Below are 72,089 nucleotides of genomic sequence, written 5' to 3'. Positions count from 1 at the left end.
CACCAAAACATACATCAAGTGGATCAATAGAATACCCCATTATCACCACAGGTATCCCACGCAAGACATACATCAAGTGTTCTCAAATCCTTAAAGACTCAATCCGATAAGATAACTTCAAAGGGAAAACTCAATCCATTACAAGAGAGTAGAGGGGGAGAGACATCATGGGATCCAACTATAATAGCAAAGCTCGTGATACATCAAGATCGTACCACCTCAAGAACACGAGAGAGAGAGAGAGATCAAACACATAGCTACTGGTACATACCCTCAGCCCCGAGGGAGAACTACTCCCTCCTCGTCATGGAGAGCACCAGGATGATGAAGATGGCCACCGGAGAGGGATTCCCCCCCTTCGGCAGGGTGCCGGGACGGGTCTAGATTGGTTTTTGGTGGCTATAGAGGCTTCTGGCGGCGGAACTCCCGATCTATTCTGCTCCCCGAAGTTTTTATGGTATATGGGTATATATGGGAGGAAGAAGTACGTCGGTGGACCTCCAGGCTGTCCACGAGGCAGGGTGGCGCGCCCAGGGGGTGGGCGCGCCCCCCACCCTCGCGGGTAGCCCGGGACTCTCCTGGTCCAACTCCGGTACTCTGTGGGCTTCTTCTGGTCCAAAAATAAGTTCGGTGAAGTTTCAGGTTAATTGGACTCCATTTGATTTTCCTTTTCTGTGATACTCTAAAACAAGGAAAAAAACAGAAAGTGGCACTGTCACTGGGCTCTAGGTTAATAGGTTAGTCCCGAAAATAATATAAAAGTGTATAATAAAGCCCATAAACATCCAAAACAGATAATATAATAGCATGGAACAATCAAAAATTAAAGATACGTTGGAGACGTATCATGGTCGACATAACTAAAACTCTAGGCGGTTAAACCAAAATCACACAGAACAAGGGAGTACCTTGCTCGGATACCAATTGAAAGTGCGTTATATCGACTTGAGGGGGGTGAATAGGCGATTTTTTATGAATTCTTCACTAAGGAATTTGCGGTGAGGAAATTCCTGAGTGAAGAACTACTTGCAGCAGAATAAGTACTCAGAAGTAAATGTAACAGAGCATGAACATGGTATTCATGAAGAAATGAAAACAAGCGCTGAGTACGGAAAGCGTAAATACAGGATAAACAAAATGAAGACAAATAGACTGAAGAAATTGAGCTAAGGAAATAGAGAAAGTCTTCAGTCAAAGTCTTCAAACAGATATGAACAAGTACACAACAAAGAAATGAGGAAATAGAAGGGTTGAGGAATTGAAACTGGTTAGCTCGGTGAAGACAATGATTTGGTAGACCAGTTCCAACTATTGTGGCAGTTATACGTCTGGTTAGGGCGGCTAGGTATTTAAACCTGAGGAAACATAGTCCTGGACACCCAGTCCTGAACAGGAAGCTTAGGACACTTAGTCCTGACCGTATTCCCCTTGAGATAAGGTCACATAGACCTCGCCCAATCACTCGTGGTAAGTATTCAGGTGACTTCTAAACCTTCACAGACTTGGTCACTCGGCGATCCACAATTTCCTCTTGGATGCTCTAGACCATGACGCCTAACTATCTGGAAGATGCACAGTCTTCAAATGTAACAAGCGTCGGATCCACGCAGGATCAATCTCTTCAGTGATGCTCAATCACTTTGGGTTTGTAGGTGTTTGGGTTTGGGTTTTCCTCACTTGATGATTTTCACTCAAAGTCCTTGGAGGATGGGATGCTCTCAATTGACAAGTGTCAGTTTCTCTCAGAGCAGCCAACTAGCTAGTGGTTGTAGGGGGCGGGTATTTATAGTCTAGGGAGCAGCCCGACATGATAAGACATAAATGCCCTTCAATGATATGACCGTTAGGTGGGTAGATATTTTGGGACAGCTGGCGCATAGCACAGCAACGGTCAGAATTTTGAGTATCAAATTCCTTAGGGCTATCATGTTCCTCACTGTGTAGGAAATTCGCACTGGCGAATTCCTAACTCCTCGGTCAGAACAAATTCCTCAGAGACCAGAAGAACTTCGTCTCTGTCACTAAAGAAATTGACTGAGTTGTATGAGATTTCCAATGGCTTCACTCGAAGGGATTGGTAGGTGTAGGATTTGAGTTGAGCATCACTTGGAAATTTTTCCTTAGTATTTCCTCGACCCCCTTTAACAGTACGATGTTTCCTATGACTCAAGAAAGAGAAAATGAAACTACGAAAACAAAAGTCTCCATGCTTCGTGTTCCTCGAATGAATACCAAGTCTTCAGGATTACACCAATTTCTTCACTTTCAAAGTCTTCAGAAAGTCTTCAGAAATCCAAAGTCTTCAGTCGAAGAACTTCATTTTTAGGGGTCGACTTTCTCGGTAAATATCAAACTCCTCATAGACTTACAGACCTGTGTACACTCACAAACGCATCAGTCCCTTAACATATAAGTCTTCAATACACCAAAATCACTAAGGGGCACTAGATGCACTTACAGAGGGATGTGTCCAAATTACGTCTAGACGAAACACGCTCTACATCGAGAGTCAGTTGTGCAACCATCAACCCTATCCGTCACGCGGGGTGTCTGTGCTAAAACCGATGGATCTCGGGTAGGAGGTCCCGAGCTGGTGATCTAGGAACAATGATAACAGGAAGAATAGGGACACGGTATTTTACCCAGGTTTGGGCCCTCTTGAGGAGGAAAAACCCTACATCCTGCTCTTATTATATTGATTGTGGGATGGGCCGGGTACAAAGTATAGTATGATCTACCTAGAGATCGTATGAACAGGCTCTAAGCTCTTAATCTCGAAACACTTGCCTCTATGGCCTAAACCCCATGGCTTATATAGGCACCAGGGGTATCTAGTGTTACACATGGTCGGTTACAATCTAGGGATAAACATGTCAATCATTCAAACTCGCCTTGAAGTGTACGAGAAGTCTTCAGAGGTATCCATCTTGATTACGCCAAGGACTAGGGCATGTGGGGCCCATTCTTCAGTTACTGGTGGATCATCGACCCGGCCTACGAACAGTAGGCCGACGTGGCATGCACCCCCTAGTCCAAGACACCGTTGCGGGGTTACCTCAGTAATTAAGATAAATCAGTGAAAGTGCGTTATATCGACTAGAGGGGGTGAATAGGTGATTTTTATGAATTATTCACTAAGGAATTTCAGGGTGAGGAAATTCCTTAGCGGAGAACTACTTGCAGCGGAATAAGTACTCAGAAGTAAACATAACAGAACACAAGCATGGTCATCATGATGAAATGAAGACAAGCACAGAGTACGGAAAGCATAAACATAGGATGAAGACAAACAAACTGAAGAAATTGAACTGAGGAAATTGGGAAAGTCTTCAGTCAAAGTCTTCAAACAGATATGAACAAGCACTCAACACATAACTGAGGAAATGGAAGGGTTGAGGAAATGGAACCAGGTAGCTTGGTGAAGACAATGATTTGGTAGACCAGTTCCAACTGCTGTGACAGTTGTACGTCTGGTTAGGGCAGCTAGGTATTTAAACCTGAGGACACACAGTCCCAGACACCCAGTCCTGAACACGCAGTTCAGAACTCACCGTATTCCCCTTGAGCTAAGGTCACACAGACCTCACCCAATCACTCGTGGTAAGTCTTCAGGTGACTTCCGAACCTTCACAGACTCGGTCACTCGGCGATCCACAATTCCTCTTGGATGCTCTAGACCATGACGCCTAACCGTCTGGAAGATGCACAGTCTTCAAAGGTAACAAGCGTCAGATCCATGTAGGATCAATCTCTTCAGTGATGCTCAATCACTTGGGGTTTGTAGGTGTTTGGGTTTGGGTTTTCCTCACTTGATGATTTTCACTCAAAGTCCTCGGAGGATGGGATGCTCTCAAATGACAAGTTTCAGTTTCTCTCGGAGCAGCCAACCAGCTAGTGGTTGTAGGGGGTGGCTATTTATAGCCTAGGGAGCAGCCCGACATGATAAGACATAAATGCCCTTTAATGATATGACTGTTAGGTGGGTATATATTTTGGGATAGCTGGCGCATAGCACAGCAATGGTCGGAATTTTGAGTATCAAATTCCTCAGGGCTATCATGTTCCTCACTGTGTAGGCAATCCACATTGGTGAATTCCTAACTCCTCAGTCAGAACAAATTCCTCAGAGACCAGAAGAACTTTGTCTCTGTCACTGAAGAATATGACTGAACTGTATGAGATTTTCAATGGCTTCAATTGAAGGGATTGGTAGGTGTAGGATTTTGAGTTGAGCATCACATGGAAATTTTTCCTTAGTATTTCCTCGACCCCCTTTAACAGTACGGTGTTTCCTATGACTCAAGAAAGAGAAAATGAAACTACGAAAACAAAAGTGTTCACGCTTCATGTTCCTCAAATGAATACCAAGTCTTCAAGGTCACACCAATTTCTTCACTTTCAAAGTTTTCAGAAAGTCTTCAGAAATCCAAAGTCTTCAGTCGAAGAACTTCATTTTTAGGGGTCGACTTTCTCTGTAAATATCAAACTCCTCATAGACATATAGACCTGTGTACACTCACAAACGCATTAGTCCCTTAACCTGTAAGTCATCAATACACCAAAATCACTAAGGGGCACTAGATGCACTTACAATCTCCCCCTTTTTGGTGATTGATGACAATATAGGTTAAGTTTTCAACGGGGATAAACATATGAAGTGTAAATACTAATATTAAGGAATTTGATTGCAAGATATAGAAGAACTCCCCCTGAAGATGTGCATAGTGAGGAATTTGATTTTGAAGCATTGCACACTTTGAAGAATAGAATCATGGAGATCTCCCCCTATATCTTGTAATTCATACATGCAATTGACATAATATGAAGAATTTGAAATGCATGATGAAATATGGTGACTGAGTAATTCAGCATGCGTGCATTAACATATATGATGAATAAGCATGCAGAAAAACGCATCAAAAGTATCAGAGCACCATCGGGTTTAAGTTTACAACTCGATCCAATAAAGTTTCAGAAGAACGAGAGTTGTAACTTAGCAAAAAAAATGCCCATATAAGATAGACCCGCTTGAAGACTAACTCAAATCCCCCCCTTTGCCATCAAATGACCAAAAGGATCGAAAATGAGGACTAACGCCCCTGAAGAATTTCAAGTTGATGAAGGAGCACCAGCGTTGTTGGGGTCATTTGTTGATGTGGGGCCTGTCGCAGTGTCGTCCAAGTCTTCATGCTCATCGGTGTCGCGCGATGAAGAATAAGAGCTGGATACCAAGGAAGGGACCTTGACCTTCTTGAATTTCTTCGGTGGAGGTGCAGACCAATCAAAATCTTCCTTGAGACCCATTTTCTTCAGATCTTCTTCACTATAGACATGGGACAGAATAGCCCAGGTGCGAACGAAAACCTCATGGAGGTAGTAGTGGTTTTTCTTCACTGCATTTTGTGTAGCGGTCATGTTGTGAAGAAATGAACCAAACTGACGCTTAACCCATTTATGGTTTCGATCCACCTTCTGATGAAGACTAAGCAGAAGCTCATGGTCAGTCATCACACGAGGAGCAGTGGCTTGAGGATTTGGCTTGGAGGCATGGGCAGCAGAATCTTGAGTGGCAGAGTCATCATTGGTGGAATAAGATGCAGCTTTGCGAAACTGACCATCCAATGGACGAATACCTTCATCAATGACAACATGAGCCTTGCCTTTTTCATCTGTTGAAGTAAAGGTCTGCTTGAGGACTTCAATCGGGGGCAAGTAGCTGAGGTGATTCTGAAAATCAGCCTTGAAGTTGAGTGAAGACCTTGTTCTGAGGAATCTCATGATCCAAGGTGCATAAGGCTTCAGCTCAAACGGAGAAAGTGCAGCATTTGCCAGAGTCCTCATGAAGAAATCGTGATAGTTGATAGGAATGCTATGAATTATGTTGAATAGCAGATTCTTCATGATGCCAACTATTTCCTCATCAGATGAGTCGTGGCCTTTGATGGGACTCATTGTCCTCGTCAGAATAAGATAGACAGTTCTGGGCACATAGAGTAAATCCTTTACGAGGAATTTGGTCCTTGGGGCTTGACCGGGCTTCAGAGGCTTCATTATCACTTGCATGTAATGAGTAGTGAGTTCAGGTTCATGGTACAGGCAGCGAGCTCTTTCACTAGTTGGACTGATGGGCAGGGCGTGAAGCAATTCAGAGGCTGGTGCCTTATAGTGAGTATTATCGGTCATCTAGTCCAAGACCCAGGTGTTGATATCTTCAGGATCACCTGTGATATGCAGTGTAGTGTAGAACTGAAGAATGAGCTCTTTATTCCAATCAACGATGTCAGTGCAAAAGTTGAGGAGGCCCGCGTCATGAAGCACACTAAGCACAGGAGTGAAACAAGGCAATGATTCCATGTCCACATGAGGAATATGCTCATGATAGAAGATTTTGTCCTTGTTGAAAAGCAGTGAAGAATAGAAGTTAGCCTGGCTGGCAGTCCAGAAGCGCTTCCTTCTAAGACGAGCAAAATCATAAGGATTGTAGTCGGTGAAGAACACGTGCTCGCCGAAGAAATCATCAGCCTTGAATTTCTGCTTCTTTGAGAATGGATCCTTTGGCTTAGGGTGAGGAGTGTCAGTCAATTGCATCACAACCTCCGGGATCTCGATCTCAGGTTCCACAGGCTGAGGAATTTCAGGTGCTGCTTCAGTGGCAGCCTGGGACTTCAATTCTTCATTTACATGATCTTCAGCACTAGTGGCTGGAATTTCTTCATGGACAGACGGTGGGGCATGTGGTTCATCAGATCCCATGTGTACAGTAGTTACTAGGGACTGAGGAATTTGTTGCAATGGTGTGAAGAGTGGAGAGTTGGGGTGCTGACTTTCCCAAAATTCATCACTTAGCACCGGTGTGGTATAGTCAATGTCCACATATTCATCTTCCATTTCTTCAACGCCGGCCTCTTCAGCAGTAAACTGAGGCATAGGCGAGGAGACAACTAGTGTTGAAGGGATTGTATCCACTTCAATTTCTTCATCCACCTGCTCTGACGAAGCAGCAAAGGGATTCTCTTCATCGGATTCACTTGGAATCACATATTGTTCATCAAAAAGAACAAGGTCCTTCGATGGCATGGTTGAGATAGGAACAACATCAATTGGGTTTTCAAACGAGCTTGTCAGTGGCTTCATCTTCTTCTGAGCTGAAGAATCTGATGCAGTTGATGCTTTCCTTTTCTTCACCGCTACACGCTCTGCAGCCTTAGTCTTCTTCACATCTGATGCAGATGGAAGGATCGGAGTTGGGGTAGGCGCAGAAGGAGCAGAGGAATTTGGTTGAGTTTCTTCAGGCACAACTGATGCAGTTGCCCTGACGTCTTCACTTTCTTCAGGCGCACCACTAGTGGATGCCCTGGTAATTTCTTCAGCGGATGGAATGTAGTCATCAGCCCTGGAACTCACATTTTCTTCATCAACCTGATTGTCATCAGCGGTGCTGGCATTTTCTTCAGTCGGCTGAGCATATGCTTCAGCCCGAGGAATTTCCGGTTGTGTTGGGACTGCAACATTTGAAGTGAAGTTGTCAGCGAGTCTCACAAAACGAACCTTGGCTCCCAGCCAGTCAGCGTGGTATGCGTAAAATTCATCATTGAGTTTCTTGATCTCAGATTGAATTGTGACAAGTTCTTCAGTTGTCATAGAGACAACGTTCTTCTTCAGGGAGCGCTCATTTTTGTATTGCGCCTTCTTGATCTGCCTAGCCTTCTCATACTTCCATTTTTCTTCTTGTATGAAGTGAGTCAACATATGACTTTATCCAGGAGTCAGCTTGAAATCAGGCATAGGAGTATTTGGGTCCTTGTGCCATAGGTCAATGTACTCAAGGATCAACTTTGGATCCAAAAGCAGAGGCACACTTGTGCCCTTGGCTCTAGCGGCCCTGACTTGCCTGTCTCTGATGATTTCGGCAAGTTCCTCATCATCAGCTTCGTCTTCATCTGACGGCACTTGGAAGGCAACTTGCTTCTTCTGAGGAACGGGTCGAGAGCCTCGTCCAGCAGTTGTCTTGGTCTTCAACAGAGTGGGACCAGTTGAAGAATGAAGTGGTGTTGAGGAACTAGAAGATGCTCCTGAGGCAATAGAAATGCCCTTCGTCCTTTGGCACGTGGCGAGATGCGCAGGTGTTGAGGATTTTGTTGGAGCAGCTGAGGACTTTGGCGGAGGAGCTGAGGACTTAGTAGCAGCATGAGGAGTCGGCCGTGAGGGCTTTGAAGAGTCTGGCTGAGAGGGCATTGCTGAGGAACTTGGCCGTGAGGGCATTGATGGAGAAGCACTTGGCTTGTGAGCAGGCTTCTTTGGCATGGCCTTCTTTGGCTTGCTTGCAGAGGCCTCAACAGTGGCAGCAGCAGCAGCAGAGTCTTCATTGAATTTCCTCACTGCTTCTCTTGCTTGTCTGGCCAACTTGGCCTGGCGCTTGGCCCATTCATCAGGATAATCCTCACCGCGCTTGAGGCTGGTGGGATCTACTTCTTGGCCAGGTGCCAGCGGAGGTCTTGGGCATGGAGGATTTAGAGCGAATTTCTTCATGTATTTTGGAGTAACATATATGTACTCCCTCCACTCTCTTGCCCATCTCCTCTCTATTCTTTGGATGCGCACTTTGTGCTCATTCTTGGTTTCCTGGCCATGAGTGGCCTCATCAGGAGTGCAATAGTCCTTATATATGTCATCAGGGATCTCAAAAGCAGTATTGACCTCAGGCCTCTTTCCTCCTTTCTGTGGCTTCTTACCGTCAGCCATTTTCTTCAGTTGAGGAATTTGAACAATGGAATTGTCTAAAGATGTATGCAACTTTTCTTCGAGGAACGCTGCAAATGAGTTAAGTTGATGAGAACCTAGTGATTCAGCAGCTGACATGAGTACCTGTGAACAAAGTATAGTTGCGAGGAATTTGGAGAGGTCATATGCGTTCTTAAAGGTTTTTCAAAAAGAACAAGTTTGAGGAATTTGACCAGATGAGTCTTGAAGAATTTCACTAAGCGTTCTTTGTCTTAGGTTCCAGAGATGTATAGATCGAAAATCCACACATTTGAGGAATCTTAAAGAAAAACATAGCTTAGAAAAACGAATTAAGAACAGATGACATGTGAGGTGTTTTAGTGTGTGAAGATATGAAGAAAAACACCTTTAAGGATTTTGTAGAAATCATTTGAATCAAAGAGGGCAGTAAAAGTAACTTTTAATTACCCTGTACGAAGAACACGACGAACTAGGAAGTGGAGATGTGAAGTTCGTCAGTGCAGATCTTCCACGCCCTAACTCGGCAGAGGAAGACAGCTACGGCGGCGGCGGAGTGAAGAAATTTGTGGCCGGCGCGAGTACGATGACGACGAGGTCCAGGCAGTGAAGCTCTTCCTCACCAGCGATGATGAAGTAGCGGCGGCGCTAGGGTTTGAGAAGCTCGAGCTGGAGTGAGGTCGAGCGGAGTAAAAGAGAAGTGAGGAAGGGAAGGGGTATTTATAGCCACGATGAAAAACTGTTCACCCGAAGAATTTGGATGAACGTGCCCCTGGCCCTTCTCATTCACTTGACAAGTGTCACCCACGTACTGAGAAGTGGAGATCGTGTGAGATCGTGGGTGAATGGATAAGTGTTATCGTGGGATGTGGAATTGTTTGAGCGACAAAGCCGAAAATTTAGATAGGATAGGTTTTAAAGTTTCGTTCGCAATTTCTTCAGCTGACAAGGACACAGTAAAGATTTTGAACGAGTTTCAAATAGAACGCACATGAAGAATTTGTGAATAGAATGGGTTGAGTTTAGCATAGAGGGGGTTGGGTCCGATCACATTCACTTAGCAAAAAAACAACTTGAAGAATTATTCATAAGTGAATGCTGTAGAGGACATAAACTCATATATATATATATATAGCCAATGAAGAAAAACGTCGGAAACAGTGAAAACAATGCAAAGTTGAAAAAGAACTGAGGAAAAACTCAAATGAATATTCTCAACTTTTTGTGGTGGCGTGACCCACCGTATAAGAATGATGATTTCAGACACCGGGTACAATTGTCGTAGGGTTCTGAGAATCGGTCTTCGTTAACTTCTTCACACTTAGAGTGTTAGTCTTCATTGATTGAAGAAAAACGTTTCTTCATGTGTTGCACATCTAAGTCATCAATTTTGCATAAGTGTTAGGATGAGTGTCCTTTTCAAAGAACATTTGAAGATTCTAAGATATTTAGCTCACACCGCAACTTGCTAAATCTCTTCTCATCCAAGGGCTTTGTGAAGATATCGGCTAGTTGTTCTTCAGTCTTCACATGCTCAATAGAAATGTCGCCCTTCAACACATGATCACGAAGAAAATGATGACGAATCTGAATGTGCTTTGTCTTCGAGTGCTGAACTGGGTTGTGAGCAATCTTGATGGTACTCTCATTATCACAGAAGAGAGGCACATTCTTCACGTTGACGCCGTAGTCCTTGAGAGTTTGCTTCATCCACAGCAATTGAGCACAGCAAGAACCAACAGCAATGTACTCAGCTTCAGCAGTAGACAGTGATATGCAGTTCTGTTTCTTCGAGGACCAACAGACCAAAGATCGTCCGAGGAAATGACATGTACCAGATGTTGACTTGCGGTCCACACGATCACCAGCATAGTCAGAGTCAGAATATCCAATGAGATCAAGAGTCGAGCCCTTGGGGTACCATAATCCAAGTGTTGGTGTGTGAGCAAGATATCGAAGAATATGCTTCACAGCCTTATGGTGTGATTCCTTCGGTGTAGCTTGAAATCGGGCACACATGCAAACACTAAGCATTATATCTGGCCTAGATGCACATAAGTACAATAAAGAACCAATCATGGAGCGGTATACCTTATGGTCGAAGTCAATACCATTTTCATCAGTGCATAGATGGCCATTTGTGGGCATAGGAATTTTGACGCCTTTGTAATCTTGCATGCCGAATTTCCTCAGTACATCCTTGAGGTATTTCTCCTGAGATATGAATATACCATTGCGTTGTTGACGAATTTGAAGAATATGACATCAATTTCATCAGACAATAGAACATATAAAATAGTATGAGGACGTGAGGAATGAAAATTCATTTCTTCATGATTAGCTTGCGTCCTTTCAAGCATATTCAGGTCTCCAACAAATTCATCAGATGTTTAAGTTCGTCTGGAGACCTGACCCTGCATAATAGGTTAGTTCTTTTTCTTCACCACCCACATCTGAAGGGGTGTCAAAGAGTTCATCATTCTGGGAGCTCCATAAGAGAAAGGTGGCATAGATGCCAATCCACTTTGTTTCACATAAGAGAAGTTAGGGTAAGCATAAGAGTAAGCAGAGAAATTCTTTGAGGACTTATGAACATAATGATTTGAAAAATAATGCACATATCCATAATCCTTAAATCTTCCTTGTGAAACAGACGGGTTAGCACGATGATGTTCATATGAGGACTTTGATCCTTTTGAGGAATTTGATCCACGTGAGGAGTTTGGTCCGTATGAGGACTTGGATCCATATGAAGAATTTGATCTGGGGTTCCTATTCTTCACAAGTGACGTCATGATGACATTCACCTGAAGATTTTCAAGGCACCTTTTGGGAACCCAGATTTTCTTCATAGGGGAATCGTTCCTGCAGTTAGTGCCAACATACTAGCAAATACTTCACCATTCTGATTTTTGAAAAGTTTATAGTTGGAGTCAAATGACTCATCAGAAGAATATGAAGATTCACATGTAAAGCCAGATAAGGTAGATGGATCCACTGAAGGTCCCTTTGCAGCAACCCATGAGGTTTTGGGATACTGCTCAGGTTTCTAGTAGGTCCCATCAGCATTGATTTTCCTTTCAAATGGAATACCCTCTTTCCTAGGGTTCCTGTTGAGGATCTGCTTTTTAAGCACGTCACAAAGAGCCTGATGCCCTTTGAGGCTTTTGTACATGCCTGTCATATACAATTCCTTCAGCCCTGCATCATCAGTGATACTAGCAATGTACTCAGATGAGGAATTAGTGATAGCAGAGGCAGTTGAAGAATTTGCAGCAATGGAAGTATTTGAGCATTCAGGTGAAGAATTAGCAGTTTCACGTTCAATGCACTTCAAACATGGAGGAACAAATTCATCCTGAGTAGCGTTGATCTATTGAGCGAGTAATGAATCATGCTGCTTCTGAAGATCTTCATAACTCACTCTTAACTGCTCAAGGTCTTGCTTTTTTTTGAAGAAATTCATAAGCTTCTCATGATTAGATATGAGAGTGTTATGATGACCTTGAAGATTTTCAAACTTGGACTGGAGTCCCTGGAGATTTTCAGTCAAGATTTTAGTGCGATCCATTTCCTCACCCAACATATCATCGCTTTTATCTAGCATATTTTGAACCTTTTCAAGAGCCTTTTCCAGTTTCACAGCAATCTTAGCAAGTTTAGAGTAGCTGGGTTTGAGGTTTTCATCAGATTCATCCTCACTAGATTCAGAGGAGGGATATTTGAGTACCTTTGAGCCTTTTGCCATGAAGCAATAGGTGGGAGCGTAGTCCTCGTCGTCGTCATCAGTAGTGTTGGGGAGGTCCATTTCTTCAGAGTTGAAGATAGACTTGCTGACGAAAGCAGTTGCGAGGGCTAGGCTCGCCACACCAGAGTCTGACTCTTCGGATTCCTCCTCTTCCTCATTTTCTTCAGATTCAGTCTCAGAGTCCATTTCCTTGCCAATGAATGCTCAAGCCTTCTTGGAGCTGCTCTTCTTGTGAGATTAGGACTTTGAGTTTCTTGATGATGAAGACTTTGAAGATTTCTTCTTCTTCTTTGAATCATCAGAACTGTAATCCTTGTACTTCTTCTTCTTCTTTAATTCCTTCTCCCACTGAGGACAATCTTGAATGTAGTGTCCAGGTTGTTTGCATTTATGGCAGAGTCTCTTCTTGTAATCATGGGATGAGGAATCTGATCTCAAGTCACCACCTCTTGAGGATTTACCAAAACGGCCACGTTTTGAGAATTTTTGGAACTTCCTCATGAGAATTGCTAGCTCCTGGCTCAGTTCTTCAGGGTCACTAAGGCTGCTGTCAGAATCTTCACCATCAGATTCGGATACCGCCTTGGCCTTCAGAGCCCGTGATCTACCATAGCTTGGTCCATAGAGATCTCTCTTCTCAGCAAGATGAAACTCATGAGTGTTTAGTCTCTCGAGGATATCAGCAGGATCAAGTGACTTCTAGTCTCTACGTTCTTGTATCATCAATGCCAATGTATCAAATAAGGAATCAAGCGATCTCAGCAATTTCTTCACCATCTCATGGTCGGTGATATCGGCAGCACCAAGTGTTTGAAGCTCATTTGAGATGTCAGTGATGCGATCGAAGGTTTGCTGAACATTTTCATTGTTGAGTCTTTTGAAGCGGTTGAAGAGATTTCGAAGAACGTCAACTCGAGAGTCACGCTATGTTGAGACTCCCTCATTGACCTTGGACAGCCTGTCCCAGATAAGCTTGGCTGTCTCCAAAGCACTCACTCTGCCATACTGTCCTTTGCTCAGATGGCCACATATGATATTCTTCGCTTGGGAGTCGAGTTGCTTGAATCTCTTCACATCAGCAGCATTGATGATGGGAGTGGCAGAGGGAACACCATTCTCCACAACGTACCAGAGATCATTATCAATTGCTTCAAGATGCATGCACATCTTATTCTTCCAGTAGGGGTAGTCCAACCCATCGAAGGTAGGACACCCAGCAGAAACCTTGATCATACCTACAGTCGACATAACTACAACTCCAGGTGGTTAAACCAAAATCACACAGAACAAGGGAGTACCTCGCTCTGATACCAATTGAAAGTGCGTTATATCGACTAGAGGGGGGTGAATAGGCGATTTTTATGAATTCTTCACTGAGGAATTTCAGGGTGAGGAAATTCCTTAGCGGAGAACTACTTGCAGCGGAATAAGTACTCAGAAGTAAACATAACAGAACACAAGCATGGTCATCATGATGAAATGAAGACAAGCATAGAGTACGGAAAGCGTAAACACAGGATGACACAGGATGAAGACAAATAGACTGAAGAAATTGAACTGGGAAATTGGGAAAGTCTTCAGTCAAAGTCTTCAAACAGATATGAACAAGCACTCAACACATAACTGAGGAAATGGAAGGGTTGAGGAAATGGAACCGGGTAGCTTGGTGAAGACAATGATTTGGTAGACCAGTTCCAACTGCTGTGACAGTTGTACGTCTGGTTAGGGCGGCTAGGTATTTAAACCTGAGGACACACAGTCCCGGACACCCAGTCCTGAACACGCAGTTCAGAACACTCAGTCCTCACCGTATTTCCCTTGAGCTAAGGTCACACAGACCTCACCCAATCACTCATGGTAAGTCTTCACGCGACTTCCGAACCTTCACAATCTCGGTCACTCGGCGATCCACAATTCCTCTTGAATGCTCTAGACCATGACGCCTAACCGTCTGGAAGATGCACAGTTTTCAAAAGTAACAAGCGTCGGATCCACGCAGGATCAATCTCTTCAGTGATGCTCAATCATTTGGGGTTTGTAGGTGTTTGGGTTTGGATTTTCCTCACTTGATGATTTTCACTCAAAGTCCTCGGAGGATGGGATGCTCTCAAATGACAAGTGTCGGTTTCTCTCGGAGTAGCCAACCAGCTAGTGGTTGTAGGGGGCGGCTATTTATAGCCTAGGGAGCAGCCCGACATGATAAGACATAAATGCCCTTCAATGATATGACCGTTAGGTGGGTAGATATTTTGGGACAGCTGGCGCATAGCACAACAACGGTCAGAATTTTGAGTATCAAATTCCTCAGGGCTATCATGTTCCTCACTGTGTAGGCAATCCGCACTGGCGAATTCCTAACTCCTCAGTCAGAACAAATTCCTCACAGACCAGAAGAACTTTGTCTCTGTCACTGAAGAATATGACTGAACTGTATGAGATTTTCAATGGCTTCAATCGAAGGGATTGGTAGGTGTAGGATTTTGAGTTGAGCATCACATGAAAATTTTTCCTTAGTATTTCCTCGACCCCTTTAACAGTACGGTGTTTCATATGACTCAAGAAAGAGAAAATGAAACTACGAAAACAAAAGTCTTCACGCTTCATGTTCCTCAAATGAATACCAAGTCTTCAAGGTCACACCAATTTCTTCACTTTCAAAGTTTTCAGAAAGTCTTCAGAAATCCAAAGTCTTCAGTCAAAGAACTTTATTTCTAGGGGTCGACTTTCTCTGTAAATATCAAACTCCTCATAGATTTATAGACCTGTGTACACTCACAAACGCATTAGTCCCTTAACCTATAATTCTTCAATACACCAAAATCACTAAGGGGCACTAGATGCACTTACAATCAGACAAAAGCATTGGGAATTTAATGACTACACCACATGTACCCCAAGGATTGGCTTTGTGCTACCATACTAAATCTTTTTGTCACTGGTGTTCGGAATAGCGCTTCACGTCCTCCCTGCTCCTAACCTCCTCATGGCTCGAACTCTATGATCTTGGGTACATGCACTGTCGAAGAATAAGAGACAAGAGACAACTATGATGTAATTTTATTTCACATATGCATGCCGTTTATTCAAAGTCATTACATCGACCCCTCATACAAACACATCGGGTTGCAAAGGCTATGCCTTAACCCATTGCCTTGCCGAACTACTCACACATGGCGATCGGTTTGCACGAAGAAATCGCCGAAGAAGACATCAAGGTGAAAGCTTTATTGATAATATGTCTTAAAATGGTTGCCAGATGTGATACAAGATTACAAGTACGGCTAACTTGGAGATGGATTGTTGTGCTGGTGAAGATGGTGGTGGCTATGTATATGAGATGGGAAATGGCGACAGCTAGGGTCTGTGAATGGCTTCTGATGCGGAGATGGAGGTTCTGGTATCTGCTCTTCACGAGTCAGGTATGGGTCCCTTTATAGAAGTTGTTGGAGTGGACATCGCGGTGTTGTGGACGGCTGGTACGAGCACACATGCTCGTACCAAACGCCATCCTGCGTTCTGTTGGTGCTAGTGCACCTCCCACTTGATTTCTTCTATCTCCATTTTGCTTCTTTCCATGTATAGGATTGATTTTCACCATATAGCATTTTTCCCGTGGAATCTATAAAGGGGGGGCGCGAACCTTTTTCGGTGAATATGTTCGAGCATATCACTTTCCATCTCCCGAGAAGTTGCACACTCATCTTGCTGCATATCATTAACCAGACATCAGAATCCCACATTGACCTTTCATGAATTTCAAGTGAAAAGAACATGTATTACAAGATAAGGCAATGACTCTCGTGAATAAAACTGGGCCAGATCCGAGTCCAATCCGAGTCACAGAAACCTCCATATGGCATCACACACGTCATTATCCATCCATCTATCCTTTTCCATCAACCGAGAGGAGAAGAAAAAAGTGCTGTAGTCTGAAAAAATAGAGACGAGTGAGGCAGGAAAACGACCCCTGACCTCCATTCTTTATTCAGAAGGAGATGCAGCTAGCACTCACACTCACCAGCCTCTCTCAACTGTGTATAGATAATTGCACATTGTGTGATTCAGAGTTTTCATTGTTGGAAGATTATGTAGGCTAGAGTGGAATGTATTATGCAGTACTGCATGCTCTTCTTTCACTTGGGCCCTCACAAGTTGCATAGTTGTTGAGTTATTTCTTGTAGCTGAAATCAAAAGGTGCACACGGGTGCAAAAAGTAATTTTCCTTATGACACAAAATTCTAGAACATATTCGGTATGTAAATATCTGAATCATGTATATTTTCTTGGAGAAGGAAAAAGTTTTGCAACCTTTATAAAAAGCCAACATTTGCACTTTTTTAGAGCAGTGGAATTTACTTTTCCTCCGTGGGCATAAGACCATTCTTCTGTTTACAAATGCTTGCAAGCTCAGAGCCTCTCCAACAGGCGCGCAACACGCGGCACGCAAAAAAAGCGTTCACAACGCCGTTCACGCAAGTTTTTACGCGCCGCGGAGCGCTGGCTTCAGCGGCCACCGCAAAATAGAGCGCGCACGAGCTGCTCCAGCAGACGCGCTATATTCGTTCTCTTTTCTACTATGACTCGATACACATATATGTATAGATAGATAAAAACAATAGATAGATTAGACTAAAATGATAGATAAATAATACATAGATAGATTAATAATCGATAGATAAAAAACAATACATAGATGGTGCGTAGATAGTTCATAGCCTCCTCTTACGATAGATAAAACGATAGATAAAAAAACTACTCGTCGTCCTTCTCCTCCGACTCGGACTCCACCTCAGTCATGTCCTCCTCTAACGTCACAATGAAGGCGTCAAGATACCGCTCGTCTTCGAAGTCCCAGGACGAATCTCGGCAGAGAAGACGCCGGACGGGCACGTGCGGACGTTGCAGTTCTGCGATAAGGCTGGATGGCCAAGGCGCCCTTTCGAGACCAGGCCAAGGCTATATGTGTACTTTTGTTCGGAAGTTTTGTACTCCCTCGGATTCATATTAATTGTCGGTGATTTAGTACAAAGTGGATTAGAGTGAGTATCTTTTTATGTACTTCTCTAATAGAACATACGAACTCTATGTAATTTTTACAAAAGAGCATTTATTCCATTTCTTTCTTTTGTTCTTAGCTAACAGGAGCAGGCCCCAAATTGAGCATGGGTGTACAGGTCTCTCAACATGGGCCAGATGCACTCCAAATTCGTTGCATAAGCGAGTAACTCTATTAGAGCATCTTTAGCAAATCTCACAAACCGCAGTACTGCAAATTTCTTTTACGGGATACTGTAAACGAATTGCGGTATCGCGGACGGCATGAAAGATCAGATTCGGTAAACACATACCGCATAATTTAAATTACTAGTTCACGCAACATACATCGCCAGAATTCAACACAGTTCGTACGATAAACTTAAAACATACAAGTTTAATAAAAAAACTAAATCTACTCCATCATCACCTTCTTGACGTGGAGGTGGTACTTCATCAAGGAGTTGGAGAGGACGAACGCCGGGTCGTAAATCCTTCTTCGCCGCCTCCACCCGCATCGTGGCACCTTCTTCCCCGGTGGTGGCCACCTCCTTCGCCTCGTACCACGCGTGCTCCGCCTCCCGGAGGCGCTTGGGTGCGGGCCAGAAGATCTTGTTGAGACGTTCGAAGTTGCGCCACTCCCGCGAGCCACCGCTGCGGGAGTGCGCGCTGCGCTCCCGTGCCTGCACTTTGCGCCACTCCTCCACCGGCGGGCGGAGGGAGGAGCTTCCCGCCTCGTCATCATGTCGGCGCTTTCCCCCTCTGCCACCCCTCCCGCGACCAGCGCTTGACACTGGGGTAAGCTCTAGGTGCCTGCGCGCGGCAAACTGCGGCCAGAGAAAGAAGGATTTCTCGTCGGAGCTAACGATTTGCGGCGGGGGGGGGGGGGGGGGGGGGGGGGGATAGCGGATGGGAACCTTAAATCACGGCCGCTCCAGTATATATAGCGGAAACGCAGACGGTTTACAGGCCGCCCATAATAATTTTACGGGCCGTGCCATTTTTTCGGTATCTCAACAGGCCGGTTTTTTCACGCGTCCTGTTTATCCGTCGGAATTTAACGGGTCGTTGAGCTTTTAAAGGGTGTGCTAGAGATGCTTTTAGTCATGTATGTTGATAAACTAGTCTCATAAAAAGATTTATGCCCCCTGTTTAGCCAAGAAGGTACTTAAGCCTAACTGGTGAGCTCTTTGCAGTTTGCACCCTGCTAACCTAGTAGTCACACAATCGACTCATAGTTAATTCTTGAATTATTTAGCCCAGCCAGTCAATCCAGTGATTATCGTTGGATGTTTTCATTCTAGAGTTTTTTCCTTGGATATTTTACCCCATATAGACAAAATACAGTGATATTTTTCCTGAGATGACTGCTTTTTTCTTCTTCAGAAAAGGGCATGGCCTGTTGAGAGAGAAAAATGGTATGATTTCGAAATGCAGTCATACTAGACTGTATATATTCCATATTATTTTGCAACTTCTCCAGATAATTTCACATGTTGACGCAAGTAACTACAGTTTGTAAACCTTTTGGCCGTGGAGAATTTCTGTACCTTGTACTAGCTAGCCTTTTGAGTCTCTGAACACCCAAATTGGAAAATGCTACGGCTAAAGCTGTCACTGTTCACCAATGACTTTGACCAAGTGAACAGAAGAGTACTAGTGAAGTGTTGAACTTTCAAAATTCCATGCGATGTAATAAAAGTACACAAGATATCCCACGGCATGGTATGTCGGCAATAGACTACTACTAGTAATTAATCTACTTCCTCCGTTCCTAAATATTTGTCTTTCTAGACATTTCAAATGACTACTACATACGGATATATGTAGACATATTTTAGAATGTAGATTCACTCATTTTGCTCCGTATGTAGTCACTTGTTGAAATGCCTAGAAACACGAGTATTTAGGAACGGAGGGGTAGTATGTATGCATCGACCAAACGTTGAGAAATATTCTATTCACACTACATTGGTTGGTGATGGTCACGAATCATTTTCTTGGGGCCAAAAGAGGATTAATCACTACTATTCTGGATGATATTGCACCTTTCCCCCCTCTTTCTTAGCGCATTCCTGTCCACACACCAGTTGCACATAACAATTCTACGCACGAAATGTCATTTCATTCATGATAATGCTATTCAATTAAGAACTCACAACCCATGTTGGCCGGTATCTACACACATAATAATTGATAGCAATTACCCCATACAAAATACTATTTCTTGATAATATGCTATCTAAGAGCATCTCCAATATAGGGCACCAAATTATGATTGGAGCAAAAACAGTTGCCACACCATAATGTTTTTATCTCCAAAAAAGTAAAAAAAAAAGGGTGCTCCAATAGATGTTCTAAAATAGAGCATTAGTGCTCCAATAGATGCCCTAAAATAGGAGTAAAAATAGTTGCCACACCATGATTTTTTTTATCTTCAAATGCACATGTATTTAACAAAATATGAACTATGACTGGTTGCTGTGGCATCAATATGAGATTTTCTTTCAAGCCATACATATCAACACATCTTCGGTGTTGTTGTACTTTGCGTCACTTCCCCATGGAGCGTCAAGAAAACTCTCATTGTCCATGTCAAGATTGTCCTCATCATATTGTGTTTCATATTCTTGGGAGGTAAAATATTGAGAGACAAAATCTTCATTTGCAATATTTGTGAATTGCAAGAATGAATCATCATTAACACTACAAATGCACACACAAAATTGAATATAAGCACACGTCATCTCATCATTGCATTCATCTCAACATGACAAAATTTGTTGAAAAGAATGTGACATTTCTTTTAACCTTTCTGTCATTTCATCTATCATGTTGCGGAGGACGGTGGCATGCATCGACGGCTCGTCCTCCATGGACGGAGGTGGCGAGGGAGGAGGCACGGAAGCAGCAATAGCCGTCGATGAAGTCGCATCAGTAAGAGACGAAACAGGGGGCATGGCAGTGATGGTCTTCGGTTTCTTCGCCCGGGACAAAGTCACAGAGGGTTCGTGCGGCGACCACTTCCTGCCGCCACCGTCTCATTGACTGGTCGTGACGGCCTTCTTCTTCTGTGGTAGCGGATCCATTTCCTCGGCAAGGATGGGTCGTGGCGACGCTATAATATGCCGCACCAAGCAGGGGGCATGGTGGCAACGACGGCGGGAGCATCGGGAGAGGAGGATGTGGCCATAACGAGGAGCGTCGGAGCGGCGTCAGTAGCCACGGGGTCGAAGGATCCGTCCATGGGGCTTCGGCAGCGGTCAGGCGGGGGCGGCGGGCGTTGGGAGGCGGGGATGCGGGCGCGGCGCGGGAACTTTCAACGCGATGGTTGGCTACTTAAGCGTGACACTATTGTTTTGCGGCAACCGCCCAAGTGTTGCTAATTCGCAACACTTGGTGATGTATTTTCAGGTGTTGTAAATTTAGAGTAATACTTTTTGCATATAGGGAATCTATTGGTGCGCCGTTTTCGCTCCCTCATGTCCTCATGATGTAAAAATGCCCTATTATAAGACACATATTGAAGATGCTCTTACTTTGCCGTGCTTCTATCGAGTTCTCGTGCGCGCCAATGAAACAAATGTTTGCCACCACCATAGACGATGACAAGATCACAGAATAAGAGCTTTTTGGTTCGAATGACTTATATACGATAACGGCTTATCATAGGTCAAAAGTTTACTTGTGTTTATTTATTTATTTCCTGACAATGAAAAGGTTGCCGCCATTGTAGGCGATGGCGCCTCTAGGGGAGGAGTGATGACGGTGACACATGTGTGCTGTCTCGTCGAGTCCCTCTTCGAAGTGATGTGCGTGGTGTATCTTATGTGTGTCGCTCAACGGCTGTGATGTTTAATTAATTGGACAATCTATTTTTCATAATTAACTGAGCAACTCTTTTTTTCTTAATCAACATAGGAATCCTGCCATTTCAGAAAAGGCCGTGGAATAAGAGCCTTTTGATCTGAATGACTTTCATAAATCTTCATATCATCATGATTCTTGTAAATATTTATGTTGGTTGTTCAATTTGCAGAACTTTAATGAGAATTTCTTACTTATTACGAATTGTCAGTTGCCAAAATTCTTTGTAACTCTTACTTAGTCCATGACTATGCACATATACATATTCAACGTCACCATAATGTATATTCTTTTGTAAAATATTACTGTGATTTTTAGTGTTTAAATTATACTTTCATTCCTAAATATAAATCTTTGTAGAGATTCCAATATGGACTACATATAGAGCAAAATAAGTGAATCTACACTCTAAATTATGTCTATACACATCTGTATGTAGTTCATATTAAAATCTCTGCAATTCGTCTTGCAAACGATGCATGAACAGGTGACATCAGTCCGGACCTAACGGGCAGTGGCACAGGGTCCAGGGCACACAACTATTGGAGGAGGTGGAGGACAAGACTACCTGGCACTGGGAGCACAATGGGCGCTTCTCGGCCCGATCTGCTTATGCGGCAAAATTCATGGGGCTCGAAGTGTCACCAATGGCTGCCTTCACCTCGAAGTCCAAAGCGCCCTTGAAATGTCGTTTCTTCATGTTGTTGGCGAGCAAAAACAGATGTTGGACCTTTGATAGATTGGCCAGACGAGGACTGCCGCACCAAGACGCTTGCCCTCTGTGTGATCAGCATGAGGAGTCCATACAACATTTGCTAATCGATTGCGTGTTTGCAAAGAAAATCTGGCATGAGATGGGTGAGATGACATGACGTCCAGGGCTCGAGCAGCTGCAGGATGAGACCCTTAGAGAATGGTGTCTAAGACCACTGTTCAAGATATCTTCCGATATTCCGATAAATCGGCCGATTTATCGCTTACCGTTGTCTGAGCGATAAGCTAAATTGCCCGATAAATAAGCTGATATGGCGATAAATCAGCCGATATGCCGATAAACTGGCCGATTTACCCCTTATCATGGGTCGACCGATAAGTTCCCGATAAGCGATATCCCCAACATTGCCTAAGACAAGAACAAAACTCAAGACACCGGGGGTCGACAAGAGCTAAATGCATCCTAGCCATGTGGACAATCTGGAAACATTGAAACGACATCGTCTTCAATGAAGCTACCCCCTCACTTGCAAGGGCCATGGAACGCATCAGAGTGGAAGGAAAGCTCTGGGCCAAAGTAGGATTGTTCAAGGAAGACAATAGAGGCTTCGAGGAACTAGGTAGCAGGTGGGCCGCTTAAGAGTAATCCGTCTAGGTGTAGGGTGGTGTAAGATGGAGTCGGGGATGTCCCCCCCCCCCCCCCCCCCCCCCCGCATGTATAAGATGTAAAACTGGACATTTTGGTAGTCTTCCTTTCCCTCCTTCTCTTCTATAAAGAATGATACGCACACTCGTGCGTATTTGAGAAAAATATTAAAATCTCTAAAAAGACTTATATTTAGAAACAAAGGGAGTACATGGGTGAGGTATATGAGAATGAGGATGTTTATTCAAATGTTTTGAAAAATATTTAAGTTTATCAAAAATTGAAGCAACTTGGAGATCATTTTCGGGTTTTGTTTACTTTATCCAGATAATTCTTTTTCCTTTTGGCTAAAATCAGTTTGATGTAAATTAGTTTTTGTTCTTCTAAAAGTTAATGCTAATAGATAGAGCATCCAAAATAAGTTGTGAAAATGCACAAGCTGTGTCCAGCTATCCACAAACGGGGCTGCTACAAATCATCCGGATGATTTCTCTAAGAAATCATTCGCCTATTCAGCCGTTCGATTGGCGCACTGGTGGCCGTTGAATTACAACGATGCCACGGCAGCAGCGAGTCAACGCAGCGTCAGTGCAGTCCCAGCGGAGCTCTCCAACGCAGCACCACGGATGGCGTCCGGCGAGCTCCATTGCAATCCCAGCGCAGCTCCGATGCAGCACCGACGCTCGAGCAAAGCTTCATTGCAACTCCGGCCAAGCTGCAATGCAGCCTCGGCGGAGCTCCAATGCAGCGCAGACGGCTCTGGCGAAGCTCCATTGCAACTCCGGTCAAGCTCCATTGCAGCCCTACCGGAGCTCCATCGAGTGTCGACGTGTCCGGCGAAGCTCCATTGCAACTCCCGTGGAGCTCCATTGCAGCCCGGCGTAGTCCAAGGCAGCACCGACGGCTCCGGCTCCATGGGTCGCATGTCGCTTGCTGCACTGCAGCTCCCCGGCGATTCGCGTTGCGGTGTCACTGGTCAACGGCGAGATCGTGGAGTCGCAGTGCTGCCGTGGTCACGCCTAGAAAAAGGAGAAGAAGCAGGTGGAGCGGTGGTGGCAGCTGGTGGTGCCTGCAGCAGCGGGTTGGGTTGGCTCATGCAGCGGCGGTTGCCACGACGACGGGCCGGTGGCCGGTGGCGGCTTGCTTATCCTGCATCGGGAGGAGATGGGGATTTGCTTCTGCAGCGGTAGGAGATGAGGGATACAAAAGGCACGCGGAGAGGATAAGGTTGCCAAGTCCACGCCACGCGGGACACGCGTCGCTAGGACGAGGCGACTTACGCGTCGCTGTTATAAGTTGGATGAAAATAAACGATTTCCATCCACAATCCACTTATGGCAAGCCAAGCATAGAAAAATGGTGGGAAAGAACAAGAAAGGGGAAAATGAGAGAGAGAGGGGACCGAACACTAAAAAAGACTTTGCCTTTTCTATTCCAAGTCTCTCTTCCCCCATCCCTGCTTCTCTTCTTCTCCTGCACAGTCCACACTGTTCATCTCCTCTTCGATCCCCAAATCCCAAGCTGACCAACCAAGCCCCCGCCCCGCATGGAGTGGACGGCCCCGAAGTCCACCCCGCTCTCCCCGCCCCACCTCCTCTGGGACTGGGGCGACGCCGCCGCGCCGGGCTCCTCCGGCGAGGCGGCGGGGAGGCGCGGGAAGGAGAAGCGGGCCAGGGGGGAGGCGGCCGGCGGAGGAGGCGGAGGCGGAGGAGGAGGGGGCGTGAGGTGCCAGGTGGAGGGCTGCGGGGTCGAGCTCCGCGACGCCAAGGAGTACCACCGGAAGCACCGGGTCTGCGAGGCCCACACCAAGTTCCCCCGCGTCGTCGTCGCCGGCCAGGAGCGCCGCTTCTGCCAGCAGTGCAGCCGGTGGGTGTTTCTTGACGCTCCGAGGTTGTTCGCCGGAGTTTATTCTTGCACCCTGGCTGCTCGCCGGAGCCGTGCTTTTCTTTGACTTCTGCGATTGCCCTCTCTCTTTCTCCCTCTCTCTCTCTCTGCAAAGCTGCAAGCTCGATCTTTCTGCGATTGCTCTTGCTCTACTCCGCGCGTGTCTTTCGTTCTTGGAATTCCGGGAAGCAGGAGATTCAACGACCCCCCGTCTATCTGCGAACTCCGCACTTCCTTAGACCATGGTGCAAACGCGCCGCGCTATAATTCTGTTCGTCGTCAGTTGATTAATCCGGGAGCCTTGTGTTTTTGTGTGTGTCCGGAAACTGTGGTTATCCTGTGCGGGTACGGCTTGTTTCCCGATTTGGGAGGCGAAGATGCCTTTTCCCCACAATTATAGTACTGTCGACCTGTGGAGAATCGTGCTGCATGGCATGGCTGAACGGCTGTGCAAGACCTGTTTCCAGTTTTGGCAGGGCACTTGTCCCGCGCGTGTGTGCACTTTTGGGCTGAAGTTCTGTTGTGCTGTGGCTACTGTGATTCAGTTACTGTGTGGAGATTTCTCCTCTGTGTATGCATACTCTTAGATCTTAGTTGGTACATATATAAGTAGTCTATATTTGCAGTACTGTCTGTGGTTTTGCTGATTGCCTGGCCTTTGGTGATCAAGGTTCCATGCGCTGTCCGAGTTCGACCAGAAGAAGAGGAGCTGCCGGAGGCGGCTGTCCGATCACAATGCTCGGCGCCGGAAACCACAGCCAGACGCATTCTCCTTTACACCGGCAAGGCTCCCGTCGTCATTGGTGTTTGGTAATATGTCCATACTTTAAGTGGGTAATTATGCGGGATTTGTATTTTTCCTTGCTCTCCACACCATATCGCACTGAAACTACTGTTCTTTATGCTTAATTGGCTGGTTGTGAGTTGAACTTCTTCGATAAATTGTGTTTGAGCTAGGTATGAGTTTCGGCTTTCGCTAATGCCATGATTAGTCAGAAATTATCTTCAATAGTTGATATATGAGATGATAGCTAGTCGTTTGAATTTTTTTTTTACTTTCTTATACCTTTTACAAATAATAAATGCTTTTGCCATTGATGTTACAGATGATAGACGGCAAATAAGTTTTGTCTGGAATAAAGATCCACTCAGCCATGCAAGGCCTTTCCCATGTTCTCCATGGGACAGCCCATCTGACTTCAAGCTCCCGCAAGTGAAGGAAATAAGAGAAGTATCAATCAATGGACAAGTTCATTTTGATAAATCTCATCTACCCAATGCTGTTCCAGCACTGAGTCATGACATAGCTGAGCTGCTACCAATGAAAGGTATGATTTGTCAGTCATTTTGTATCTATCGCAGTTCACATCGATGAAAAAGCTGCGTGCTAGTATCTTCTTTCCTAGGTGGTCTGGCACATTTATTACGGGCAAAAAATGTTACATGTAATGTAGGCCTCTTTGATTCGTGGGATTCCAAAAACATCAGAACAGGGAAAAGTTGGATTGTAATACCATGCCATCTTGAATCCCACAGGATTGAAAGATGTTTGATTGTACATAGAAAATAATAATATAGGAATCATCCCAACTGGTTTGAGTCAATTGATTATTTTAGAATGGAGTACAGAAGACCTGTAGGAAAAATTCCTACGGGTTACCATCCTACATATTGAACAACCAGCATAGGAAAAATTCTTGAACATGACAAACGTATAAAATTTCCTATGAAAATCCTTGAATCGGAGAGAGCAAACTCCGGTTCTCTGTTCGGAAAAGTCAGCACTATAAAAATGTGGTTCCACTCCACCCAGTCAGACCGAGGAGGATGCTTTCTTGGCCTTCACTCATTCTCTAACATATGTGAATCTTACACTACAAAGCTTACTTTGAACTAGCTAGGCGCTGTTTAGGTTTTCACCCGGTTTTCCTTGATGAGCTAATCAGCCCGCTTTTTCACTTATTCTTTTTTGGCACTTGCTTTTATGCGGTGCATTCCTCTTTCTGGCTGTTCTTGTAAGGCCCCTTTCTAATCAATGGATTTGGCACTCTCCTGCCAACATTCATTTTTTTCTTTCTTTGAACTCCTGCTGTTCACGAGCATTTATAGTTCCCAACAAGTGGGAATGTTTCCCCATTAAAAAATGTCATCATTGATATATATACTCCTCTGTTCACAAATGTAAAACGTTTTGGCTGTTTAAACTGCCAAAATGTCTTGCATTTGTGAACAGAGGGAGTAGTTAGTCTTTGCTCTTTGGTTCCAAAGCCTTGATGGCTTTACATTTAAGAATCAGAAAAAATACTCATTGTAGATTAACTGATTGCTCTTTGGTTCCAAAGCCTTGATGGCTTTACATTTAAGAATCAGGAAAAAGAATCATTGTAGATTAAATGAACTGGACTGTTAGAGAAAAAAGAGGTTTTATGCTAGATTGTGTGGCAAAATTTATGTTTTGTGTAGTTTTTCAGCCTGAGGTGATTTGACTTAAGTTGTTTTTCAGTATTGACATATATTACTAGTTTTCCTGCACCTACATATAAACGTTAGTATGCTTGGATATATGTAGTTAAATGTCCTACTTACAACATGATTAATCAGTTAATCACTACTATGAATTTCCGTTGGAACAACTTGCACCTACATTGCACTGGATTAATTGGGCTTCAGGTATAGCTGAAATAACAATTATAATGATACCAATTTTTTTATAACAATGAATATCACACATTTAAAACTACAATCAATAGTGATCTTGTGGTTAGACAGCTCTGTATTGCATAAAGAATGATATCAAATAGCTGATCTTGTATATTCAAATGTTTGTCACGACCCATGTGAAAAGATGGTGTCATGGCAGATACTTTTGGTAATATGCATAAGTAAGCATAGGAACTCTCAAATTCACTTTGGTATGTCCATTCACTAAAGTCCTTGATAGTGAATAATAGACTGTTGAGTCTCATGCCTCAAAACAGTTAAAACCAAAAGCTTAAGCTGACGAGGAAAGGTGGGCAATATACTCATAATTCAACATGGAGGACTAGTTATATATAACCAAATATACTGCAGTTTGCTTGTCAGCAATTCTGCTCAATTGTTTTCGATCGAAATATATCTCGAATGCATATGAGCCACATGATGTTCGTTCACCTTTGTAGATATCTCTGCTCCCAACATTTGGATGTTCTTGAGTGTCCATACTTTGGTGAGGGAATCCTTTTGATTGACCGATTGATGAATTCCTGTAGGTCCGGACGCATCTGTAACCGCTTCAAAATTAGGTGGAGCACCGGATCTTCAGCGTGCTCTCTCTCTTCTGTCAGCTAGTTCTTGTGGATTACCTGATCCTGTACAGCAAGCATCTTGTCTCGTCCAATTCACTGGTGCCAGCCAAAACAGCCGGGGCCCTTCACCACATGGAGGGAGCCCTCCATCGGCGTCCTGTGCCGAAGGACAGCCCATGGCACCATCGCCTCAGTTCGTCCGTTTCACCATGGATGGCGCCAGCAGTGGCTATGAATCCACTTTCTTTGGCGTAAACCGGATGAATTGATGCGCGAGACGCACTGTATGATTTTGGATCTACAGCCAGGAAGAGCTTATGCAAGAACTGCTCCTGTCAACTACTATCGGAGTGGAAAATCTCACTGTTAATGTTACCTACATACTCATTGGTCACCTTGTTATTTTTCCATTGTACAACCCTGCTGCCATTTGTTGGCTCGTTTTGAAACCATTGTTGATGAATCTGGACATGATTTGTTTCATAAAGTGACGACTTGTATATTTTCTTCTCCCTGACAAGCCATTTGCACCAGTAATCTCCATTACTGATTTGCGGCGATCTTTTTTACCATTTGCTACGCCGGAAGAGGGGTATCATAGACGATATGATTTCATATTTGTTATGCAGATAACACTAATTTGTTTCATTGCGCAGGCCGAAGAGAACAGTCTAATTTGACTTGCCCACAATTTAAATTATAATTTTGTTCTGTAGAACGTGCACACACATACATCAAAGAACAGACTATAATCATATAATTCCAGGTAAAGAAAGCGATCCTGTCTCCTCAAAGCAAACTATCCAAACAGCTCGCGTTAGGACACACAAGATGTAGAACCGGGTCACCATCACGGTTGTCTTCAATATAAATCAGCCTGAATCTGGTCAGTATGTGGCTGATACTGAGGCAGAACAGACACTAAAATATACAGCTCAACAAGTTGTGATTTTCAAAATGAAACCACCAGCTGGATTGCTCATATGTTGAAGTGTCACCATGATTATCATAAACTTTGGATCAAGTGACAATGATTGATCCAATTGACAGGTTACCAACCAAGCAAGAATTGGTGTAAAAAAAAGGCAAAAATATTATGAACCACAACATAGTGTCCAGGCAACCGACACCACAGAAATCAACATGATGAAGAACAACAGCACGCAAATGCGAAGCACAAACTTGCACGAGTACAAGAGCAAGCGGATATTATTAACACGGAAAAGCTCCATTTGGTCTTTGTTAGCATACAAGGCAACATCTATACGAAATTACTTTTACTTGAGGTGTGCAACTTACACAAGACAGAATGCGCACTGGTAAAGGCACACAGACCCCACACACTGACAACGATGAACACATTGGCATTGCCTCTTTTCTTCATCCTTACCTGTTTTCTTCCCTAATGCCCGCTGCGATAGTCTAACCTGCTTTAGTTTCAGTCGGTGGTCATGGGTTCAGCAACGCAGCAGCGGAAGCGTGCTTTACGGACATGGCTCACAACCTCCATCTCGGCGTTCTCAAGCATGCAGACGATCTCGGTGAATGGTGGGCGAACTTCAGGGTTTGCATCCCAACAGCGCGTCATGATGTGGGTTAGGGAAGGCAGGCAGTCATGTGGGATTGCTGGACGAGCACCCTTATTTACAACAGCAAAAGCCGCCTGAACAGCTGTCATGTTTGTGAAAGGAAGCATGCCAGTTATAAGCTCCCACAAGACAATCCCAAAGCTGTAGACATCAACCTTATGATCATAAGGCCTGTGCTGGATCATTTCCCTGCACACAAAAAAGACCAACCACTACATCATCAATTATATACACAGCATAATGCTGGAATTTTGGCGAGAGAGGAGCAAACAGAAGCAGCTTGTTACTATGAGACAGTCGAAGTGAAACAATTCTCTACCATTTCTCCATGTATGCAAAGAGAATTTAATATATAAAACAGAAAAGGGAAAATTGTATGCTAGTTATGTTACTGGTATAATAGCCCGCCACTGTACCCTACTACCCTACTGTTGAGAAAACAGTTGCCAACTCTGCAATATTTCAATTTTGATTACGATGGACCATGCTTTGTATGGACAAAAAGTTGGAACTGTTGTATAATAGACTTGCTTTGTTAATAATTATAAGGTTAGTCCAACCTTCAATCGTTTCAGGGGTGCAGCAGAAGGCTGTTAATCAGATGCAAAATTAAGATGGCACTAGGTAGATGATACTTCTGTTTAACACAAGGCAACAACGTGTACAGTTTGAGTTATATGAGAGCCCGGTGCATACAATTGGAGCATCCAGGTACATTGTGGGGAAAAAATCTCTATGGACAGTTTGTAAATATCACACTACAGTAATAGATTATTGGCAAGCAGCTGAATGTTCTACGGTGAAGGTTTGACAACTGTATAAGCGGATACAGGATTTGGCATGTGCAAATAAATTAAATGACAAACACCATAGATTTCAAATGTTGAAGATAACTATATACTCCATCCGTTCCAAAATAGATGACTCAATTTTATACTAACTTTGTACTAAAGTCGGGTCATCTATTTTGGAACGGAGGGAGTACATATGAAACCAAACATCAATTGAACTTACGGTGCCATCCAGCGGTAGGTTCCTGTCTCTGGTGTCATCCCCTCTGTTTTCACTTCAATTCGAGCAACTCCAAAGTCAGCAATCTTAATGGATCTGTCTGCTGCAATTAGAAGATTATCCGACTTCAGGTCCCTGTGGATAAATCCCAAAGCATGCACATATGCCATTCCCCTCGCAACATCCAATGCTTGTTTGACAGCCAGCCTCAAAGGTACCGACTTGTTCTGCCTTTTTGCCAGGAACTGCCTGACTGAGCCACCTTTTGCATACTCAGTAATAATGCACCACACAATTGACTTCCTGCAAGCCCCTATAAATCTTACTATATTTGGGTGCCTTAGGGTAGATAACATCATAACTTCTTGGACAAACTGCTGTTCCAACGATTGTGCTCTCTCGATATCATTTTCAGGCTTCTCCAGCAGCTTAATGGCAACATCTTCTCCAATGTAGGTACCCCGGTACAGCTTCCCAAAGGCTCCCTGTGCAAAGGGAACCCCCATATCCAACCTCCCCAGATCAATGGCCCACTGCTGGTACTTGCTAAGTATCTCTGTTGGATGATTTGGGTCCATCAGAACCCTGGCCAATGCATCTTCATTTAGGGTGTGCGCAGCCACACGGTTGGGACGAAAGACGCTGTTGCCAACCGAATAGCTTGCAGTTGGGGCATCACGGAGGCCCGGGTGCTTAAGTATGACGGTGCGGGACTCGTTCGAGCCCACACTGCTGTTGTCCACAGACATGGTAACGGAGCCACCGGCGAGGTTGTAGTTGTCAGTGCTGTCGACAGACATGTGGGAGCCCTCCCCAATTTTCTGATAGTAGGGCATGCTGAAGAAGCCATTGAACTCGTTCTCTTGCATCCCCTTGCCGCCACCGCCAACCATGCCATGAAACCTTGCCCCTTCAGCCATGTCAGAAGATCCAAATGCTACAACTCGAGCTGCTGCAGATTAACTGTACATCCTCAACTAAGAAATGCTCTCTTCCGTACACCCACGAGACCTGCAATTATAGCAAGTTGAACATTAGAAATGAGTTATCAAGCATACACAGCATGTAATTCTCGTTTGAAAGTACCAAAATCGCTTATCTTACAACCAAGAACATTTTCTGTAAATGACAGATATAATATTTTTTTGCCCATTTTATGTAAATACCAAAATTACATCTATACTACATGTCTACACACGAACTTTAAGCCCTTCAACCTAGAAAAACAAGAAAAATTCCTCCAGACCCTTCCCAGCTCGATCGCCCATCCCTCCAAAATCCGTCAACCAGGCGCAACAACCCAGCACACGGTGAGGCGCAAACGACCCATCCGCCTCCAAATCGCGCGAAAAACCAGCAATCGATCACCCGAAAAACTAACAACCGCGCGATTGGGGACCGAATTGGGCGTGAGCGAGGCGGGACTTCTTACCCCGGCAGGAAGCAGGCCGATCAGGCAGGCGGCGAGGGGCGGGATCGCGGGGGCGGAGGGGAGGAGAAGGATTCCGAATTGGCGTGTGGGGCTTGCTGCTCGGCGCTGGCTTTGCTTTTCTCCGGAGACCGGAGCAGAGACGACGACTCCAGAGTGGGAAAGTGGGGGGAGGGGTGGAGAGAGAGGGGGCGGAGGGAGAGGGGGCGGAGGGAGGAAGTCGTTAGTGTGGCTGCCGTTTATGGTTTACACCCCGAGCTTCTGGGTTTCTTGGTTCAGTCCTTCCCTCACCCCCTTGGCTGCAAAAATAGGAAGAAAAAAATAGAACGTAGGCTGTTGGATCTGGGATGGATGGCCTGGATTTGTCATGTGGGAGCCATCGAAAGGGCCTGCTTTCGATATAGGTGTTAGCCAGGCGGTTTTCGACAAAACGATCAAAGTTGTTCGACTGCTCTCCCGCTCGAATTTGGTGCGTTCGTCCGGGATCAGATGGTCCATGTTGAATTTTTCTGTTTTTGCACCCTAAGAGATGCTTGTATTGTAGTATCCTCCTTTGTTCTTCAGCTCAATGGCGCGAAAAGTTAAATTTGCACCAATATACGATATGACGAAAGATAGAGCAAGAATGGTGATATATTGGTGGCAGGTTCCTCTTCTTTCATCTTCCGGAATACACAAGAGCTTCACGCATCGTTTTGTAGTTGCATTGATGGTTTGTTCACCCTTTCTCAGAATGTGCGGGCTGTGGTGTTTGAAGTTGCATTGATGGTATGTTCATATTTTTCCTCTTGTAGCACGCAAGATCTTTTGTGTTCTACCATTAAGAAATGTAGAATCGGTTACAAGAAAGAGTGATTGGGGGTGACCATCCGCACTTTGTGCCACATTGCCATCGAAGACCGACACAAACTACTCACACTTGGCTGTTAGACTCCCTACCCTACATGTTTATTGCCACACCATAAGCCATAGTGTCCACGCAATACAGATGTGCTTGACAACTATGAAAGTCAATGAAGTGGCGTTGTTGAAGGCGTGTTGACTCCATTCCGGGCAAATGAAGCTCATGGTGAGGATGGTGAGAGAATTTAGCTATTTATGCTTTACACCACCAGCGGAGGCGCTAACGACTATCCATCAGTTGACCAAGTTCATCGAAGGAGTGGGATATGTATCCCAATCCATGCGGTTGAAGAACCTAAGAATAGACTCGGTGAGAAAGAACGCTCGACCATGAGTTGGTTAGTATATTTCGGCTTATGAAGGCAAATCTAGCAGTTCGATTGGTGCAGCATACACCCCATGCTTGGAGACCATTAAATTCCAACCCCGATTTTTGAGGAACAACCAATCAAATAAATTCAATCTCGGAGGTGCCCGAGAACACTATAGTTCTCTGCACCTAACATCCACGTCGATCTCAGAAAGAAGGCATAATATATCGACTCCGTTATGTATTGGCCAGGCCCATCTGAATCCGTCGGAGGAGCTAGGGATGGACTACCATTGAGCGCCCACAACCATCCATGGCATGGATGACTTGTGAGTAGGAATTTGCTGAACAACACATTTTACTTGTAGTTGCATTGTGTGCTTCGTTTCATCATTATTTTTCTCGGCATATGTAAGAGCTCGGTGCACCATTTTGTACTTACATTGAGATGCGGTCATAGTTTTTTACCCTAGAATAAGCAAGATCTTTGTTGGCATTGGTAGATGTAGACATGATCCATTCACCCTTTCCCCGGATACACAAGAGATTTGTGCAACATTCATTACAAAATGCATAATTAGTTACAAAAAAGAATGATTAGGGGGTGACTACCCTAGTCTATGCCACATTACCACCGGAGAACCACTCGGACTACTCACGCTCGTCTACTAGAGACCCTACCCTATGTTTTTGTTGCCGCACCACAAGCCATAGTCTCCATTTATTACAAAGATGATTGGTAACCATGAAGGTCAAGGAATAGATGTTCTTGAATGTGCATTGATTCCATTCCTGCCAAATGCAATTTATCGTGAAAATGGTGAGGGGATTTAGCTCTTTGCACTTCACGCCACCAGCCAAGGTGATGATGTCTGTGCACCAGTCTCAGCATATGTCCCCTAATCCAAGTGATTGAAGACCTGAAACCATATTTTCCTTGAGCACTGGACAATGAGGTGGTAATGCATTTGGGCTCCTGAAGGCAAAGCGAGTAGGCCCGTGGTGCGGCATTCCCCATGATTGAAGATGATATAAAGTCCAACACGGAAATGTGAGGACTAGCCAGCCGAAGAACATCAGTCTGGGAAGTGCCCAAGAAGACCATAGTTGCTTCACACCTGACAACTACATCGATCTCACAAAGAACGAAAGATATTTGAGCGACGGAATCAGACCATGTTCGGAATGACACATAGCATGCTCAAGGCCAACCTGGTGCCGAGCACGTATTGGGGGAGGTCACGCTCATGACCGTCTTTATCCTCGACCATTCCTTCACAAGGAGTGTCGAATGCTAGATGCCTTACGAGTCGTGGTACGTGAAGAAGCTAGACGTGCACATCCTCCGATTCTTCGGGTGCATTGGGCATGTTAAGACGACACACCCACACCTGAATAAGCTCAATGATCGGAGCACCCCAATGGTATTCTTTGGCTATGAGACATGATCTAAGGCATACAAGATGTATGACCTCGTCCCGAAGCGCGTGCACATCTCCCACGACATTGTCTTTGATGAGGAGGCACTTTGGGGATGGGAGGCGCCGGAGAGGCGCTAGTGAGCAGCTCCTTCATTGTGGAGTACATGGTGTGCACAAGTGTTAGTGTTCGGGAAGCAACCTCGAGCACAATAGTGACCCTGGGTAAAGCAATTTCGAGCACTACGACCCCAAGCCCAGTGGTTCGGAGCATAATGGGCACAACAACCCTACGCTCAGCGACCCCAGACACACGAAGTGAGGTCGAGCCAGTTCACTTCACAACTCCACCGATCGCGAGGTCGGACCTGATCGACGTTGATGACAGCACCGGTGCCTCACACCAGTACCGAAGCATCGATGACCTTCTCATCGAGCTAACATAGTTGGCGGAGAGCCTTGATGACAACGAGGTGTTGCATTTGATGGACACCAAGGAGCCAGCCACATTCATTGAGGAAGAGCGCAAGGACTATTGGCATCGCGTTATGTTGGATGAGGTATCGTCAATCGACGACAACACCACTTGGACACTTACCACGCTGCTTCCAGGGCATGGAGCTATTGGGCTCAAGTGGGTATTCAAGGTGAAGAAGAACAAGGACGGCACCATCATCAAACACAAGGCCCGACTTGTAGAAAAAGGGTATGTACAACACGCGAGGGTGGACTTTGAGGAAGTCTTCGCACCCGTGGCAAGGCTCGAGTTTGTGTGACTGATCCTTGCCTTGGCGGCACATTGGGGCTGGGAGGTCCATCACAAGTATGTCAAGTTGGTATTCCTCAACAACAACCTCAAGGAGAAGGTCTACAAGTCCAAACCGTCTAGCTTCATAGCCGATGTACACAAGCATGGATTATACATGATACACAAGGCACTGTATGGACTTCGGCAAGCACCAAGGGCGTGGAATGCCAAGAAGGATACAAGCTTGACATCACAGCGCCTCCAAGAATGGTGTGTACGCACATGGAATTGGGGACATGATGCTCATCATTGGCATCTGTGTCAATGACCTCTTCATCACTGGAGCCGAGCCACACGAGGTGCGCAACTTCAAGAAAGAGATGAAAAATTCTCTTTAACAAGAGCGATCTCACCCTGCTCTGGTACTACCTCGGGTTGGGGGTGAACCAGGAGCATTGTCGCACCATGATCACTCAAGCGGCCTAATCAAGCAAGCTACTCAAGCAAGCGAGCATGGCGGACTGCCATGTCGTGAACTCCCCAATGAAGGCACATTGCAAGCTCAACAAGGAGAAGCCGACGAACACTATCTTATGTTGGAGCGTCATCGACAACCTAATGTATCTCGTGCACACTCGGCCGAACATCTCGATCATCGTCGGGTTCCTGAGCAGGCTCCAACCAATGATGATCTTGAGGCTGTTAAACACATGGTCTGCTACATCGCCGACACACTCACGCACGAATGTGTGTATCACCGCGGCAATGGTGAGACCTTGGTCGGCTACAACGACTCTGACCACATCATCGATGTGGACTCCAGGAAAAGCACCTCGAGCATGTTTTCCCCCTTGGGAGCAGTCCAATCACCTGGCAGTCACTGAAGCAGAATATTGTCACCACCTCTTTGTGCAAGGCGGAGTACATCACAGCGGGAACAATAGCGTGACAGGGGATCTGGATGGCTCGACTTCTTAGTGAGATGCCGAATAAAGACATCACCCATGTGATCCCATAGTCAACAAAAAGTTCGCGATCTAACTCTGCAACAATTTGATACTTCACAACCGCAACAAGCACATCGATCTCCACTACCACTTCATACGTGATTGCATCGAGAAGGGCACGGTGGTCGTGGAGTTCACTGGGACCTACGAGCAGAACACAGACATCTTGACCAAGCCCCTTGGCCGTGTTCACTTCCAGGAGGTGCACGATAGGGTGGGGATCAACAATGTCAAACCTCTTCGACATGGTTGAGGGGAGATTGTTGGGATTAAACTCTGTCTAGATAAATTCACAGCTAGTGTGAACAAGCTGCAGCACAAGTCAAAAAGGGATGCAAGGGATAGCCTGCAACCGGATAGGATAAGATAATTGTTCATGGTAGGATAGGATAGGATATGATAAGATAACCTGCTCATGGCAGGATAGGATAGGATAAGATAACCTGCTCATGGCAGGATAGGATATGATAAGATAACATGCATTTAATGAGCATGTCAGGTCAATTAGTACATAGGTAAGCAATGAGGTCATCCTCATGTATTTGGTTTGTTTTGTCCTATAAAAGGGACTTGTAGCCTAAGTAGTAAACAACAAATGCAAAGCAAAAGTATTCAACTTCATAAGGTCTAATACTACTTTGTACGTGTGCACGTGAGTTGTGTGTGTGCGCGCACACACACGCACGTGTTGATACACTCTTCTCACATAGCCCCTAACATCCACCGCTCAACCCGTGGCACTCATAGTAGTTTGGGGCTAAAAGTGAAATCATGATCTTAATCATATTTTGATGTTGATGACAATATACATATAGGGGACCAATCATGTTTGTCAAGTATATCTCAGGTTTAGTCCCCAAGGAATGATGTATGGATCATGACTACCAAGTGTATATTTATCAAGAACAAAGATACAAGAAAAATATCTTAGGCTTTTCCATTGGCTCTTGGGTATAGGGATCTCGCACTATTAAGAGTGGATCATCGGTACTCGTGATTGACTTGCTCCAAAACCCACAGATATCTCATTCTTCACACATAATACTACCCTAAACTCTCCATCATACTATCTCCTAGGGTTTGTTCTGCTTTGTCTTTGGTTCAAATGGATGACTTGTAGTTACCAGACGTCTAGACGTCCGGTACCCCCCGGAAATCCGGTGTCTCACCACATAACCAAATTGACGGATTTCCGGTCTAGGCCAGACATCCTCTCTATCCCTGCAAAGTCAAAATGTCGGACGTCCAGTCCCAACCGGACGTTCGGTCCCTCCTTCCAACGGATGACTGTCTCTATACGGAAATCTGATTGTCTCCCAACATAATCTTATTGTCGGATTTTCGGTAACCATTAGACGTCCGGTGCCTCTCGAGATACCGGACAACCGAAAAGTACCAGATGTCCGGCAATACCCCATTTGTGGAATCTTTACACTTCACCCTTGTGTGTGCATGTTCTGGCAGTCGAACAGCCGGTAGCTCTGTCAAACGTCCGATGCTTTTTTTTTTTGCCTCTAGACGTATGGTAAGATCTTAGGTAAGTAACTCCAACGACCATTTTAGCACTTCCACTACAAATAGCTTTCTTACACTCGGGGAGAAGGTTGACAATTCACTTTGAGATAACGCTAGAACATATTCTACACTTTCTCACATCTTCATACACCAAATCTTTGATTCCGGAGGAATTTGTGAAAGATCTTCATAGCTTCTCCAATCAAGTGATAGATCCACTTCTTCCCCTTCTCTTGACCAAAGGAATTTGTGATTTAAGAAAGTCTTGAGCATTTCCCCTTGATCTTATTACTCTTGGAGGTTGGAGACTCCTAGGCAGTAGGAGTTCTTCGGTGAGGAATCAAGCATTGTGATTACCCCCCCGTCCCCCAGAAAGTTTGTGAAGGTTTGAAGACCACCTCAAGGTCTACCACTAGTGGTTGAGAAACGCGTTCATGGTGTTGTCTCAAAGGGAGAATGCGGGTGAGCCTTCGTGGCATTCGTGTGCCTTCGTGGTAACATTCACCTCTCTAACAGTGACTAGCTTCCCTTCAAGGAAGTGCACATCAACATACATCCTCGTCTCTCGGAGTTGCGGTTATCCCTAACCATAGCTTGCTACTTGTGGTTAGTTGTGTCTTTACCTTTACTTTCATCTTATTTTGCATGCTTACCTTACTCTTGTTGTAGTTGCTTAGCACTAGAATCATCTATGCAGTTGTTAGGTTCACTTTTATATTCTACAATATTGCCTAAAATTGCTAAGTAATAATTAAAATTTGTAATTGTGACCCGGCATGGTGTGACCCTGTTGGGGAACATAGTAATTTCAAAAAATTTCCTACGCACACATAGGATCATGGTGATGCATAGCAACGAGAGGGGTGAGTGTTGTCCACGTACCCTCGTAGACCGAAAGCGGAAGCGTTAGCACAACGTGGTTGATGTAGTCATACGTCTTCACGATCCGACCGATCAAGTACCGAACGTACGACACCTCTGAGTTCAGGACATGTTCAGCTCGATGACGTCCCTCGAACTCCGATCCAGCCGAGCTTTGAGGGAGAGTTCCGTCAGCACGACGGCATGGTGATGATGGTGATGTTCTACCGACACAGGGCTTCGCCTAAGCACCGCTACGATATTATCGAGGTGGACTATGGTGGAGGGGGGCACCGCACACGGCTAAGAGATACAAGAGATCAATTGTTGTGTCTAGAGGTGCCCCCCTGCTCCAGTATATAAAGGAGCAAGGGGGGAGGCGGCCGGACAGGAGGAGGCGTGCCAGGGAGGAGTCCTACTCCCATCGGGAGTAGGACTCCCTCCTTTCCTAGTTGGAGTAGGAGAAGGGGGAAGGAGGAGGGAGAGAGGAAGGAAAGGGGGGCACCGCCCCCTCCTTGTCCAATTCGGACTAGAGGGAGAGGGTGCCGGGGAACGTAGTAATTTCAAAATTTTCCTACGCACAAGCAAGATCATGGTGATGCATAGGAACGAGAGGGGAGAGTGTCGTCCACGTACCCTCGTAGACCGTTAAGCGGAAGCGTTATAACAACGCGGTTGATGTAGTCGTACGTCTTCACGATCGACCGATCCTCAGCACGGAACGTACGACACCTCCGCGTTCAGCACACGTTCAGCTCGGTGACGTCCCACGAACTCACGATCCAGTAGGGCTCGAGGAAGAGTTTCGTCAGCACGACGGCGTGGTGACGATGTTGATGAAGCTACCGCAGCAGGGCTTCGCCTAAACACCGCTACAGTATGACCGAGGTGGATTATGGTGGAGGGGGCACCGCACACTGCTGGAGAGATCTCAATGATCAACTTGTGTGTCTAGAGGTGCCCCCTGCCCCTGTATATAAAGGAGCAAGGGGGGAGAGGCAGCCGGCCAGGAGGAGGCACGCCAGGAGGAGTCCTACTAGGACTCCCTATTTTCCTAGTTGGAATAGGAGAAGGGGGAAGGAGGAGGGAGAGAGGAAGGAAAGGGGGGCGCCGCCCCCCTCCTTGTCCAATTCGGACTAGAGGGAGAGGGGGCGCGCAGCCTGCCCTGGCATCCCCTCCTCTCTTCCACTAAGGCCCATCATGGCCCATTAACCCCCCCCCCGGGGGGGGGGGTCCGGTAACCCCCGGTACTCCTGTAAAATCCCGATTTCACCCGGAACACTTCCGATATCCAAATATAAGCTTCCAATATATAAATCTTTATGTCTCGACCATTTCGAGACTCCTCGTCATGTCCGTGATCACATCCGGGACTCCGAACTACCTTTGGTACATCAAAACATATAATCTCATAAAACCGATCGTCAAGAACTTTAAGCGTGCGGACCCTACGGGTTCGAGAACTATGTAGACATGACCGAGACACGTTTCCGGTCAATAACCAATAGCGGAACCTGGATGCTCATATTGGTTCCTACATATTCTACGAAGATCTTTATCGGTCAAACCGCACAACACTATACGTTGTTCTCTTTGTCATCGGTATGTTACTTGCCCGAGATTCGATCGTCGATATCCTATACCTAGTTCAATCTCGTTACCGGCAAGTCTCTTTACTTGTTCTGTAATACATCATCCTATAACTAACTCATTAGTTATCATGCTTGCAAGGCTTATAGTGATGTTTATTACCGAGAGGGCCCAGAGATACCTCTCCGACAATCGGAGTGACAAATCCTAATCTTGATCTATGCCAACTCAACAAGTACCATCGGAAACACCTGTAGAGCAGCTTTATGATCACCCAGTTATGTTGTGACGTTTGGTAGCACACAAACTGTTCCTACGGTATTCGGGAGTTGCATAATCTCACAGTCATAAGAACATGTATAAGTCATGAAGAAAGCAATAGCAGCAAAAAAACGATCAAGTGCTAAGCTAACGAAATGGGTCAAGTCAATCACATCATTCTCCTAATGATGTGATCCCATTGATCAAATAACAACTCATGTCTATGGTTAGGAAACTTAACCATCTTTGATCAATGAGCTAGTCAAGTAGAGGCATACTAGTGACACTATGTTTGTCTATGTATTCACACATGTATTATGTTTCCGGTTGATACAATTCTAGCATGAATAATAAACATTTATCATGAAATAAGGAAATAAATAATAACTTTATTATTGCATCTAGGGCATATTTCCTTCAGTCTCCCACTTGCACTAGAGTCAATAATCTAGATTTCACATTAATGATTTTAACACCCATGGGGCCTTGGTGCTGATCATGTTTTGCTCGTGGAAGAGGCTTAGTCAACAGGTCTGCAACATTCAGATCCGTATGTATCTTGCAAATCTCTATGTCTCCCACTTGGACTTGATCCCGGATGGAGTTGAAGCGTCTCTTGATGTGCTTGGTTCTCTTGTGAAATCTGGATTCCTTCGCCAAGGCAATTGCACCAGCATTGTCACAAAAGATTTTCATTGGACCTGATGCACTAGGTATGACACCTAGATCGGATATGAACTCCTTCATCCAGACTCCTTCATTCGCTGCTTCCGAAGCAGCAATGTACTCCGCTTCACATGTAGATCCCGCCACGACGCTCTGTTTAGAACTGCTCCAACTGACATATCCACCATTTAATATAAACACGTATTCGGTTTGCGATTTAGAATCGTCCGGATCAGTGTCAAAGCTTCCATCAACGTAACCATTTACGATGAGCTCTTTGTCACCTCCATAAACGAGAAACATATCCTTGGTCCTTTTCAGGTACTTCAGGATGTTCTTGACCGCTGTCCAATGATCCACTCCTGGATTACTTTGGTACCTCCCTGCTAAGCTAATAGCAAGGCACATATCAGGTCTGGTACACAACATTGCATACATCATAGAGCCTATGGCTGAAGCATAGGGAACACTTTTCATTTTCTCTCTATCTTCTGCAGTGGTCGGACATTGAGTCTTACTCAACTTCACACCTTGTAACACAGGCACGAACCCTTTCTTAGCTTGATCCATCTTGAACTTCTTCAAAACTTTATCAAGGTATGTGCTTTGTGAAAGTCCAATTAAGCGTCTTGATCTATCTCTATAGATCTTGATGCCCAATATATAAGCAGCTTCACCGAGGTCTTTCATTGAAAAACTCTTATTCAAGTATCCTTTTATGCTATCCAGAAATTCTATATCATTTCCAATCAACAATATGTCATCCACATATAATATTAGAAATGCTACAGAGCTCCCACTCACTTTCTTGTAAATACAGGCTTCTCCAAAAGTCTGTATAAAACCATATGCTTTGATCACACTATCAAAACGTTTATTCCAACTCCGAGATGCTTGCACCAGTCCATAAATGGATCGCTGGAGCTTGCACACTTTGTTAGCTCCCTTTGGATCGATAAAACCTTCAAGTTGTATCATATACAACTCTTCTTCCAGAAATCCATTCAGGAATGCATTCTTTACATCCATTTACCAAATTTCATAATCATAAATTGCGGCAATTGCTAACATCATTCTGACGGACTTAAGCATCTCTACGGGTGAGAAGGTCTCATCGTAGTCAACTCCTTGAACTTGTCAAAAACCTTTTGCAACAAGTCGAGCTTTGTATACAGTAACATTACCGTCAATGTCTGTCTTCTTCTTGAAGATCCATTTGTTCTCAATGGCTTGTCGATCATCGGGCAAGTCAACCAAAGTCCACACTTTGTTCTCATACATGGATCCCATCTCAGACTTCATGGCCTCAAGCCAGTTTGCGGAATCTGAGCTCATCACCACTTCTTCATAGTTCATAGGTTCGTCATGGTAAAGTAACATGACCTCCAGAGCTGGATTCCCGTACCACTCTGGCGCAGATCTTGCTCTGGTTGACCTACGAGGTTTGGTAGTAACTTGATCTGAAGTTTCATGATCATCATCATTAGCTTCCTCACTAATTGGTGTAGTGTCACAAGAACCGGTTTCTGTGATGAACTACTTTCCAATAAGGGAGCAGGTACAGTTACCTCATCAAGTTCTACTTTCCTCCCACTCACTTCTTTCGAGAGAAACTCCTTCTCTCGAAAGGATCCATTCTTAGCAACGAATATCTTGCCTTCGGATCTGTGATAGAAGGTGTACCCAATAGTTTCCTTTGGATATCCTATGAAGACACATTTCTCCGATTTGGGTTCGAGCTTATCAGGTTGAAGATTTTTCACATAAGCATCGCAGCCCCAAACTTTAAGATACGACAACTTTGGTTTCTTGCCAAACCATACTTCATAAGGAGTCGTCTCAACGGATTTTGATGGTGCCCTATTTAACGTGAATGCAGACGTCTCTAAAGCATAACCCCAAAACGATAGCGGTAAATCAGTAAGAGACATCATAGATCGCACCATATCTAGTAAAGTACGATTAGAACGTTCAGACACACCATTAGCTGTGGTGTTCCGGGTGGCGAAACTATTCCGCATTGTTTCAAATGTAGGCCAAACTCGTAACTCAAATATTCTCCTCCATGATCAGATCACAGAAACTTTATTTTCTTGTTACGATGATTTTCCACTTCACTCTGAAATTCTTTGAACTTTTCAAATGTTTCAGACTTATGTTTCATTAAGTAGATATACCCATATCTTCTTAAATCATCTGTGAAGGTGAGAAAATACCAATACCCGCCGCGAGCCTCAATATTCATTGGACCACATACATCAGTATGTATGATTTCCAACAAATCTGTTGCTCGCTCCATAGTTCCGGAGAATGGCATGTCGGTGGGTGTCGGTGTCAAAACCGGCGGATCTCGGGTAGGGGGTCCCGAACTGTGCGTCTAAGGAGGATGGTAACAGGAGGCAGGGGACACGATGTTTTACCCAGGTTCGGGCCCTCTTGATGGAGGTAAAACCCTACGTCCTGCTTGATTTATTCTTGATGATATGAGTGTTACAAGAGTTGATCTACCACGAGATCAGAGAGGCTAAAACCTAGAAGCTAGCCTATGGTATGATTGTATGTTGTCCTACGGACTAAAACCCTTCGGTTTATATAGACACCGGAGGGGGCTAGGGTTACACAAGGTCGGTTACAAAGGAGGAGATATACATATCCGTATTGCCTAGCTTGCCTTCCACGCCAAGTAGAGTCCCATCTGGACACGAGATGAAGTCTTCAATCTTGTATCTTCATAGTCCAACAGTTCGGCCAAAGGATATAATCCGGCTGTCCGGATACCCTCTAATCCAGGACTCCCTAAGTAGCCCATGAACCAGGCTTCAATGACGATGAGTCCGGCGTGCAGTATTGTCTTCGACATTGCAAGGCGGGTTCCTCCGCCGAATACACCACGGAAGAATTTGAATACAAGGATAGTGTCCGACCCTGCAAAATAAGTTCCACATACCACCGTAGAGAGAATAATATTTCCACAAATCTAATCTGCTGACCCATTTTGGCAACATGACATTATGCCATGGCCCGGTGATTATTCGAACCGTTTCCTTTAACTAGCCCCACACATAACGCGAGGCAGTTTCTTGACACGTCTTGTCAAAGCAGAGATCGTGTCCCCCTTATTACGGGATTCTCATCAATACGGGCGTGGGTAACCCAACCGCGCCATCGATTACGGCGCTTGGGGGATAAGCGAGTTTTACCAGACTAGTGGGGGCGCATAGTTTCGGCCACCCTTATAAAGGGACAAGGTTTAACCTTTTTCTACCCACGCCTTCTTCCTCCTTGCTCATCCATTCTTGCGCACTCGAGCTCCAACACCCAAGTCCACATCCTTCCCATCAACCTTCTCCAAACATGTCCGGAGCGGGAGGCAAATGGATGGCTTCCTCCATTACGGAGGGACACATCAAGAAGCTGCGCGGAGCCGGATACTTAGCCACGTATATCGCGCATCGGCTGCCCCCTGCGGGGCAGATCGTTCCTACCCCGGAACCTCACAAGAGGGTAGTTTTCCTCCACCACTTCCTCCATGGACTGGGGTTTCCCCTCCATCCATTCGTCCGTGGTCTCATGTTCTACTACGGGCTGGACTTCCATGATCTGGCCCCGAACTTCATCCTCAACATTTCGGCGTTCATCGTCGTGTGTGAGGCTTTCCTCCGCATCCGGCCCCACTTCGGCCTGTGGCTGAAGACCTTCAATATCAAGCCGAAGGTGGTGGGAGGCCAACAAGCAGAATGCGGCGGAGCCATGGTGGGCAAGATGCCCAATGTTATATGGCTTGAAGGCTCCTTCGTGGAGACCATAAAGGGGTGGCAATCGGCGTGGTTCTACATCACCGAGCCGCGCGACACCAACTGGGTGGCGGCCCCCCGAGTTTTGATCCGTAATCCCCACGCGGCTCACCTCCTGGAAAGAGAAGGGCCTGTCCTAGGGTTCATCGGTGGAGCTGGACGGACTCCAGAAGTGTATCCGGAATATGGCAAGAAAAAAGCTCAAGCTTGTCAACATAGTCCAGGTCATGCTCATCCGCCGGATCCTCCCATGTCAACAACGGGATTTCAACTTGTGGGAGTTCGACCCGGCCCAGCACCAGACTCTGAGCGAGCTCTTTGACACGACGCACAAGGACGTCTGGAGGGTGCTGTTCAAGGGCGCCGAGGTCCCTCCCTCTCTCACCGAGGATCGTGGGCTAGGCGTGAAGCGCCCAGCGCATTCAGTGAGTTCTGTACATTCGGTAGGATATTTTATTTCCCCTAGCTTAATCATGTGCGGGGTCTGAGCTCCATGCCTTTGACAGGACTGGGCGGAGACGTCGGGGCAGATTAACTGTCCGGCCACTCTGCCCGAAGACACTGCGGACGCTCTCCTGATGGAGATGCTGACTCTGGCTCCTTACAAGGTGCCGGAGAAGACCAAGAAGGCCAAGGGAACCCGAAAGAGTTCCGGACGCCAGGTGTTATCAGACTCATCGTCCGATAACTCCGCGACGCACTCCTCCCCCGAAGACGAGGAGGAAGTGAAGATGCTCCCCCTCCAGTCGGGGGAGACAAGAAAAGGAAGGTCGCCCAACCGGGGGGGGGGGGGGGCGAAGGGTCCAAGAAGGGAAGGACTCTCCTTTCGGACTACTCCACCACCGCCGCCGAAGGCGAAGGCGAGTGGCTGCTCAGGGCCAAGCCCCTGGCGAAGTCGTAAGTATTCGGATGCCAGAGTAACTCATAGAATACCTTTGTCGCACTGCTTCTCCTAACGCCGAATTATGATTATGCAGACCGCCACGAGCCCGTATCGACGTATCGTCGGACGGCTCCCTGGGCTCGTCGGATATGGATAGCGATCCACTTCCGACCTCCACCTCCCCTTGCCCTATGGACAATGCCGAGGTATTGTCTCAAGAGGCACCGGGTCAAGGGGAGACAGTCCCGGAGGCGCCTCGAGGCGACCTTCCGGATTCCGGGAGCAGAGGGAGCAAGGCTCCCGAGGGCTCCGAGTTTGGCCCTCAGCCAAACACTGCGCCGGAACCTCTAGTGGTTCCGGACTCAGGCAGGCGGCCTCCTTCCAAAAGGGGCAATACGCCTGTGCCAATGACCTCTGTCCATCCAAAGGCACCGGACAATCTGCTTGGAGCGTTTCACAGCACTTCCATCGACGAAGAGCATCGCACTATTATGAGTGCGGTGATCCAGAAGGTTCAGTCCGCCAAGAGCGGGCTGACTGAAGCCTGTGCCAGCCTTCTGACAGGCTTTGAGGTAAGTATTTGAAATATAGGAAAAATATTACCGCATAGACAGTAGCCCCTGATGCTCTGTTCGGTGTTCACAAAGAAAAGCCGAACAGAGGATCAAACAATATCGCAGGAGTCTAATATAAGTATGTCTATATGCGTATGCAGGCTTCGCTGCTGGCCTCTGCTGCACTGACTGCGGAGGTCGCCGCACTGAACCAGGACCTCGAAGGGTCCAAAGAAGAGCTCGGCCTTGCTAAGAGGCAGCTCGAGGAGAACAAAGGTAAGTAATACCTAGTCTATGGATATATATATAAAAAGAATGCAAATGCAAAATGACAGGATCATCATAAATTTGCCAGGGGCCACGACCGAGGTGGCGACCTTGAAGCAAGCGCTATCCGAGGCCGAAAACAAAGCGGCCAAGGAACGCACTGAGCGGGAAAGGCATGAGGCACGGGTGGGCGAGGTGCAGCAAGAGCTCCACGCTCTCATGACGAAGCACGAGGCATTGGAGCTTGACTTGAAGACGCGAGAGTCCGAGCTTTCCACGGCCCTTGAGAGTGCAAAGAGTGCCAAGGCCGAAGCCCAAAAGGCCCTCCAGGAGATTGATGCGATGAAGAAGATAGCGGCGGGTAAGGCATTCTATATGCAAAGCAAGCATGTGAAAGTAAATTACTTGTTACTTACCCGAATCCGGAGCTCTCCAGGAGCATTCGCAGATTTGCCCCGCAGCGTGTCGGATGCCGCACAGTTTTTCCAGGCCGAGGAGGGAAGCTCAACGGAGAAGCTGTTCTGGTCTCAGTATGCTGGGACCGAACACCCGATGCCTCTGAGCGACCAGCTGAAGCAACTGGTCGAGCTCCACAAGGCGGCCGAACAGGCCATGAAGGGCTTTATAGTCCGGATGTGGCCTAGCGACGCCCTTCCCAACAGCTACTTCGGCCTAGTGAGGCGGCTTGTGGATGCCTGCCCACGGCTGGAAGTCATCAAGCGGTCCGTCTGCATCGAAGGTGCACGCCGGGCTTTCGCCCGTGTGAAGGTGCAATGGGCCAAGATGGACGCCGTGAAGCTGGTGAAGGAAGGGCCGCTGCAGGGCAAGGAGCATCGCCACCCCGAGATGTACTATGAGGGTGTCCTGAAGGGTGCCCGTCTCGTAGCGGACGAGTGTGCGAAAGATGTAATATTTGAATGAACTTGCTCGTGTAATCCTGTATTATGAAAACTTGTTCATATGCGCTATGCAACGCTTGTCTGAATTTAAAATATTACCTTCTGTTCGGCTGTTTATCAAAGCTGAGAGATGGCTAGTCGTCGGCTTCTGCCCCCACGCCACGAGTGCTGGGGTGTTCGGGATAAACCTGAGCACTCTTGTTCCCATTGTTGGGTCCTTCGAGGGAGGTGCTCAGCACAACGAACAAGGCAATCGGACTATAATGCGTTATCACTCTCACTTAGCCATAGAATTCTATAATTTTAAATTTCGGCGAAGCCCCTAGTATTCAGAAGGCCAAATTCGGGGCGCGATACACGCCTTAAGCCGGACAGGGCCGACTCCTCGCTCTAAGCGGCATAAGTCTTTAGGGACTTGAAACCTCTCGAACAGCGACCAGTCTCTCGCCTTATCATGACAGTCAGTTTTAGCTTTCTCTACTGAGGTGCTTAGCCCAGCAGAACCGGGGCACAATCGCAGTAGTTCTCCCAGTGCTACCTTAGCCGATATAGCGGAACGTAAGGTACCAAAACATGGGAGCCGGGCAAACCCAACTATTGACCCAAGACATGATTCGGAGCTGATGCATATAATGCCATAAGTTCGGGGTGCCACACTGTCAAAAGTGTTCGGACTTCTCACGCCGTATTATGGGGTATGCTTAAGCCCCTAGCGTATTGGCCATACCAGAGTGTACGGGTGCTAGATGTCGTGAATGAACATATATATAAAAAGGAAGAATGCAATAATAGTCTTAATGCTATGCATTGTTTATTCAAAAAGGTGCGTTAAAGCAGAATGATACAAGTAGTGCGATAAGCAAAAAGTAGGATTGTTTGACATGTCCGCTCCAAGGGAAAGCTGAGGAATAGTATTAAAGCAAATATTTCACTCGTTATCGCAATCCACCTGGGAGTTCCGTGGTGTGACGTAGCTTTCTGTCTCCTTGGTTGCTGCATCATGTGTTCGGCAATCATGCTGCCGGACAGGGTTTCCAGACATTAAAGTACTGAAAGAGAAAAATAACAAAGCGGGAAGCCCCTAGTGTAGTTTAAGCCGCGACTTGGAGCGTGCCGCAGTCGTGCCCCCCTCCCCGCTTGTGCCCATGGTATTTTTAACGCGTAATTATGTACGTGCGGCACAAATTTCGCCGTTTGGCTGGGACCGGGGTGGGGGCCACATTGCTATGTGAGCTCGGAATGTGCCAGGCGGTCGAGTTGCCGATTACTCCGGGCATGCTTGAAGTTGTCCAGGTCCTTAATCGCCGAACTAGTGGATTGCCTTAAGAGGCTGATTTGTGCTTCTGCTGCGAGGGCCGCAGTGTGCTCCTCCATGCGGAGAGAGCGCTCTGTGTTTCCATTGACTGTGATGACCCCCCGAGGTCCTGGCATCTTGAGCTTGAGATATCCATAATGCGGTACCACATTGAATCTTGCAAATGCGGTTCACCCGAGCAGTGCATGGTAGCCACTGCAGAACGGGACTATGTCGAAGATTAACTCTTCGCTTTGGAAGTTATCCGGGGATCCGAAGACCACTTCCAGTGTGATTGAGCCTGTTCAATGGGCCTCTACACCTGGTATGACGCCCTTTAAGGTCGTTTTTGTGGGTTTGATCCTTGAGGGATCGATACCCATTTTGCGCACTATGTCCTGATAAAGCAGGTTCAGGCTGCTGCCGCCATCCATAAGGACTCGAGTGAGGTGAAATCTGTCAATGATTGGGTCTAGGACCAATGCGGCGAATCCGCCATGACGAATACTAATGGGGTGGTCCCTGTGGTCGAAGGTGATCTGACAGGAAAACCTTGGGTTGAATTTTGGGGCGACTGGCTCCAACGCATATACATCCCTGAGCGCACACTTCCGTTCCCTCTTGGGGATGTGGGTTGCGTATATCATGTTCACCGTCCGCACTTGAGGGGGGAACCTCTTCTGTCCTCCGGTGTTCGGCTGCCGGGGCTCCTCCTCGTCATCGCTATGTGATCCCTTATCTTTATTTTCGGCATTTAACTTGCCGGCCTGCTTGAACACCCAACAATCCCTGTTGGTGTGGTTGGCTGGCTTGTCGGGGGTGCCGTGTATTTGACACGAGCGATCGAGTATACGGTCCAAACTGGACGGGCCCGGAGTGCTTCTTTTGAATGGCTTTTTCCGCTGACCGGGTTTAGAGCCGTTGAATCCGGCATTGACTGCCGTATCCTCGGCATTGCTGCTGTTAATGCGGCACTTATGTTTGTTGCGACGTGACCTGCCATTACCGTCCTTGGTATCCGAAGTACCATGGTTCTTTGATATGTTATTACTGCGAGCCAGCCAGCTGTCTTCTCCCACGCAAAAGCAGGTCATGAGTGTCGTGAGGGCTGCCATAGATTTCGACTTTTCCTGACCAAGGTGCCGGGCTAGCCACTCGTCACAGATGTTGTGCTTGAAAGCTGCTAGGGCCTCTGCATCCGGATAGTCGACGATTTGATTTTTCTTTGTTAGGAACCGTGTCCAGAATTGCCTGGCCGATTCTTCTAGTTGCTGGATTATGTGGCTCAAGTCATCGGCATCTGGTGGTCGCACATAAGTGCCCTGGAAGTTGTCGAGGAATGCGGCTTCCAGATCTTCCCGACAGCCAATGGACTCTGCTGGCAAGCTGTTGAGCCAATGCCGAGCCGGTCCTTTGAGTTTTAGTGGGAGGTATTTGATGGTGTGTAGGTCATCACCGTGGGCCATATGGATGTGCAAGAGGAAATCCTCGATCCATACCGCAGGATCTGTTGTGCCGTCGTATGATTCAATATTTACGGGTTTGAAACCCTCTGGGATTTGATGATCCATTACTTCGTCTGTGAAGCATAGGGGGTGTGCGGCGCCTCTGTACTGGGCTATGTCACGACGCAGCTCAAATGAGTCTTGCCCGCTGTGTTCGGCCCGACCGGACTTACTTTTACTATATTCGCGTGATGATTATCGTCTCGCATAGTGGCGCACCCTCGTGATCCGTAGATCGATCTTGCATGTTTTGCTTTGTCCTCCAATACGCCTCACAGGTCTGGCGTATTTCCCCATGCCTTTTTATTTGAATGGCGTCGGGGTGCGGGCTGAGCTTTTGGCTGGAATGTTTCTCTGCCACAGCCACGAGGTGGCTGATCAGCCGCGTCATATACCGGGGATGTAGGTTTCGGTGCTTCCTCCTCCAGTCGGGGTAGCAACCTACCCTTTGGTAACTCTTGGAGGGGCGTTCGAGTTTATATTCCTCGGCCGCCAGGACTTCAGTCCATCTGTCGGCTAGCAAATCTTGATCAGCTTGAAGCTGCTGCTGCTTTTTCTTAAGGATATTTGCCGTGGCTATAAGCCGGCGCTTGAAGCGCTCTTGTTAGACGGGATCCTCTGGCACGACGAATTCGTCATCGTCGAGGCTTGCCTCGTCTTCGGAGGGAGGTGTGTAATTATCATCCTCCGCCTCTCCATTTGCCGCTCTCTCAGGAGGGCTGGCTCCTCCATCCTCCTACTCTAAATCTTGCTGGAGGGGATTGTTGTTGTCTTCGGCACTATCTGGAGTGCTATTATCTCCGGTGCTGGTATCACCACTTTTGCCTTGGCGGGACTTAGAGCGGCGCCGCTGACGCCGACGCTTGGGTTGCTTCTTGGAGGGGTCATCCTCCGTTGTCTCATCACCATTGCCTTCTTTGGGTGTGTCCACCATGTATATATCGTATGATGAGGTGCCTGTCTAGTGCCCTATGGGCAGTGGTTCCTCTTCGACTCCCGCATCGTCGTCCATACCGTCGATGTCTTTGGAGTCGAAGTCGAGCATGTCGGTTAAGTCATTGACAGTGGCTACTAAGTGGGTGGTGGGTGGGCGGCGAATTTCTTCGTCATTCGCACCCCAATCCTACCGGACGTAGTTCGGCCAGGCTTCTCCTGACAAGGAGAGAAACCTTAATGAGTTCAGTATGTCGCCAAAGGGCGAGTGCTGAAAAATATCCGTGGAGGTAAACTCCATGATCGACGCCCAATCAGATTCGACAGGAACAGGTGCAGGCGGTTCAAAGTCCGTGGCCGAAGAAGGGTCCGACAGTTTGGCAACACGGCTCTCGTGAAGGGTAAGGTCGATATTCGGCTCGATCACCGCTGAGGATATGGCCTCCGTGACGGGGTCCATCCACCCATCCATGGATGGTGCAACTGGCTCCGAATTGAGGCTCGGAGCGGCTGCCGGTGCGATCTCCTGAATACGGTCCGATGGTAGAGCTAAATCGTACTCATCGTGACCGCGCGGCGCACAAGGCAGGGGCTCGAATCCGTTGAAGATCAAGTCTCTGTGGATATCGGCTGTGTAGTTTAAGCTTCCTAACCTGACCTGGTGGCCAGGGGCGTAACTTTTGATATGCTCCAGATGGCCAAGCGAGTTGGCCCGCAGTGCGAAGCCGCCGAACACAAAGATCTGTCCGGGGAGAAAAGTCTCACCCTGGACTGCATCGCTATTGATGATCGTAGGAGCCATCAAGCCTAACGGCGACGACACAGAGGAACTCTCAATGAAAGCACCAATGTCGGTGTCAAAACCGGCGGATCTCAGGTAGGGGGTCCTGAACTGTGCGTCTAAGGCGGATGGTAACAGGAGGCAGGGGACATGATGTTTTACCCAGGTTCGGGCCCTCTTGATGGAGGTAAAACCCTATGTCCTGCTTGATTTATTCTTGATGATATGAGTGTTACAAGAGTTGATCTACCACGAGATCGGAGAGGCTAAACCCTAGAAGCTAGCCTATGGTATGATTCTATGTTGTCCTACGGACTAAAACCCTTCGGTTTATATAGACACCGGAGGGGGCTAGGGTTACACAAGGTCGGTTACAAAGGAGGAGATATACATATCCATTGTCGGCGTTCTGGGAACGGGGGTCCCCAGACTTGCCTGCCTGCGGCCTGCGGCATGGCTCAAAGGGGGGCCCAGCACGGCCCATCTTCATCAACACAGACCCAAAACCCTCGCGAGGGGCCAAGCCTCGCGGGGCGGACGACACAGAGCTTCCTCAGGCACGGTCTCATCAGGCTGGCTCGCGAGGAGGTGGAGAGATCAAGGCGGGGTACCTCACGAGGTGCTCGTGACGCAAGCCATGACGACCAAAGGCGCCAGGCGGGCGCCAGCCGCGCAGTGTCCTCCTTTCCTCTTTGGTGCAAAGGGAGCAAGCGCAGGCGAGAGCATCAAGCAAAGGCACCCATTTCGGTGCAACGAGACCAAGACCAGTCCAATGTCAGGGAGGAAGTCATTGTGGAGCCCAAGCCAGCGTCACCACCAGAGCCTTTGGCAGGCGAGAACCAACTTTAGTCAGGATAAGTGTACCAGATGTTCCCCTTCAAAATGGCCAATTGTTGGCGCCCTTCCCGCTCAATATTTGGGAAGAGGCCCAGGGCCTTTGCCTATAAATAGGACTAGCCACCCCCAGGGTAGAGGAGATCTAGAATCGGCCAACCCAGAAACAAGATGGGATCGGATCGAGTAGCATCACACACACACAGAGAGAGAAGGGTGATTGAACTCCTCCTAGCAGTTCATCCCCACGGCCAAGAACAGACCCTCGCGAGGCTGTTCTTCCTTGTATTGCTCATCATCATCAGCCCAAGAGGCAATCCACCACACCACGCACTGGAGTAGGGTATTACACCACAATGGTGGCCCGAACCAGTATAAACCCTGTGTCTCTCGTGCTGTTCTTTCCATAGCTTAGATCTTAGCGAGGCGGAGGGGTGCAGGTAGGTAGAAGGCGAAATCTCCATGCGCACCCCAGTGTTCGAACCTCAAGGGTCTGCCGGAACCCGAAATCCGACATTTGGCGCGCCAGGTAGGGGTGCGCCGGAATTCGTCTTGCACCACCCCGTTCTCCTCCGACCATCGCGTCCATGTCTGACGCTCGTCGGGCCCGCGCCGAGCACCGGGCCGCTCTCGCCTCCCGCGTCGCCCAGACGGCTCCTGTCGGCGGGCGTCCTCGCCGTTCCTCGTCACCTGCCGTCAACTCCGCCACCGGCCCGGCGGGGGACGAGCAGCAAGCATCGTCTCAGCATCCGTCCGTGCGGCAAGACGGCCGCACCGCTACTCCCTCGCTCACCCCAGCTGGTTCTTCGTCCCGCGCGCTCCGCGCACCCATGGAGGCTCGAGCTACGCTCATCGCGGAAAACGAGCTCCTGCGCTACCGTCCCGTCGACGACGTCTACGAAGAATGGCTCGACCGCGTCGCCGAGCTCGTCCGCGCCGCAGGGGGCTCTCCCGCGCCGTCCGTTCCGCTGCACCGCACCCCGCCCCACGCGGGCGACGAAGCTCCGGGGGCGCCCCAGCCGCCTCCTCCTCAAGAAGGCGCCATGGCTCCAAGGCGCGTGGCCCCTGGGCGGAACCCGCTCCGTCAGGTGCCAGCGCGGCAAGAGCAGAGCTGCCAAGAAGTCCCTCGCCCGCAAGAAGCTGCCCGGGCGCTCCTTGCTCCAGCACGCCGCGACCATGCTCCTGCTCCCGCACATCAAGACCCCGCGCTGCTCCTAGCTGCAGCGCGTGGGGACATGCAAGACCAAGCTCTCCATCACCCAAGGCCTCCCGTGGCCACAGCAGGCTGCCGTGCCTTCACCACCGAGCTACGCAGCGTCGCGTGGCCCGGCAAGTTCAAGCCAGACCTGCCTCCTCATTACGACGGCACGGCCGACCCTGCGGAGTTCCTCTAGCTCTATGAGCTGGGCATCGAAGCTGCCAACGGAGACGAGAAGGTCATGGCGAACTGGTTTCCCATGGCGCTCAAGGACGGGGCCCGCACCTGGCTCCTGAACCTGGCTCTAGGCACGATCTCCTCCTGGGACGAGATGCGCACCCGCTTCATCGCCAACTTCCAAGGTACTCGCGACCGGCCACCCGCCGTGAGCGACATGCGCCGCATCAAGCAACAACCCGGAGAGACCCTGTAGAAGTACATCCAGCGCTTCAACAACACACGCCTCAAGATTCCCAAGGTGACCGAGGAGGCCATCATCTCAGCCTTCTCCGACGGCGTGCACGATGTCAAGATGAAGGAGGAGCTGGCGATGCATGAAGACCTGTGCACTTCCTTGGAGTTGTTCAACTTGGCAACCAAGTGCGCTAGGGCTGAGGAAGGGCGTCTCTCCCTCCTCGAGCTGCCTGCCGCAGACCCAGAAGAGAAGAAGCCCAAGGCCAAGGATGTGAAGCGCAAGGGGGCTGCCGTGCTCGCGGCAGAACCAGACACCAAGCGGGGAAGAGATCGGCCCAAATCTTCCAAAGGCAGTCGGTACTGTGTGTACCACGACCTCCACACCCACAACACCAACGAATGTCAAGAGCTCCGAGCCATGCGAGAAGGAAGGATCGGCCGTCGCCCCGACCGCGGTGACCGGGGCTACGGTCGAGGAGGAGGAAGGAACGCAGGACGCTAGGAAGACCGCTGCCCGCGCCAAGGGTGGCGCGATCGACCTCGCGAGGATTGCTGGCAAGACCCGCCTCGCGAGGGAGACTGGAGGGATCAGCCTCGCGAGGATCGCCCGCAAGGCAACGCAGGCCTCCCTCCGCTGCCGCCGCAGACAAGGAGAAATGAGGACCGCCATCAGGACGAGGGGGCTGGGGGCTTCCAGGAGCCGCACGCGATCGCCTGCATCCTGGGCGGGGCTCAAGCCCCAGCCTCTCAACGCATCTTCAAGCAGTTCGCCCGCGAAGTGAATGCAGTCCTCCCCAAGCTCGAAGCCACGCGCCCTCTCAGGTGGTCGGCGTGCGCCATCATGTTCAGCTCAGCAGATCAGCTCAAGTGTGCGGCCACAGCCGGAGTCCTCCCGATGCTTTGTTCCCCAATCATCAGCAACGTGGTGGTCACCAGGACCCTCATCGATGGCGGGGCAGGGCTCAACGTCCTGTCCGTGGAAACATTCAACAATCTCCAAGTGCCCTACAACCAGCTTCAGCCAACCAAGCCTTTCTCCGGAGTCACCGACGGCTCCACGGTCCCGATTGGGCAGGCCCGCCTCCCTGTCATCTTCGGGGCACGTGACAACTACCGCATCGAGCTCATCGACTTCGACGTCGCCCACATTCGCCTGCCGTACAACGCCATCCTTGGATACCCAGCGCTGGCCAAGTTCATGGCTGTAACTCACCATGGCTACAATGTCCTCAAGATGCCAGGAAGTGGCGGAGTCGTCATGGTGCCCTGTGAATAGAAGGACGCGGTGTGTTCCCTAGAACGAGCCTTTCAGGCTGCATCACTGGAAGACCCGGATCGCGGAAGCAGGAGGCTTCCCGAGACCACCCCCAAGAAGAAGAAGACATCGTCCGGCCCGGCCCCTCAGGAGGCAGGCCCCTCAGGGCCCGCGCCTGCCCAGGGGGAACCTCCTTCCATCGCATAGGAAAGCACGCCCGGTGCCCTCCTCAGGCAGGGCTCGGGGGCTCTCCCCTGGAGGGCCACCGACTTGGCTAACGTCACGAGGGAGGCGCTTGGGCACCACATGGAGGCGTGTTTCGAAGCACGTTTCCCTCAAGAAGGAGTAAGGCAAGGAGGGCCAGACCCTCAGGAGTTCGTCAGCAAGGCCATTCAGGAGCTACAGGAGTCAAGAGTCATGAGATGCGGCCGCCGCCTACCAGCTGTGGCTCCCCATCCAAGCGAGGATGGTGGGCTGCGCGTCTGCATCGACATACCAGGGCTCAATCGAGTCGCCTCTCTGGAGCGCCTCTGGCCCTCGTGAGTGGGGCACCGCGAAGGTCCACCCCACAGCTACGTTCGCATGCCTTACGGCTTGCCGAACGCGGCTGCCACGTACCAGCGCCTCATGAGGTATCATGGAGGCTCAAGAGGCCAGGCGTTCCGCAGCCCTGGCGGAGATGGAGATGGTCCGCGAGGAGCCACCAGCGCCTCTGGAGCCTCCCGAGGCCCCTGGGCATGGGGGCTCGTGAGGGTCGGCTTCCGCGGCCCACCGAGTCTGCTACACCAACACTCCTTCGTCCTCAACATCATCAGGTGACATCTTTCAAGTTTCATTTCCAGCTGGGAGCGCCCCCCAGAGCTGCATTATTCCCAGGCCGCGTGGGTCCGTCCCTGCGGCATGTATCCCTTTTATTTCGTGTTGTTAGCTTACCTTGTTGGGGGCGCCCCTCGGGCTGCATCATTCCCCAAGTCGCTCGGGCCAGACCCAGCGGCATGTATCCCTTTTGCGTTTATTTCCGGCTATGCGTTCGACCCACCATGCTTGATTATTTGATGCCTGTCCACGGCACCTCTTCTTCTCCATGCCGACCACTTGCACATTAAAGGGGGGGGGTACCTGAGCATCGCGACTCAGGGCTCTTACTGGCTCTCCAGCCCTCACCCTCTGGCCTTGTCCACGGCATCGCGACCTGGCATACCAGTGACGGCTGAGACCAGCTCGAGGGCCGGGACCCGAGGACGTAGAGTGCCGGCATCTAACCAAATTTGCAGGGACACGTCACAAGATAAGGCCCAGTGCCAGGTGCAACCCGCCTAAAGGTAGGGCCCCGTGAGTCCTGCGCTGGCTCACGGGTGCCCAAATACACCTCGCCAGGCCCTACCGTGCCAGCCACGTGTCAGGGCGGGGCTGTACACGCCCCGGGGGCTCCTCCCGGAGGGGAGCCCCCTCCCACTTACCAGTGGAAGCACCATGCTCCGTGCTGGCTGATGACACTGCCGAGGAGCGGCTATGCCTGTACACATACGGAAGCGCTATGCTCCGCGCTGGTGATAAACAACTGAGGGCGGCCCCCGGGCCGCATCAACCTCAGGGAGCCCAGAGCTCAGTGTCTAGCCTCATCGTAACGCCTCCCCTCGGGAGTGCCGCGTGAGGGGGCTGGGCACGGGGGCTGCGCCTGGGTCACGCCCAGACGCACGCCACCCAGCCAGGCCCCCCCGTGCCTGGTTCGTCGCGCGTCTCTCCCCGAGCGGAGCCAAGGTACGAAGGCCGTTTGTGTGTCAAGGGGGACTCCTGAGCATCGCGACTCAGGAGTCTAACTGGTCACGTAGCCCCTCACTCCTTAGTTCCGAAAGGCTAATGGCGGTTGAGGTATGCGCGCGGCCGGGCTCTGCAGACGTAGAACGGTAGATCCACCCACATCACACCTCCCTACTTGCTGTTCGTGCGCCAAGGGGGACTCCTGAGCATCGCGACTCAGGAGCCTAACTTGTCACGTAGCCCCTCACTCCTTGGTCCCGTCCTGGTTTCTGGTCGGGGCTAACGGCGGCTGAGGTATGCATGGGGCCGGGCTCTGCCAGCGTAGAACATAAGCAAGTAGGAAGGAAAAGCGTAAATTTCAAGGAATTCAAAAGTAAATATTACAGTCCACACTGTTATCTCAATGCCAAACGCAAGTTTAAACGCCTCCTCGAGGCATGATACATGCGCAGGAATTAAAGGCAGGACATGAGCCACAACGGAGTCACTTGTCGGTGGTGGAGCAGCGCGGAGTGGGTTCGCCTCATGGAGCAGCGGGGTCGGCAGCGCCTTGCTTCGGCTTGGTGCTGAAGGCCCGGAACTTCCCTAGCAGGGCCTCCGCGCGACCCTTCACGGCCTCGGCAGCGGCAGCGGCACGCTCGCTGCTTACTAGCTCCAGCAGGCTGTCGAGGTCGATGCCGGGATCGCGAAGGTAGATGTGGGTGAGGACCCGCGTCAGCGCTGCAGAAGACAGGACACGCGCCTCGGCCTCGGCCGTGGGGCCAAGGCCAAGGGCGACATCTTCAAGAGCGCGAACCAGGAAGGGATGCAGCTTGGCGGGGCCGTCCTCGGTGCCAGCCAACGGGCTCTCCAGCCCGCTGTCGTAAAGCGTCCTCAGCGAGGAGCGAGCCTTCGCCTCCATCTCCGCGAAGGCCATGCGGTCCTCGGCAAGAACCTGGGCCTTGTTGTCCAGCTCGACCTTCCTCACCCCCAACTCCTGCTCCAGCGCGCCTAGGCGGTCACGGCGCCTCCTGAGCTTGACCTCCCTCTCCTTGACGGCAGCCTCGCGAGCCTTCACACCTTCTTCCTGCTCTTGGCGAAGGCGGGCTTCTTTCGTGAGCTGGTCCCGCAGGCCTTGCAGCTCGTCCTCCAGCACCTTGCAGCGACCACGGACATCGACCACCTCCCCCAGGGCTGCGTCACGAGCAGCCTTCGCCTCAAGGACGGCCTGCCTCTCCTCATCGCAAGCCGTCGAGGCCTGGACCAGCGCCGCCCGAATCGAAGCGTCGGAGCGAATCCATCCTGAAGCCAGCTCCAAGCGCCCGGCCACCAAGCGAGGGTCGGCGCCAAGAAGATCCTGCCGCAGCCGGTCCAGCTCAGCAGCAGCACGATCCAGAACGACAGGAGGAGTCGGAGAGACAGCAGTCGGTGGAGTAGGAGGAGAAGGCGGCAGCGCGACCACAACATCTTGAGGCGAAGCTTGCTGCGCCCCAACGGCTGTAGTGGCGGCAGCAGGCAAAGGCACCTCGGGAGTCACTTGGGCCATGGGGGCTGAGCTCGCCCCAGCCGGCTCAGCCAGGGCCTCGACACCACCTGATGGGCCCCCTCGTCCCGGCCGCGGAGGGCGAGCCGTTTCTTCAGCGGGAGCGGGTCTGGTTCCTCTCGGGGAGCCTTTCCCTTCTATGCCGTCGAGAACCGGCGGATCAGAGCCATTGCAGCAAGACGGAGCAAGTACCAGGAAGAAGGAGAAGCAAGAAGGGACGGACTGGAAGGGCACGCGCCATTCCGTACTTATGGCCGGCGAAGGCCAACCGCCGACCTCCACGATCGCAGGTAATCATGACCCGCTTTGCATGCAGGGACTTGTCCAATCTGTGAAGTTGCCGAGGCGCCATGGGGAAGTGGAGACGCCCACGTCCAATCAACCGCCACGCGGCGTCCAAGGCCGCAAGCTGTTAGGGCCCGTGGCGCTTCGCTCTTGCCCTTTCGCCTCCCTGCACGGCCAAGTCCGGGCGCGCCTTGGGCCCGGGGGCTACTGTCGGCGTTCTGGGAACGGGGGTCCCCAGACTTGCCTGCCTACGGCCTGTGGCGTGGCTCAAAGGGGGGCCCAACACGGCCCATCTTCATCAACACAGACCCAAGACCCTCGCGAGGGTCCAAGCCTCGCGGGGCGGACGACACGGAGCTTCCTCAGGCACGGTCTCATCAGGATGGTTCGCGAGGAGGTGGATAGATCAAGGCGGGGTACCTCACGAGGTGCCCGTGACGCAAGCCATGACGACCAAAGGCGCCAGGCAGGCGCCAGCCGCGCAGTGTCCTCCTTTCCTCTTTGGTGCAAAGGGAGCAAGCGCAGGCGAGAGCATCAAGCAAAGGCACCCGTTTCGGTGCAACGAGACCAAGACCAGTCCAATGGCAGGGAGGAAGTCATTGTGGAGCCCAAGCCAGCGTCACCACCAGAGCCTTTGGCAGGCGAGAACCAACTTTAGTCAGGATAAGTGTACCAGATGTTCCCCTTCAAAATGGCCAATTGTTGGCGCCCTTCCCACTCAATATTTGGGAAGAGGCCCAGGGCCTTTGCCTATAAATAGGACTAGCCACCCCCAGGGTAGAGGAGATCTAGAATCGGCCAACCCAGAAACAAGCTGGGATCGGATCGAGTAGCATCACACACACAGAGAGAGAGAGAAGGGTGATTGAACTCCTCCTAGCAGTTCATCCCCACGGCCAAGAACAGACCCTCGCGAGGCTGTTCTTCCTTGTATTGCTCATCATCATCAGCCCAAGAGGCAATCCACCACACCACACACTGGAGTAGGGTATTACACCACAACGGTGGCCCGAACCAGTATAAACCCTGTGTCTCTCGTGCTGTTCTTTCCATAGCTTAGATCTTAGCGAGGCGGAGGGGTGCAGGTAGGTAGAAGGCGAAATCTCCGCGCGCACCCCAGTGTTCGAACCTCAAGGGTCTGCCGGAACCCGAAATCCGACATCCGTATTGCCTAGCTTGCCTTCCACGCCAAGTAGAGTCCCATCCGGACACGAGACGAAGTCTTCAATCTTGTATCTTCATAGTCCAACAGTCCGGCCAAAGGATATAATCCGGCTGTCCGGATACCCCCTAATCCAGGACTCCATCAGTGGGAAACGACACCTTTGGGATCACAAGAATCCCTACTGCGGTTGCGGGGCGCGGGGTTGAGAGAAGAGCGGGTCTAACAGAGAGCATGCGGTTCGTTTATCCAGGTTCAGGCCGCGATGATGCGTAAAACCCTAGTCATGCTTTGGTGGATGTATTCTGAGTTCTTGAACTAGCTACGGGGTGTAACGAGCTCCAAAAAGCCGAATCCCTCCTCTTGTCGCCATGGGCCTCGTTTTATAGAAAAAGGGGTTGCCACAGTGGCACACAGGAGGTGGAAAGGCAACAATGTTGCGAGGTTATCCTGGTATTACAGGGCAAAGCGCATTAAATGCAAGGCTTAGGTGTCCCTCCACTATATCGGGGGCGGGGGCGAGGCCCGTCCTGTCCGTCGCCGCTCCTCCAAGCTTCGACACGCGCTCTGGCCAGCGATGCATGCGGTGCCATGTAGGTAGGCAGGCAGCTGAGGTGGCGCGGTGGTGGAGTCTCCACGAAGGGCTACATGTCGCCACACAGGTGCCTGCCCAGCTGGTTGTGTCGGCAGCTGCATGCGAACGGCGGCGGAGACTTGGCTGGTGTGGGCCTGACGGTGGCCCTGCTGGTGCGCTTGGCGAGGGCCATGCCGGGCGGCCCGGCAAGGGTCTTGCCGTGGCATGCAGGCGTTCCCAGCAAGGATCTTGCCGGGGGTCTTGTGGGTTTCTTCGGTGAGGATGGCTGCCTTCCTGTCCTCATTTGACCTTGACTATTCTTTGTCTTCACGAAGATCTGCATGCCACCGCAGAGGTGCCTCCCGAGCCCTGTCCAATGCATTTGTCGAGTGTTGGTGGGCTCGAGGGTGGCTCGCTCGGCTGGCGTGGGCGAGCTGCCCGGCATGGGTCTTGCCGGGGCCGCTGAGGCTGCCGCGGCAAGAGTCCTTGCCAGGGAAACCTACTTTGCCCATCTGATCTTTGTGGCCTTGGTCCTTGTCGTTGCTTTGCTTCGTCTTGGGCTTCGATCTTACCTTGGCTTACCTCCCCCGCTTTGCTCGGTGTGGTCACGGGCGTGGCTCTGACTGCCCGTGCACAGGTAAAGGGGTACAAAATTGTGCCCCTAGTTTTGTACACCGACAGGAGCCCCCGGGCCTGGGCCACACATAAGCGCGACACGTTGTTGGGTCAGGCCCAAAACGGTGCGCGGGCAGGCGGGGCGGTTTTTACCGTGGTAAGGTTTTTCGCGTGCTGTGCTTCCCACGACCCGCGCGCACGGCACGGGGTGGAGGGGCGTGGGTGACGTGGGCGACATGCGTGGGGCGGTTTCCACAAGCAGGCGTCACATCATGGTAAATGGGCGGCGCGACCTGGCTGCCGCGCAGCTTGCCACCATGGGGATGCCGGACGTGAGGTATGCCCCGGAGCGGGACGTGAGCGCCTATTGCACCCTGACCTTGTTCTTTGAGAAGGTCGTCCATGCTCTGGAGCAGCTCCACGCCAACCGGGCGGTCTCACTGGCCAAGGAGTCCCGGATGCTTTGTCAGGGCACCATGACCAAGGTCCTCACCAAGTTGGCACACTGGTACCCCGACCTCGACTTCGACGCCGGGCTGGAGAGCTTGCCGGAGGGTGTTGACCTCGCGCCGCTCAAGGAGCACAGCAAGCCCATCATCAGCCGTGTCGGCGGAATTCTGAGGGTGGACGGCTAGCGCCGGGATTAGGCATCCCGTTCCTCATTGCCGCTGTGGGTTCACAACCAAGACAATTGCTATCTCTAGTTAGAACTTCGGAAATAATTTGATGTAACATAACTCTGCGACACTTTCAGTACTATGCATGTTATTTCCCTGTTCGATTTCCCTTTGTATACGCACCCTACGCCAACTGGGGAGGCTTGCCGGTGTGGAAGCCCAAGGCGGCGTCTTGGGGACGGATCCCCATTGGCCTGCCGGGTATGCGTGCTGCCGGAAGAGGCACCTTACCGTTCTTAACGCGGCCGCTCGAACTGTCGAGCTTGACTCGAGTCAGAATCGAGAGCGTTGTCAATCGCGGAAGGCTAACCCTGCCGCACTTGACGCGGCCGCTTGAGCTGTTGAGCGGACTCGAAACAGGGCAAGGGCATTGCCGATAGCGGGAGAGCCCCCTAGCGTGCAGGTTTTCCATACAAAGGCACGACATCTCTGAGGGAAATAACCTTGTATAAAGAGGAAAGAAAGTAGTCAGGGTTCGGTGTGACTTAGCTTCTGCTTGTAGTCGCGCCGACGTCGATCTTTCGATCCCTTCTCCTGCTTCTCTTGGAGCCATCACCATGAAGAAACACTCACTTAACTGCTAAAACCGATTCTCACAATCGCGCCCCCTACCTGGCACGCCAAAGATGTCGGTGGGAAACAACACCTATGGGATCACAAGAATCCCTACTGCGGTTGCGGGGCGCGGGGTTGAGAGAAGAGCGGGTCTAACAGAGAGCATGCGGTTCGTTTATCCAGGTTCGGGCCGCGATGATGCGTAAAACCCTAGTCCTGCTTTGGTGGATGTATTCTGAGTTCTTAAACTAGCTACGGGGTGTAACGAGCTCCAAAAAGCCGAATACCTCCTCTCGTCGCCTTGGGCCTCCCTTTATAGAAAAAGGGGTTGCCACAGTGGCACACATGAGGTGGAAAGGCAACATTGTTGCAAGGTTATCCTGGTATTACACGACAAAGCGCATTAAATGTGAGGCTTAGGTGTCCCTCCACTTTATCGGGGGTGGGGGCGAGGCCCATCCCGTCCGTCGCCGCTCCTCCAAGCTTCGACACACGCCCTGGCCAGCGATGCATGCGGTGCCATGTAGGTAGGCAGGCAGCTGAGGTGGCGCGATGGTAGAGTCTCCACGAAGGGCTGCATGTCGCCACGCAGGTGCCTGCCCAGCTGGTTGGGTCGGCAGCTGCATGTGAACGGCGGTGGAGACTTGGCTGGTGTGGGCCTGACGATGGCCCTACTAGTGCGCTTGGCGAGGGCCTTGCCGGGCGGCCCGGCAAGGGTCTTGCCGTGGCGTGTAGGCATCCCCGACAAGGATCTTGCCGGGGGTCTTGTGGGTTTCTTCGGTGAGGATGGCTGCCTTCCTGTCCTCATTTGACCTTGACTATTCTTTGTCTTCACAAAGATCTGCATGCCACCGCAGAGGTGCCTCCCGAGCCCTGTCCAATGCATTTGTCGAGTGTTGGTGGGCTCGAGGGTGGCTCGCTCGGCTGGCGTGGGCGAGCTGCCCGGCAAGGGTCTCGCCGGGGCCGCTGAGGCTACCCCGGCAAGAGTCCTTGCCGGGGAAACCTGCTTTGCCCATCTAATCTTTGTGGCCTTGGTCCTTGTCGTTGCTTTGCATCGTCTTGGGTTTCGATCTTACCTTGGCTTACCTCCCCCACTCTGCTCAGTGTGGTCACGGGCGCGGCTCTGACTGCCCGTGCACAGGTAAAGGGGTACAAAAATGTGCCCCTAGTTTTGTACACCTACACGGTGTTTTAGTCATCTTGCCCATAAGGCATGGTTCTCAAGTACCAACTGATTCATAATCAAGTCATTCCAAAAGTCCATCAGTATGGAGTTTCTTCATGCGCTTTATACCAATATGACCCAAATGACAGTGCCACAAATAAGTTGCACTATCATTATCAACTCTGCATCTTTTGGCTTCAATATTACGAATATGTGTATCACTACTATCGAGATTCAATAAGAATAGACCACTCTTTAAGGGTGCATGACCATAAAAGATATTACTCATATAAATAGAACAACCATTATTCTCAGATTTAAATGAATATCCGTCTCACATCAAACAAGATCCAGATATAATGTTCATGCTTAACGCTGGCACCAAATAACAATTATTTAGGTCTAAAACTAATCCTGAAGGTAGATGTACAGGTAGCGTGCCGACGGCGATCACATCGACTTTGGAACCATTTCCCACGTGCATTGTCACCTCGTCCTTAACCGGTCTTTGCTTAATCCGTAGTCCCTGTTTGGAGTTGCAAATATTAGCAACAGAACCAGTATCAAATACCCAGGTGCTACTGTGAGCTCTGGTGAGGTACACATCAATAACATGTATATCACATATACCTTTGTTCACCTTGCCATCCTTCTTATCCGGCAAATACTTGGGGCAATTCCGCTTCCAGTGACCAGTCTTTTTGCAGTAGAAGCACTCAGTCTCAGGCTTAGGTCCAGACTTGGGTTTCTTCTCCTGAGCAGCAACTTGTTTGCCGTTCTTCTTGAAGTTCCCCTTTCCCTTTGCCCCTTTTCTTGAAACTGGTGGTCTTATTAACCATCAACACTTGATGTTCCTTCTTGATTTCTACCTCCGCAGCCTTTAGCATCGCGAAGAGCTCGGGAATAGTCTTATTCATCCATTGCATATTATAGTTCATCACGAAGCTTTTGTAGCTTGGTGGTAGTGATTGAAGAACTCTGTCAATGACACTATCAACAGGAAGATTAACTCCCAGTTGAGTCAAGTGATTATGATACCCAGACATTTTGAGTATATGCTCACTGACAGAACTATTCTCCTCCATCTTGCAGCTATAGAACTTATTGGAGACTTCATATCTCTCAATCCGGGCATTTGCTTGAAATATTAACTTCAACTCCTGGAACATCTCATATGCTCCATGATGTTCAAAACGTCGTTGAAGTCCCGGTTCTAAGCCGTAAACTATGGCACACTGAACTATCGAGTAGTCATCAGCTTTACTCTGCCAAACATTCTTAACGTTGTCAGCAGCATCTGCAGCAGGCCTGGCACCCAACGGTGCTTCCAGGACATAATTCTTCTGTGCAGCAATGAGGATAATCCTCAAGTTACGGACCTAGTCCGTGTAATTGCTACCATCATCTTTCAACTTTGCTTTCTCAAGGAACGCATTAAAATTCAACAGAACAACAAGACGGGCCATCTATCTACAACAACATAGATAAGCAAAATACTATTAGGTACTAAGTTCATGATAAATTTAAGTTCAATTAATCATATTACTTAAGAACTCCCACTTAGATAGACATCCCTCTAATCATCTAAGTGATCACGCGATCCATATCAACTAAACCATGACCGATCATCACATGAAATGCAGTAGTTTTGAATGGTGAACATCACTATGTTGATCATATCTACTATATGATTCACGCTCGACCTTTCGATCTCAGTGTTCCGAGGCCATATCTGCATATGCTAGGCTCGTCAAGTTTAACCTGAGTATTCTGCGTGTGCAAAACTCACTTGCACCCATTGTAGATGGACGTAGAGCTTATCACACCCGATCATCACGTGGTGTCTCGGCACGACGAACTTTGGCAATGGTGCATACTCAGGGAGAACACTTTTATCTTGATATTTAGTGAGAGAACATCTTATAATGCTACCGTCAAACAAAGAAGAATAAGATGCATAAAGGATAAGCATCACATGCAATCAATATAAGTGATATGATATGGCCATCATCATCTTGTGCTTGTGATCTCCATCTCCGAAGCACCGTCATGATCACCATCGTCACCGGCGCGACACCTTGATCTCCATCGTAGCATCGTTGTCATCTCGCCAACTATTGCTTCTACGACTATCGCTACCGCTTAGTGATAAAGTAAAGCAATTACAGCGCGATTGCATTGCATACAATAAAGCGACAACCATATGGCTCCTGCCAGTTGCTGATAACTCCGTTACAAAACATGATCATCTCATACAAAAATATAGCATCATGTCTTGACCATATCACATCACAACATGCCCTGCAAAAACAAGTTAGACGTCCTCTACTTTGTTGTTGCAAGTTTTACGTGGCTGCTATGGGCTGAGCAAGAACCGTTCTTACCTACGCATCAAAACCACAACGATAGTTCGTCAAGTTGGTGCTGTTTTAACCTTCTCAAGGACCGGGCGTATCCACACTCGGTTCAACTAAAGTTGGAGAAACTGACACCCGCCAGCCACCTGTGTGCAAAGCACGTCGGTAGAACCAGTCTCGCGTAAGCGTACGCGTAATGTCGGTCCGGGCCGCTTCATCCAACAATACCACCGAACCAAAGTATGACATGCTGGTAAGCAGTATGACTTGTATCGCCCACAACTCACTTTTGTTCTACTCATGCATATAGCATCAACGCATAAAACCAGGATCGGATACCACTGTTGGGGAACGTAGTAATTTCAAAATTTTCCTACGCACACGCAAGATCATGGTGATGCATAGCAACAAGACGGGAGAGTGTCATCCATGTACCCTCGTAGACCGTTAAGCGGAAGCGTTATAACAACGCGGTTGATGTAGTCGTATGTCTTCACGATCGACCGATCCTCAGCACCGAACGTACGACACCTCCGCGTTCAGCACACGTTCAGCTCGGTGACGTCCCGCGAACTCACAATCCTGTAGAGCTTGGGGAAGAGTTTCATCAGCACGACGGCGTGGTGACAATGTTGATGAAGCTACCGCAGCAGGGCTTCGCCCAAACACCGCTACAGTATGACTGAGGTGGATTATGGTGGAGGGGGCACCGCACACGGCTGGAGAGATCTCAATGATAACTTGTGTGTCTAGAGGTGCCCCCTGCCCCTGTATATAAAGGAGCAAGGGGGAGAGGCGGCCGACCAGGAGGAGGCGCGCCAGGAGGAGCCCTACTCCCACCGGGAGTAGGACTCCCTCCTTTCCTAGTTGGAATAGGAGAAGGGGGAAGGAGGGAGAGAGGAAGGAAAGGGGGGTGCTGCCCCCCTCCTTGTCCCATTCGGACTAGAGGGACAGGGGGAGCGCGGCCAGCCCTGGCAGCCCCTCCTCTCTTCCACTAAGGCCCATTCCCCCCCCCCCGGGGGGGGGGGGTTCGGTAACCCCTGATACTCCGGTAAAATCCCGATTTCACCGGGAACACTTCTGATATCCAAATATAGGCTTCCAATATGTAAATCTTTATGTCTCAACCATTTCGAGACTCCTCATCATGTCCACGATCACATCCGGGACTCCGAACTACCTTCGGTACATCAAAACATATAATCTCATAAAACCGATCGTCAAGAACTTTAAGCGTGCGGACCCTACGGGTTCGAGAACTATGTAGACATGACCAAGACACGTTTCCGGTCAATAACCAATAGCGGAACCTGGATGCTCATATTGGTTCCTACATATTCTACGAAGATCTTTATCGGTCAAACCGCACAACACTATACGTTGTTCTCTTTGTCATCGGTATGTTACTTGCCCGAGATTCGATCATCGGTATCCAATACCTAGTTGAATCTCGTTACCGGCAAGTCTCTTTACTTGTTCTGTAATACATCATCCTGTAACTAACTCATTAGTTATCATGCTTGCAAGGCTTATAGTGATGTTTATTACCGAGAGGGCCCAGAGATACCTCTCCGACAATCAGAGTGACAAATCCTAATCTTGATCTATGCCAACTCAACAAGTACCATCGGAAACACCTGTAGAGCAGCTTTATGATCACCCAGTTATGTTGTGACGTTTGGTAGCACACAAACTGTTCCTACGATATTCGCGAGTTGCATAATCTCACAGTCATAAGAACATGTATAAGTCATGAAGAAAGCAATAGCAGTAAACAAACGATCAAGTGCTAAGCTAACGAAATGGGTCAAGTCAATCACATCATTCTCCTAATGATGTGATCTCATTGATCAAATAACAACTCATGTCTATGGTTAGGAAACTTAACCATCTTTGATCAATAAGCTAGTCAAGTAGAGGCATACTAGTGACACTATGTTTGTCTATGTATTCACACATGTATTATGTTTCCGGTTAATACAATTCTAGAATGAATAATAAACATTTATCATGAAATAAGGAAATAAATAATAACTTTATTATTGCCTCTAGGGCATATTTCCTTCAGAGGGGGCGCGCGGCCTGCCCTGGCCGCCCCTCCTCTTCTCCACTAAGGCCCATCTTGGCCCATTAAACCTCCGGGGGGGGGGGGGGGGGGGGGGGTCCGGTAACCCCGAGTACTCAGGTAAAATCCCGATTTCACCCGGAACACTTCCAATATCCAAATATAGGCTTCCAATATATCAATCTTTATGTCTCGACCATTTAGAGACTCCTCATCATGTCCGTGATCACATCCGGGACTCCGAACTACCTTTGGTACATCAAAACACATAAACTCATAATATAACCATCATCGAACTTTAAGCATGCGGACCCTACGGGTTTGAGAACTATGTAGACATGACCGAGACATGTCTCCAGTCAATAACCAATAGCGGAACCTGGATGCTCATATTGGCTGGTACATATTCTACGAAGATTGAGGGAGTCCTGGATTAGGGGGTGTTCGGGTAGCCGGACTATACCTTCAGCCGGACTCCTGGACTATGAAGACACAAGATTGAAGACTTTGTCCCGTGTCCGGATGGGACTTTCCTTGGCGTGGAAGGCAAGCTTGGCGATGCGGATATTCAAGATCTCCTACCATTGTAACCGACTTTATGTAACCCTAACCCTATTCGGTGTCTATATAAACCGGAGGGTTGTAGTCCGTAGGCAATCAACTCCATACACAACAATCATACCATAGGCTAGCTTATAGGGTTTAGCCTCCTTGATCTCGTGGTAGATCTACTCTTGTACTACCCATATCATCAATATTAATCAAGCAGGAGTAGGGTATTACCTCCACTGAGAGGGCCCGAACCTGGGTAAAAAACATCGTGTCCCTTGTCTCCTGTTACCATCCGGCCTTGGCGCACAGTTCGGGACCCCCTACCCAAGATCCACCGGTTTTGACACCGACAGTGGTGCTTTCATTGAGAGTTCCTCTGTGTCGTCGCCTTTAGGCCCGATGGCTCCTTTGATCATCAACAATGATGCGGTCCAGGGTGAGACTTTGCTCCCCGGACAGATCTTCGTCTTCGGCGGCTTCGATCTGCGGGCCAATTTGCTCGGCCACCTGGAGTAGATCGAAAGCTACGCCCCTGGCCATCAAGTCAGGTTTGGAAGCTTAAACTACACGGCTGACATCCGCGGAGACTTGATCTTCGACGGGCTCGAGCCATGGCCAAGCGCGCCGCACTATCTCGAGGGGCACGATCTAGCTCTGCCCCCGGACAGTGTCCTGGAGGCCGCACACGCATCGGTTCCGACCCCTAACTCGGAGCCTATTGCGCCAATCAAGGATGAGCGGTTGGATGTCACCTCGGGGGCTGCGATCCCGAAAGCGATCGAGCCGAATGCTAGCCCCGCACTCTGCACGACCCGTGACTCCGAGGGTCCGGACTCCTCCCCGGACTCCGAACCCCCCGCGCCCCTGCCAATCGAATCAGATTGGGCGCCGATAATGGAGTTCACCGCCGCAGACATCTTTCAGCATTCGCCTTTTGGCGACATCCTGAATTCTCTTAAGTCATTCTCTTTATCAGGAGAGCCCTGGCCGGACTACGGTCAGCGAGGGTGGGATACGGACGATAAGGAAATTCAAAGCCCACCCACCACCCACTTTGTAGCCACTGTCAACGATCTAACCGACATGCTTGACTTCAGCTCCGAAGACATCGACGGCATGGACGACGATGTAGGAGACGAACAGGAACCAGCACCTGTAGGGCGCTGGAAGGCCACCTCGTCATATGACATATATATGGTGGATACTCCAAAAGATGGAGATGGCGATGGAACAGTGGGGGATGACGCCCTCAAGAAACAGCCAAAGCGTCGGCGTTAGCAGCGCCGCTCCAAATCCCGCCAAATCAAAACGGTGATTCCGGCACGGGAGATAATACTACCCCGGATAGCGCCGAAGAACACCCACCTCAGCAAGATGCGGCACAGGAAGATGGAGAAGCCAACCCTCATGAGAGAGCGGCAGACCGAGAGGTCGAGGATGATAACTATATGCCTCCCACCGAAGACGAGGCAAGCCTCGATGACGACGAATTCGTCATACCATCAGACCCCGCCGAACAAGAGCGTTTTAAATGCAGGCTTTTAGCCACGGCAAGCAGCCTCAAGAAAAAGCAGCAACAGCTTAGAGCTGCCCAAGATTTGCTAGCTGACAGATGGACTGAAGTCCTTGCGGCCGAAGAGTATGAACTCGAACGCCCCTCCAAGAGTTACCCGAAGCGCAGGCCGCTACCCCGATCAGAGGAGGAAGCACCTACATCACCAGCGCATGACATGGCAGACCGGCCACCTCGCGGCCGCGATAGAGAGGCCTCTCAGCCCTCCACCCAAGCCATGCCCCGACGCCGCTCAACTAAGGCACGGGAAAATGCGCCCGACCTGCGAGACATACCGGAGGATAAGGCAAGACAAACAAGATCGATCTACGGATCGTGCAGGCGCCCTACGACAGGTGACAATGATCCTCACTCTGGATACAACAAATCCGGCCGGGCCGAACACAACAGACATAGCTCTTCTGAGCTGCGTCGTCATATAGCCCAGTACAGAGGCGCCGCACACCCGCTATGCTTCACGAATGAAGTAATGGATCATAAAATCCCAGAGGGTTTCAAACCCGTAAACATCGAATCGTACGATGGCACAACAGATCCGGCGGTATGGATCGAGGATTATCTCCTTCACATCCACATGGCACGCGGCGATGATCTACACGCCATCAAATACCTCCCGCTCAAACTTAAAGGACCGGCCCGGCATTGGCTTAACAGCTTGCCAGCAGACTCAATCGGTTCTTGGGAGGACCTGGAAGCCGCATTCCTCGACAACTTCCAGGGCACTTACGTGCGACCGCCGGATGCCGACGACTTAAGCCACATAATTCAGCAGCCAGAAGAATCGGCCAGACAATTCTGGACACGGTTCCTAACAAAGAAAAACCAGATAGTCGACTGTCCAGACGCAGAGGCCCTAGCAACCTTCAAGCATAACATCGGCGACGAGTGGCTTGCCCGGCACCTGGGACAGGAAAAGCCAAAATCCATGGCAGTCCTCACGACACTCATGACCCGCTTTTGCGCGGGAGAAGACAGCTGGCTAGCTCGCAGTAACGACTTATCAAAGAACCCTGGTAATTCAGATACCAAGGACAAAAGTGGCAGGACACATCGGAATAAGCAAAAACGCGGCGTTAACAGCGACAGCAATGAAGACATGGCAGTCAATGCCGGATTCAAAGGCTATAAATTCGGTCAGCGGAAAAAGCCATTCAAAAAGAATACTCAGGGCCCGTCCAGTTTGGACCGAATACTCGATCGCTTGTGCCAGATACATGGCACCCCCGAAAGGCCAGCCAATCACACTAACAGGGATTGTTGGGTGTTCAAGCAGGCAGGCAAGTTAAGGGCCGAAAACAAAGACAAGGAGCTGCACAGCGACGACGAGGAGCCCAAGCCGCCGAACAACAATGGACAGAAGGGCTTTCCCCCACAAGTGCGGACGGTGA

The 72,089-nt window shown here is 48.9% G+C and overlaps 2 protein-coding genes and 1 long non-coding RNA gene across 3 annotated transcripts; 1 reads left to right on the top strand and 2 right to left on the bottom strand.

Moving 5' to 3' along the window:
• Positions 1–15,692: 15,692 nt before the first annotated feature.
• LOC125517368 lies at positions 15,693–18,547 on the bottom strand. Its single transcript, XR_007287569.1, has 2 exons — positions 17,952–18,547; positions 15,693–16,192 (listed from the first exon to the last, which is right to left on the bottom strand). It is a non-coding gene; the product is annotated as an uncharacterized LOC125517368 (long non-coding RNA).
• Positions 18,548–24,103: 5,556 nt separating this feature from the next.
• On the top strand, positions 24,104–28,421 carry LOC125517291 (squamosa promoter-binding-like protein 4). The gene is made up of 4 exons (XM_048682480.1): positions 24,104–24,614; positions 25,303–25,442; positions 25,739–25,960; positions 27,884–28,421. The coding sequence occupies exons 1-4, from the start codon at positions 24,295–24,297 to the stop codon at positions 28,186–28,188; spliced, it is 987 nt and encodes a 328-aa protein (XP_048538437.1). The 5' UTR covers positions 24,104–24,294; the 3' UTR covers positions 28,189–28,421.
• A 669-nt stretch (positions 28,422–29,090) lies between these two features.
• Positions 29,091–32,139, bottom strand: LOC125517289 (serine/threonine-protein kinase STY13-like). Its single transcript, XM_048682479.1, has 3 exons — positions 31,952–32,139; positions 30,523–31,530; positions 29,091–29,697 (listed from the first exon to the last, which is right to left on the bottom strand). The coding sequence occupies exons 2-3, from the start codon at positions 31,437–31,439 to the stop codon at positions 29,358–29,360; spliced, it is 1,257 nt and encodes a 418-aa protein (XP_048538436.1). The 5' UTR covers positions 31,440–31,530; positions 31,952–32,139; the 3' UTR covers positions 29,091–29,357.
• Positions 32,140–72,089: the final 39,950 nt, after the last annotated feature.

Source organism: Triticum urartu, chromosome 6 (assembly GCF_003073215.2).
Source record: "Triticum urartu cultivar G1812 chromosome 6, Tu2.1, whole genome shotgun sequence".
Classification (NCBI taxonomy): Eukaryota; Viridiplantae; Streptophyta; class Magnoliopsida; order Poales; family Poaceae; genus Triticum; species Triticum urartu.
This window is presented reverse-complemented; position numbering and strand designations above follow the sequence as displayed.

Bases quoted from the DNA above. Each gene is read 5' to 3' on its own strand.
- LOC125517291 (XM_048682480.1), top strand. From the start codon at position 24,295: ATGGAGTGGACGGCCCCGAAGTCCACCCCGCTCTCCCCGCCCCACCTC. The intron at 25,443-25,738 runs GTAATATGTCCA...TTGATGTTACAG, and splicing joins CCCGTCGTCATTGGTGTTTG to ATGATAGACGGCAAATAAGT. The intron at 25,961-27,883 runs GTATGATTTGTC...GAATTCCTGTAG, and splicing joins TGAGCTGCTACCAATGAAAG to GTCCGGACGCATCTGTAACC.
- LOC125517289 (XM_048682479.1), bottom strand. From the start codon at position 31,439: ATGGCTGAAGGGGCAAGGTTTCATGGCATGGTTGGCGGTGGCGGCAAG. The intron at 29,698-30,522 runs GTAAGTTCAATT...TTTTGTGTGCAG, and splicing joins ACCTACCGCTGGATGGCACC to GGAAATGATCCAGCACAGGC.